The following is a 60948-nucleotide window of genomic DNA, read 5'->3' as shown; positions in this document are numbered from 1 at the left end:
ATTTTGTTCCAAGAAAAATACAATGCAAATATTTTTTATTTAACAAAATTATGTAATAATTTTTTATTATTTTTCAACTTGAAAAATTAATTATGGACTTTAAAACTTACATACAAATCATTACTGAAAAACACATATTGTCACATTAAATTCTAATACTCTTTACTTAGAATAAACAGAAAAAACTTATTCAATTGAAACATATATTTTAAAATTGTCATGACTATAAAAAAATTTTGTAACAAAGTCAGTTATAAATTTATATGCAAAATATATATATATGCACTGTATCTTGTTACTAAAACTCAAGAAAAAAAAAGTAATAATAATAAATTAAAATGAATTTTATGGAATTTGTTTTCCGCGCCCAATACCACGTCCTAAACTTGAGGCTGCAAATCTCTCGTCTTGGTTCAGGTTAAGTCCTTTGAATAAAACAAAAGGCAGTGTCTTTGGCTGTCTCATTTCAGAGTTGTCTTTTTTAGGTTTTGATTCATTTAACGATGGAAAATCATCATTTGAAAATACACTATCTGGTTTATTAGCACCGTAACTAGGTGTATTTGAATTGGCTCGGAAGTCACGAGGTACGTTATTATTAGCCGTATCTTTCTTGACAATTGTAGTGATAACATGAGGTTTGGGTGGTTTCACTGGAACGTCGACGATATTTTTAACTGGCAACGGCGGCGGAAGTGCGGGTTGGTAAGTTTCAAATTCCGTGCCGTCGTCAATTCTCGGAGGTAAATGCTTCGAAGTGCAGTCGACGTCGTAAAATTGACAAACGGCATCAGAAAGCAAAAAGCACAAACGTTTGGCACATCCGAGTGCACAATATATGTTATCGAGATTTTCGTGATAATCGCAACGTATATTACTTATGTAATCGTAGGTGTGAGAAGTTAACATGTCGGCCGCAACAACTTTACACGGAAATGCATTATTAACGTAAGCCCTGAGTTCCATTAAAAGATGAACCAAACTATAATACTGTATGTTTTGTATATTGTAATAGTTTGCTCTCTTACAAAGCCAATCGAGACAACCTTGATTCTGTTTCATATTTTCTTCCAAACAAAATACCGGTGCAATTTCTTTTCCTTCCGACTCGACAAAGTTTTCGATACTTCGACAGATTTTTAAATGGTCACTCTCCGACAACTCGAACTTCGACGTGGGAATTTTATGCGTTTCGTCGCTGTGTTGCATTGCAGCTCGACTGTATCCGATCGGTATGCGTCCGGCATCGATAAACATGTGAAAATAATCTTCGATTCCCTCTTTTATCGAATATTTTGCAATTCCGACTTCTAACGGAATATATTCGTTGTCGTCGGTGCAGCATAAAACATTAAAAACCATAATGAAGAATGGTGTCTCTTTGACTTCATCTACAGAATCCATACAGGATATGTATCTTTCCACAAATTTCACTGCTTCCTCTGCCTTTTCTTGTTCTTCTCGTTCAGTGCGTAAAACGTCATCCAGAGGTGTACCGTCCGAACACAGTTTTCCTGCTATGCTCTCTTTCGATTCATTCTTATATTCTCGTGCCATAGTTTCGTATTTTATTCTCTCATTTTCGGGTAAGTCTTTCCACAAAGGATGAGCAATTGGAGCCATGTCTTTCAATGAAATATTCCTACCTTCTGCTCTATGCTCTTCCTGTAATTCCTTCATGAAAAAGTAAAACGCATTTCTCTGCTTTTTTGGCATTTTATAAAAATAAATTCAAACGAATCTAGATAGAACAAAATGCGCAGTTAACTTGCCTCGGTAGAAACTGAACCAATGACAATCACCTAAATGTGCCCCCTGGTGGTAAAAATTCTCTGATGAAAATTAAGTATTGCTGTATTTAATATTTATAATTTAAAAGTTTTTTTGAATATGAAAGAAAAATCTTATAAATAATTTGGCGGAAAAATTTTTGTGACTAAATAAATGAATTTTTAAATATTAAATTAGATATGCCATTCAAATTTGAATAGGTTTAACGTAGACAGTAAAATTAAAATACTTTACGTTAAACGAAGATTACTCTCTAAAATAGTCTTTTAATGTTAATTTTATACTTAATAAATGCCGCTTTGTTGAAAACGTGAGAAATATTTAAATCATTTTGGTTCGTTACATGTACTGTATATAAATAATCGAGAGTCACGGCAGTGATTCCGTGCCAAGCAAAAAAGTTACTGACTGACTATATAAATATATACATGGGAATCAGAGTTGCCAATTTTTCCGTTTCCCAAAAGTCTAAAGTAATTCTCAATAACTAGGTTAAAATATAATTGTTTTCTTGGGTAGTGTGTAAAATTTCAGATTTTTCTGTAAAGGGGTTGCCGAAATATAAGCAATCGAAAAGTGCAAAAACTGCCAAAAAAAAAAAAAATTGTATTTTCTTATTTTCTTCATCTGGCACTGCAGAAGCTCCTAGAGAAAAAACAAACTACTCGGTTTAGAAAGCTCGAATTTTAAACTTAAATCTCTCTTGTTAGTGATGGTGATAGTTGTAATATAATCAGCTGGTAGTAACAATGAATGGGGCAAAAATTATTTGATATTCTATCAAATATTTGACAAATTTTTAAAACAAAATATTATAAAACGTACTTTATTACACTTTTAATGCTTTTTCTTTCTTCTTATGAAAAGTCACTATATAAGATAAGTTTCTCTACTCTTTTCGGCGTAAGCGGTCTTTTAAAATCGTATTTGAAGCTTTGGAAAAAACCCTCTCGCTAGATACCGGTGTTTCAACCATGCATGACTTTTGCAGTGAATTTATATAGTTGCGGACCCAACTGAAAAACGTTTTTTCTCTTAAAAACTAATGGATTTTCTTTTCTTTCTACTATCGATGCATGCAAATACTACAAAAGAGGACTTGGGTCTAATTATTCCGTCATTATTAGAATGCCCTTCAGGTGCATTTGATGATCCTTGTCGATAGTCTACGCAATCACAATAGTATCGTTCTATTATATCATTCGATATACTTTACTATACGAAAACTATTCGATAATGTCGATATTACAATGCAATTTCCTATTAGGTTGCAAGCAAAACATGTAGAAAATGGCAGAAATACAAATCGAAAGCAACGCACGTCGTACTTTTGCGAATTTCGAAAAGGAGATACTACTGTACTTAGTAGAGTTTGTTGGAATTATTTTAAGACAATACTACAAAATAAAAAAACTAGTGTTACTTCTTCCAAGCAGAAAGAGACTTTCTCTGCCTGGGAAGTATTATATAAAAAATATAACGGTATTCAAGAAGCCGGTTGGCCGAGTGGTTAATGTGGCAACCTACCTCTTTGGGAGACCCGGGATCGAACTCGGACTGAGTCGAAAAAATTTCCAGGAAGTTTTCGGGGGGGTGATCCGTTCGAATACGTCCCTCGCTATCCGGTTGCCCCATTGTAGGCCTGGCCGAACCCATAATTGCTAAAAGGAGGCCCTCTTAGTACCCACGGGACGGAAAGAGTTTATAAGAAAAAGAAACTGTACTCAAGATGTAGTGACGCGTTATAACTTAATGTATGGGGCCCCGGCAAATTTGAATTATGGGCTTCCATGTATTGTACAGTGTTTACTTCAGACAGTTTTCCTCGGGGAAATTTTTTGAGGAGAATCCCTGGTATCCCCCGACCTCGGGAGTGTTTCAAGTTCTGCGCTGCGCTAGCACCACACCGGCATTAAAGGGCCACAGACATGGCCAAAACATATTTTCTTTCTACAGTGATGAATTTATAAAAGATTGGTTTTGGGCTATAACGAAAATAAAGCATGAAGCTTACAATCGTTTAGAATTAACGAATTACAAGTCTCTATTATTACTTCACAATAATAAGAGATGAAGCTGACTCATAAAACTTCTTGTTTCCCTCACTTGAAAGAACAAGGTATATTGTTTCTAATGCAAGGTTCCTTCATACTAAATCTTAATATCGTCACATTAATTCAAATTTACATAACAAGCGACGAAAAAATTAATTAATAAAAGCGACTTTTTTCAAATAATGAATTTCACAAATTTTATAAGATTATTTTTAATTTGGTTATCAAAATATGCATCGCCGTCAGCGTTGTCGGGTTGATGAATTAATCCTTCCGCTTAAGACCTTTTCACTCGGAAGGGAATTCAAGGATTTTCTTAGAAAAAAATCGGAAACGTAGATATTTTCGAAGAAGGAAATAGGCCCACAACTCTGCAGAATTTAATTTTGGCTAAATTAATAATAATAATACGGTATGAGTACTGTATATAACTTTACTCAACGTTGCAACGAATGCGACGTGTTATTAAAATTTAGAAAACTTTTTTGTGGGCATTCCGAAAAGGAAAAATAAATCGACAACGATGCCGTCAGTTCTAATGCCGAAACATCAGTTTTTTGGATCACTAGCGAGGTAGCGGCCGAAGTTTTCATCTGTGAAACGTCAACGCCGCGCTCGACGTTCGACGATGTTTCAGCAGACGTCACTTGTAAACTGTCATCCTTTGTTAACAGTTGTGATAATGTATACTTCGGTGCTTTTATTACTCCGTTCGAATACATTTCAAATTACACGACTTTCTACATAATATTTCGCACATTAATTTTCCTTACAGGCGTCTGAATTCGTAACGAGGGAATTTTTGTTCCCTATAACACTGATGTCGATTAATCGAATTGTAACGAACCAGACGAGATTAGACGCAAACCGAAGCGACGCATATAGATTTGTTCTGAAATTATTATTAAATATATAAAATATTGATATATTATAATTAATTTATTTGAAATTTTAATAAATAAAAATCAATTATAAATCTAAAAGGCGATTATATACGGGAATATTATTATTTTTTTAATTAATCAATTACATGTGTAATAAATGAGAACGCGTTTTTTGTGTGTTAAGTAACATTATTAAATTTCAAATTGTGACATTAAAGCGCTCTTCGCCCATAGAGAAAAAATAAACAAGGCTAGAAAATATTTTAAGGTTAATTATTAATTTACATCTCTTTTATGTCTTATATTTAATTTTTGAATAGAAAACTTAAACCAGAATCTGGAAAAATGGTAAGTAAAATTATAATATGAAAGTACTGTATATTATATTATATTATTAATTCATTTAATTAATTGAATATTTAATAAAAATGAAAGAAAAATATGTCCTGATAATAGATACTTTTCATAATAAACTGTTTTATATTCAGGCACATCAATATAAATATCATTAATAGAATGGAACAGAGAATGTATATTGAAAACAATAAGTCAGTGTAATGAAACACATCTACATCTATGTATTGATATACAGTACATTATCATTACATAATGATAAACAAAAAATTATCTTAAAATTCTGTTTAATAATAGATCATTCGATTAAATGATTGATTAATCATCTGTTAACTTTAAATCTTGTAATTAAAATATATTACAATTGTTCTAATTGCAAATTATATGCATGCGTAACAAATTTTGTATTGTTTATTTAAATAACGTGATGTAACTATTAAAATTGATAGAAACGTTAAATTTTAATAATTCCTTTATTTTTATTACTGTCGCTTTTGATTTTACGTTAACAGATTAGAAAGATATAAATTATTTACATTAATTAAATAAGCAATAGATATCCTATTGCTAGTAGTAGTAGCGAGGAGTGATTCTCTCTTTTAAATCTACTCGAGTTTTTACAAATTGTTTTAATAAAGAAAATTATGAGTAACTTTTAAAAATTTATATCGACTTGCAGAATTTGATTTTAAGTTTTTTGATATCAGAATTGTATAAACTGATTGATTTTTGCTTTTTATGTAAGCTTCGTGCAAGAATAGATTATGGTCCAGTTTGTACCGTACGATTAGTAAATTTGATGAGTGTTGTATCATTTACATTATCAAATCTTTTGATATAAAAATATTTTTACTTTCATTGTCGTGCCACATTATCTTTTAATATTAATGTTTTCATATATTTTTAGTTTATAAATGTTGAATGTGATGACTTGGTTTAATTGCTATTCCTTTATTTTAGTTGTTTTATGATAACATATTGTTCTGTTATATTGCTTTTACAACAAGACTGTTAAAGAAAATCAATTGCTAAATTTAAAAAATTGATTATAAACAAACTTGTCACTTTAAACTAGAGCGTAAAATATAAACTTTAATAATATAAAATTTTAAATAATTTTATATATTTCATATTTTATTGTTTATATAAAATCATAACACTATTAAATAAAATTTTATATTTATTTATTAATAATTGTTTTTTATTGAAGTAATGAAAAGAGATTTCTAATTGATAAGTTTTAATGAAAATTTCTATTATAATCAATTGTATGATTGGCCAGAAGTGAGGTATTTAGATTTAACTTTAAAATATTTAAGTAAAATCATAAGTGGAAGTGTTAGTCATTATCATTCATTCAGTCTCCGATTGTGTTACAAATTGATACTATTCTTGGTGGTTAACATTGAGAAATATAATTCCATATATGTTGGAATCTTCCTAAAATCAATCCTAATAAAATATATTGATATAAATCTTCTTAACAGCTAAATGTAATTTGGGTTAATGTTACCTTTGGTTGCCAAGATGACGGCTCGTCTCTATTCCAGCAAGGAAACAGTGGGACGCACGTTCTAACCTAACCTAATCTATTCTAATAAATTACCATAATTATTAGCAACCAAATTATTAGAATATGTTAGGTTAGGTTAGAACGTGCATCCCACTGTTTCCTTGCTGGAATTAGAGATGAGCCGCCATCTTGGCTACCTACGGTAACATTAACCGTAATTTGTTATAAATTTCAAGGATTTATAGCAAATTACGTGTAGCTGTTAAGAAGATTTATTACAATATTTGACAAAAAGCAAGTAATTATAAAATATATTGAATTATAACAAAACTAGATTGGTGGTGTGCTTTATGTCCTTATATTAATATAACCGAATATGTCAGCACTAAGTTTGGCTCTGTGGAGGACTTATTGCAGACTATTGGTGCCACGGGAGAAAACTTCTCCATAGAGCCCAAAACTTAGTATTTACATATTCAATTATAACAAAACTATTAGGAGTTTCAAAAAGTGCTAAAGGACTGCATTAGTATGCCTTGCAAATGTATGGAATTAGCAAGTACAGTACTATATATGAGTCTACTAATTCATAGCCATCAACATAAGAAATAAGTTAATGTTAGAGCTAGTAAGATGAAATATCCAAAAATTTTGGCAACATAAATAGTATAAACTTGTTCAGTGAAACTTCTCTTAGATAATCATTCAAACTTGTATGAAAAACAGTCTTCTGTATATACTTTTCTGATAGTATATGCTTTTCTGATAGTGTATACTGGGCCAACAAGAGGAAAGAGCTGGGGATTTTTTCTAGGTCTGGAGCAAACTTAGGAGCTATTAGTGATTCCTATATAAAATTAATATATTATCTTTCCAACAGAAAATAAAATATTTAAGACTGCTTTTTTTTAATAAAGAAACATCCATCCTATGTATTTTGTTTGTCCAAAACAATGGCAAAAAGGGCCACTAAGAGGCAAAAGAAGATTGCTCTATCCCCAGAACCTAAGCAAGCTCTCAAAGACTTTGAATGCATAGTATTGTACTATCATAAACACATGAAAACTGGTGCAGAAAATAAATGCATTTTATTGACTTAGCTGGAAATTATGCAGTAATGAGTGTAAAAATGGATTTGCATTGTATATACATTATAAATCCCATGGAAGAGACTGGGAGAATTGTAAGCACAAGATTTTTTTAGTCTGTATCTTTAGACTCATTAGAGAAAATTCAGATCTTTTCATATCATTTGATATGCCAGTCTATTGGTTATCATAAGATGTAGGACATTAAAAAAATCTCTAAAAATAAAAAAATCTAGACAATTATACAGTGTTTGATATTCCCATGTGGTATAATAGTAGACTGTACCTAGGGCAATGATGGGTGACTAGAAAGTGGCCAAAATTTTTCAGACAAAGGAAATAAAGAAATGAAATATAATTTACACATATTCATTTGAAATTGAAATACAATAGATTCACCAATTTATAAAAAAAGAAAGGAAAATCTCAAATATTAAATCATTACAATTTTAAGTTGTTGTGATCAGGATCTGCTCCTGACTATGCTGATCTAAACTAAAACTGCAGAGCATCATAAGAAAAATTGAGTAAATACATCAAAATGCAAACCCAATTGCTTTGAGAAATTCTCCATGGTTGTCCCAAATTGTCCTGTTTCATTGTATTCAGCTTTTGAAAGAGATGTTATCCTATCTAAATTTTGATATATAATAAATAAATAACACAAAACTCATTATCTACATTTATAAGATATCTAAAAACTTTGTGTGAATCTTTCAAATACAGATAAAACTGTGCAGCCATAAAATATGTCAATAATACTGCATCACAACATGACAGTTACGCCAACCTTTTATGTTTTATATTACTTCACGTTTGTCTTTACCTGGTGTTTAGGATTGCTAAGTCTTCCCTACAACAGTATATAGATTTTAAACATTTTATTTTATATTGTAAATAATACAAGCCAATAATTAAACATCATATTGCTTACTGTGTATACAAGCAGTATGGTACATTTTCAGATAATGTTAAACAATGTATTGACATGTTACAGTAAATGTGGAAGAGTCAACACAAAGGACAACTGTCATAGACTTTTCCTCGGGCTACACACCAATACAATGGGCTTTCCCCTTTCCTAATGGCTTTTTCAAAGTAAAAAATGAAAGAACATGTAAGGAAGAAACGTCATCCATTTCTCAGGACTATTCTGAATAATTTTGACATCTCATGCAAATAATGTATGTGTATTTTTATAAACGTTATGACATCTTTTTATTATCCCTTCTAATTTGGTGGCTGGAGCAAGTTGCCTCTCTACTTCACCTCACCTGATCGTGTCCATCTGCTACAACTTACTGAAAAAGGGTTTCATCTGTTAGTGTACCAAATTATATGGAAGTACAATCGAACATTTACATTTTTGTAAATTTTATTCTGGTTCCATTCCTGTTCCTGTATTGCATGTACTAATTTTGGTTCCATCTCATTCATTTTCATAGGAATTCATGGAAAATGGTTTTATGTACATACATCTAGCACCTTTTATGCGCCCGGTGCGAGCATCTGTAACTATGCCCCAAAACTATGACCCAAAACTTGGTGCAAGTCATTTTTGCACCCCCCAGGGTCTATGCCCTGTGCCTGGGCACCACCCTAGTTACAGATTGCATACATCCTTAATCTTTATAACATAAAAACTTGTGGGATAATCTGCTTCAGTTAATTATAAGGTAACAAACTGCTTCCTGAATAGCTTAAAACATTAGATTAGAAGAAGGGTCATCTGCCAGAACAGTTTTTAATGACAATAAATCTGATCTGTTTTAGAAAATTGTGTCATCTGGAAGTATTATTTCCAAGGCAGAGAGAACTCTGGGATTCAGAGTAACTAAAATAGATTAACATTTCATGTTTGCAGTAATGTTTCTAAAGATTGCTTAATCAATCTTATATTCATGTACTGTAACAAGTCTCTCAATTTTCATTCTTTGAATGGAAAGAATAAAGATAATTTTCTTGTTTTCGTAGAGCCAATCCTTAGTTATTTTGTTCATAGATTGGCTGAATAAATTATTTTTTCATGAGGTAGAGATGTTATCTGTTACAAAAGTACTTATTGTATTTTAGCAGAATGATGGGCATACCACATATAAATGGGGAGACCAGCATGCTGGAAACCCCAGTGTTACTGGCATGCAGATTAAACCGTGACTAAGATATAAAATTAATCAGATCTAACAAAACTAGTTGTTAAACAAATGTTAAAAAAAAAATTCTTCTGAGTACAATAATATATAATTGTAATTTGACTGACTTAAAATCAGGAAGAGACTTTTATTGTCTTGTAAACAAAAACAGTTTACAAGACAATAAAACAATTGACTTATGACATTACTGACATTGTTGTTATGACAACAAGTGACTTATTGACATTAATAGTAGTAGTAGTAGTTAGTCAGTGTGGGCTACACTGACCATCTGCTCCACCTTAAAAATAACACCTTCCTCTCAAATTTCATACAAAGCTTATTTTAATCCATGTAAGTTGAGATCATTTATGGTGAGTTTCTTTTATTTAATATGTTTATTTTTATGTTTTTGGATCAAATTACCATAAAATAAACAAAAAAGTTCTTTTGGAATTCCACAAGTATTTTACATCATTATAAAGAAGACAAAATGATGAAATTACACATATAATCATAGTTTTTGATGTAATGCTGATAGTTTCACAATTTTAAAATAAAAATGCATTTGTTTTTACCTGACATAATTCTTTTGTTTATTTAATGCACCCTTTAAAGAGGGATGTATAATCTCACTTAAACCAGCATGCCGGCATTCCCTGGACAAACCAGCATGCCAGTTTTTACCATATGGAAATATCTGATTTCCTGGTCTCTCCCGGATAGACCGACATGCCGGACAATCCAAGAAAATACAATACTGTTCAAACTATTTGTACTACGTACTACTACTAGTCCTCTTGAATAATATTGTGAGGAATTCTACATTGAACAACCAAATATTTAGATAATGTTTTGTCTCTTTACATCTTTGAACATTGATTGAAGCAACAACATTGGCTTTGCTTCAACCAATTGACAAAGATGTAATAGCTAAGTAACAACAAACAATTATTATATTTGCTATATATTTGTACACAATAAAGGAACCATATATTTGATCATAGAGGAAGATCTAGAATCTTAAATGTTTCAATGCATTTTTTTTTATTTAAGGAAATATTTTATTCTATGCTGTATAATAATCTTCAAAGATTTGTTCTATAAGATAAAGCCATTGACATTGAATGCTACTTAGAGAAAGATTTGGGAGAAGGGCATGAAAGAAAAAAATATGAAATTTTTTTGGAGGTTGTTGAAGATAAACTGTAATGGTTGTTAGGCATTTAGAAGGCAAAGGATTGTCCTACATGCAATCCATGGAAATTATAGAACTGCTTTAACCCTTTGGTGTCTGTAAAGCTTTTGTTTCAGCAACTGTACTTTTATCAACTATGCCAGTTTTTCATATATAATCCCACAGTGGGCAAAAGATACCTATATTAAGAAACTCTTATTTTATTTATTTTAGTACAAGATACAAATACCCTTTGTATGGGAAACAAAGGAAAATACCAAACAAACATTGAAGAAACTCTTATCATTATTTGCCATAAAGATAAACATCACAGGCTAGTTGAAAAGGAAGACTTTATAATTTTGAAAAGTTTTAATTGTACATTGTAGTAATCTTAGAAAAAAAGTATTTTCTCTCTATTTATTGTTAATGGACATATTTCTAATTCTAATCAAATTAATTTATTTGTCTAATCTAATACATTTGTATTAGAAAATGTATAACTAATAATTCAGTATTTTAGTTCATATTTAAAATTGTTAAATCTTTCAAATCTGTGTTATAGACAATTAAAAAATTTTATTATATTTTATTGTAATAACTATTTTAATCTTTTTTTTATTAGAATCATTAAAATGATAATGGTATGAAGATTTCTGGCATCAAAAACCATTATAATGAATCTAAAAATTCCAAAAATTCGACTTCGCAAGTTTGAAAGGATGTTAAAAACAAATGAAGAATTTATTATTAAGATTATGGGAGAAATTGTATATGGCGATTTATAAGGTAAGAGCATAATTCAAAACATTAGTTGGACAGTTTTATCCAGTGGCATAGCGAACATAACTGGTGCCCGGGGCATAACTGGTGCCTGACACTTTATTGGCGTCCCTCTCCCCCTCCAGAAACATGTATAGTTTGTCTTGGAGACTGTTTGGGCGCCACTTGCAGAGGGGCGCCCGGTGCATGATACACCCCTTTGCACCCCCTCGCTACGCCACTGGTTTTATCTTACATGTACTGTTAAAAAATTAGTAAAAGCAAGTAAAAATCAACAAAAACTTTTATTAGTATACTACTAATTTGCAATGGAATGAATAATCCAATAAAAATATTAAAAAATTCTGCTGTGGTGCTATTGATGTATATGCAAATTTTTCCTGCATGGTCAAAATAAAAAGTACTTATAAAATAATTAATAAATAAAATGATTAGTTTTTATATTGATAGGTTGAATTATATTGGAATCAAATATGAATTGAATTTTAATTGAGAAAAACATAATACTGTGGTACCTCATACTTTGAATGCTTCAGAGTTTGAATGCTAAATCCAACAAAAATTTGCTTCATAGTTTGAGCAATGCTTTGAAGTTCAAACTGTATGCACAGTGAAAAAATTTGCTAGAAGCATAAACTGAATACGTTATGTGCCCAAGTCATCTAGTGCTCTTGCTCGTGTTACACTCATATGTTTTCAGTGCTTTATCGTTTTACTTTTGCTGTGTTACATATACATATTGTGTGTGATTTGTTGGGTTGAACAGAAAGTTTTTGTCATACATATTGTGTGTGATTTGTTGATTTTTAACAATTTCTTTCTGCAATTTTTCTTTGTTGACAACTTTTGGACATCCTGCGTGTTTTGTATCCTTTAGTTCAAAATTTCCCCAACAGAACGTTTTAAACCACATTTGACACATTACACATTTTTTTTTATTGTTTATACAGTGTTATATCCTTTTCAAAACCTATAAAGCATAATATGTCTGATATACTTCTAATCTGAAGACATTTTAACTTGATTTTATTTGAACAAAATGTGAAGTAGAAAGTTTAAAATAAGCTTTTAAACAAAGAATACAATCTCACATTAACAACATGTTAAACTGTTATAATTACATTACACATCTATGTTAAATAACAACAGCTGTTAAAAATATGCAAAAACTTTCTGTTCAACCCAATATAACCTTTACTTATTAACCATGGCATCTGCAAAATGTGTTGAAGCAGTGAATTCTAAGAGGATAATTGTAATTTCAACAATTGAGGTGAAAAAAGAACTTATGGCAAAGCATGAAAGCCGTACGTGTGTGGTGGATCTGGCAGCCATATTTAAGATTCCAAAGCTGGCAGTGTGTGACCAGTAAATGCAATTTTCATTTTATTATCCAATATTTACTTATTTTATTTATTATTTTCTTATTTTTATTTATTATTAGAGCATTTAATTGTGTTATTTTTATCTTAAATTATGTGTATTTGTTGTTTTAAGTTTATTGAAATTGTTATTGTTTAAGATCTGGGAATGGATTAATTCACTTTCTATTATTTCTTATTGGAAAAAGTGCTTCAGACTTCAAACAATTCAGAGTTTGAATGGCCTCCTGGAATGAATTAAATTTGATGTATAAGGTCTCACTGTACTGTACATTATTTCTGTTTTATGCTCATGGCTGGTTCTGGTAAGTGTATAGTGTGTGTATGCATGCAGTCATTATAGCCATATTCACAAACAAAGTTTTAAATCAAGAATTTTCTAATCTGAGGTTTTGAGTTGGTAACTCTAGATTAACAGTTACTTTACTTTTTGTATTCGCCAACCTAATCCAACATTAGATTATGTGAAATCCTCAAATTAAAGTGAAGAGTCATGTTACAAGTTCTTCCATTTGTCCAAATGTGTCATGATGTGTCTGTGCAAACTGTCATGCTCAAACTAAGCATGTTATTTTAAAGTTTACTAGACAATGAAATCTCAGGGTAAAAGAAACTATACTAACTTCAAGACAAAAGTATTATTTTGTAAAATCAAAACCATTCACACTTTTCTAGCAAAAGGTTTAAGGAACAAACATTTTTGGTTTATTTTATAAACCTGCCTCAGGTTTTAAACTGCAATCTGAAATTCCAAATTGGAATGTTTCAAACATTTGATGATGATATTTATAAAATTATTTTAAAAATCATATTTTAAAAAATTTTACAATGTCATTGAATGTTTGAAACATTCCAATTTGGAATTTCAGAATTTTTCAGTTTGAAACCCAAGGCAGATTTATAAAATAAACTAAAAATGTTTGTTCCTTAAACCTTTTGCAGGAAAAGTGTGAATGGTTTTGCTTTTTACAAGTTACCTCTTCCAGCTTTGATTTTGAATTTAAAAGTATAATTAGAATTAGTTTCAAAATATAAAAATGTATTAGAAAATAAAAACAAATTTTGTAACAAATAAAGGAATATAAATAATGAATATGGAGATAGAATATAAAAGTTAATCAGGATTTATGATACCATGAAATAATAATCAATTGATATTTTGTTGCAAAAACTTAAAAACTGAAGTAAATAAACGTTGAGTGAAAAAGAAAAGAAAGAAATTTTTTAAACTGAAAATTCTAAAATGATATAATCATTTACATAAATTGTTTATATTTATTGTGAATGCTGTGCATTACTTGTTTTCAATTTGGGAGAGCTTAAAACTTTCTAAACACCTACTCAAAAACCTTTAAATAGTGCAGCCAAACTTTAACATTTCGAATGTTTTCGGTCTTGTTCAAAGACCTTTCTCAAGAAAAGAACAATATAAAATTAAAACATAGTACGAATACAAACCGAAGGAAAAGTGTGAATGATTTTGATTTTACAAAATAATACTTTTGTCTTGAAGTTAGTATAGTTTCTTTTACCCTGAGATTTCATTGTCTAGTAAACTTTAAAATAACATGCTTAGTTTGAGCATGACAGTTTGCACAGACACATCATGACATATTTGGACAAATAGAAGAACTTGTAACATGACTCTTCACTTTAATTTGAGGATTTCATAATCTAATGTTGGATTAGGTTGGTGAATACTAAAAGTAAAGTAACTGTTAATCTAAAGTTACCAACTCAAAATCTCAGATTACAAAATTCTTGATTTAAAACCTTGTTTGTGAATATGGCTATAAGTATAACAATTGCAAATTGCATTTTTTTTTTTTTTTTTTTTTTTTTTTGCAAATTGCTTTTCTAAAACAAATATTGTGCAACAGTCAGCAAAGAAACCGAAGGTGATGACTATAATACAGATATTTTAAACCACTGGGAGCATTTATTCCAAAAGTTAAATATACCAAAGAAGTAAAGTTTAAAGATTTTATTGAAGTAGATAAAGGTATCATGTATATTAAAGTGAGTGATAAAGCTGTTATGGCAGCAATACTATTAGACAAATAGAGCTATAGAAATATGATTAGAACATGATTTTAAAGATTATTGTGATGAACAAGAGAGGAAGACAAATTTGTAGATGAAACTAACTTATAAGATTACAATTTATAATACACCTGACATGACACGACAACTTCACTATTTCCTCATGAAACAAAAATATATGCCTGATGGAATACTGGAATGCTGTGACAATACAGGATTTTATTGAAAAAGTTTTGATTAAATAAACAACACTAACAAAAATTAGTCTTCTTTTGGTAGAAAATAATGACTTTGTGCAGTATTAAAAACAGAGAGACAGATTTCCAATTATCAGTACTATTACTGTTTTACCTGTTCCTAGTATTTCTAATAGATTTTTATTATGAAGGTGTACTGTATTTAATATGAGTATAACTTATGTTCTGAAAGTATAAAATTTTGCTCCAATATTTCCAGTTTTTAGAAGTAACCATTTTCATTTTTGACTGTACTTCACTCTGTAATGAAAATATTTCAGCAGTTTCCACAATTTCATTATGTTGGCATTTTACTATATTAGATAAAATCATGATTTAAATCGAAATAAAAAGATTTTTAAATTAAGAATGTCGTTTTAAACACATAAGTGAGTTGCCAAATAAATGTTGTCACTGGAAATATTTAAAGAATTTAAATTTAAATTTATATTTTGAATACTGTAATGGATGTAATATATATTTATATCATTCATTAGCTTTGTACAAGTCTTTTATATTTCCATGTTGTTGGTTATAAACATATAGAAATTTGTAAAATAGTAGTGAATTAATTTATTAAGACATAATTATCTTAAATTCCAATTTTTGTTTATACAGGTTTTAGATAATGGAAGAAGATAGTCTCCAAAATATTCAAAGTGAAACTCTTTCATCAAATCCTACTAGCATTGCCTATGAAAAGTTTCTTCCAGTATTAGTGCAATGCTTTGCAGTGATTTTTCTTGGATATGTTTCTGGAAGATTTGGAATAATGACATCCACAGAATCCAAAGGACTGGGTATATTTGTCAGATATTTCTGTCTACCATCACTTATATTTAATACTTTAATGAAAATAGAATTTTCAAATGTAAACTGGAGATTTTTAGCTTGTATTTTTATTGCAAAGCTTTGCATATTTATTATTGTAATAGTTATTACATTAATCCTCACAAAGCCGACAAATGTAGGGAAAGCTGGTCTTTATGCAATATTTTCTACTCAAAGCAATGATTTTGCTCTTGGTTATCCATTATTGTTAACTTTATATTCCAAATGGCATCCTGAATATTCTCAGTATTTATATCTTATAGCTCCAATGCAGTTAGCACTTTTAAATCCATTTGCTTACATATTAATGAATATACAGCAGACTAAAGAAAGTGATCAGAATAATAAAGTTCAGAGTTGTTGGTTTAAAGCTTATTTTGGTTTTGCTGCAAATCCTATTATCGTTATGACGTTTCTTGGAATTTTTGGAAATATTTTATTTCACCATAAATTACCACTTATCATCTCTCAGCTTCTAGATGTTTTTGGTACTGCTTATCCAGCTTGTGCTCTCTTTCTTCTTGGACATAATATAGTTGGAACATTTAAATTATTAAAAGGAATTACATTTATTGTTCCCATCTTGTTAATTTCTGCAAAAATTTTAATTCTTCCACTATTAATACGTGAGTTAGTGATACATTTAGCTAATGATGGTACTACGGAAGAAAACAAAGATTTAAGTAACTTTGGATTTCTCTATGGAACATTTCCAACTGCACCAACTGTTTTTATATTTGCTACACAATATGAAATGTCCACAGAAATAGTTGCGCCAGGTATGGTCGCATGTACAATGCTATCTGCACCTTTAATGTTTGTATCAGCTAGCATGACAACACTACAAATGTCAAATTTATCCAGTTTTCATAATGATTTAATTAGTACATTGACATGCACATCTATACTTGGATTTATGTGTAGTTGTTGGGTATTTATTATCTTTATTATTGGAAAAAAATGGAAATTTGTAATACATAAAATTACTTTTCTTTTAATTTTCTCTCAAATTTTAGTTTCTTTGGGGGGAATTCTGTGGTCATTTATTAATGTAAAGCATCACTGGGCATTTTACGTTCAGTATGTATTATCTGCAGGAGGAATATTTTCTTCTCGAATATGGACTTCACTGTTGGCTCTTGCATTAGCCTTACTACATTGGAGAAGTTTGTGTTTTGTTTATAGAATTTACAAATATATGATATATTTCGGTTTTATTGCAACCATAATGGTTGTTACTATTTTAGCTATAAAAATGAGGAATTTTCTGCCAGACAAAACAAAGATTGATCCGAGTTTTCAGTTTGGTGAAGCACAGGCATCTGTTGCATTTATTGTTATATTTTTTAGTTTGACTGTAACTATTATATCTCTAATAATTCAGCAGCATTATTCATCCAAATCTTTTGCTTTTCATTTATGTATAAATGAAGAATCTGAATCAAAAACAGATGTACTTAAAAAGCATCCTTACGAAACTGATGAAACAGTTTTAAAGACATTGAATAAATCCGTAGGTCAAGGAGAGGAATCGGAAGAGATCGAGGATTTAATTTCAGTAAACGAAATAGACGAATCCGAAATATTGTTAAATAAATACCAGTACTCCCCGATGTGTGGAAATCATTTTAGATGTTCGTCGGAACAAAGAAGGAAGTGCAGTGTTTTAATTAAAAATCATTCCGTATCGTTCGAAAGATTTGATTCGGAGACAGATTTAACGAAACAAGAAAATGATTACGATCAAATATTAAGATGTATCATTCTTCTTCTTCTGCTATGTATATCATTGATTGTAGGCTTAGCCATTTGCTTATGGAAACTTTTCTTAGAAGCAACGACAGGTATATACGTAGAATTAGAATTTCTAGACGTTATACTTAATTACGGTCAAGGTATCATTTCGTTTTTTGTGTTTGGATTAGATGCAGAAGTTGTCGTGCAACCCTGTATACAAATATGGAATTACGTTAAAAAAGATTATCACTTAAATTTAGGTAAAACCGATTTATCATCGTTCGAAACAGATCAGGTTTGTGAACAATTTATAATTTACCATAGAGATAAATGTATTAAAGAATTAGAAACTAATAAAAGAATAGGAAAGGATTTATACGGTTCAGTTTTTACCGGACAAAAATTGGTCGATTGGCTGTTAGCTGTAGGATTAGCAAAAGACAGAAGAGAAGCAACAAATTACGGTCAGCATCTATTATTAGGAAATGTTATTAGACACGTGGACGAAAAACCTTTCTTTTGCGACAATTTATATTTTTATACATTCTTTCCAAAAGATAGAAGTTAATGTTTTATGCTTAATTTAAAACAAATACTTGTTTATTTATTTATTTAAAATTATATTTTATATTTAAATTTTGTACCTCTCAAAAATTTGTAACGTAATAAATTATTTAAGTTCCACGGGTACAGTATGCAAAACTATTTTCGTAAAAAAGTTTTTGCAACAGCAATACAATTAAAATTAATTACATTGTATCGCCGAAAGTAATGGATATATCGTTTAAAATATTTCTTATGATTTTACATATAAAAAAATATACCGTGAAAGACGGAGCGGGTAAATGTTTTCTATTAAATTTACCAAAGTTTCTGCGATATTTAATGCTGTTAATTTGTGTTATATATTTGTATATAATGAGAAAAATTAAATATGTATTTTACGTTATTGTTAAATTTTATTGTATGGAGAAATCGTTTAATTTTCTGTAAAATTGAATTGTTAAAATAAAGCAACATTAAACTAAATAAAAAGTTTTCATTTTAAAAAATACACCTATACACTTTTCTTGTATAGGAAACAATAGAAACATTTTATTTCAATTTAAATAATAAATATAATGAATAATTTTAAAAGTGATTGTAATAATTATTATTACTCTCTATAATTTTAATTTGACAATTTAAAAAAAATCTATCTTAATGCAGAAAGAACTCTACACTTTACGGCATTATTAAGCGGTAATAAATTCTCAATAAATTTATGAACTTAATTTGCAGAAATGTTAACATGCAAATTAAAGCCATAAATTTTTATTATTATTATTATTTTTTTAAAGTTATCCTCTGACATTATTACAGAGTGAAAATGTTTTATGTAGAACTATAAAGTTGGCTTGATATATTAATATTTAGAATATAAAATTTTAATTCTGATATTTATAAAAGTATTTAATGGGATCCTCATTATTATTTTTAATTAATATATTCCATAATAATTCAAATACCCGAAATGGATGTATTGTAGTTGAATTAAATGGTGATGAATTAAATAGTGATAATAATAATAATAATAATTAGAATTTTAAGTAAGAAAACCCATTAAAAAATGTATAAGAAATATAAATGCTATTAAGACGCTAACCTATATTTCAAACTAAAATTAAAACAATTCTCCTTAAACCACGTGTACAAAAATCACGTGTTCCTGGAAAAGTAAACATTATCCCGCAACGAAGAAATAATTGCGTCATGCATGTAACTCGTATAGAAAATTAAAAACGATTACGATACAAAACAGACGGGAGTTTTAAACGTTTAAATTACAGAGATTTAATTGTATTCGCCGTATACCTTTTGTAAATCCCAACAGTTATTAGAAATATAATGGACCAATAAGGTTAGTCGGAGTGACGTCACTTATCCACTGCCGATCATCCGACAAACACGTTTGTTTTGAAACGAAGATAGTGTTTGTTTAGTCTTTTAAAAATTAATTATGGAGTCTTTGAGGGAACAAGTCATGATTAATCAGTTCGTATTAGCTGCCGGTTGTGCTAGAGAACAGGCAAAACAATTATTACAAGCGGCTCACTGGCAATTTGAGGTAATTAACGTTTCTTAAAAATTTTCATTTGTGTTAGTTTGAACGTAACACTATATTAAATAGTATTTATTAAGAGTTTATTCTATTGGTTAAGGCAATTCGAATTTATTCACAATGACCAATGTTACGTTGTATTGTAAAAGATTTCAAATGATAGATTAGGTTGTGTCGTAATGTAAACATGGCGATGTTTACGTTGTTTACTTTTATAAAACGATCAATTTTCTAGCTTTACGAGTTATAACGTTAAACGATATTCATTTTCAGCTTGCTTATTTTTCTTTCAGACTGCATTAAGTATATTTTTTCAAGAAGCAACAGTAACAAATTGCCATCAACCTAACAACCGTTTTAATGCTGTAAGTTTCTTCAATAAATCAATTAATTTTTATTCATTAATTATTTTAGTAAATTAAAAAAAAAATTAAAGCCGCTTCTTATGTAATCAAGATTATATTATGATTCATTTAATGAATACATTTAATAAATAAATAATGAAATGTGATATTTGTCATTTTCAAAATCTCTTGTATATTTCATTTCATATGCTAAAATTTAAAAATTTATGTTTTTTTTTTTTTAAATTATGAAATGATATTTAATTTTTCTACTGAAATATTAGTTATAAATTATTATATTTCTTTTACTTTTATAAAAAGAAATCTCTGATTCGGATGTATACTTGGAAGAATATACTATACTGTGTAAGGCTTATTGAAAGTTGGCAATTCTTTAAATGTTTATATAAGAGACGTAAGACTAGTAGTAAAACATTTTTATATATATCTGTAGACATTACATGCCCGAAATTAAAATTTATATCGAATTTTAATATAATAGGAATATAGTACATTTATCAAAATTGTACTTTCGCATTCAAATTATTACACTCGATCCAGTTATAGCTAGACCTATATATATATATATGTATATTCATTTTATAATGTATTTATAGGTCAGAGGAATTTATATTTTTCTTTTTCAAATTATTACTCTAATTTTCATACAGTATTATATAAATATAAATAAATATATATACTGTATAATCTATATTTTTATAAACTTAATGATTTTAGGTTTTATCTTGATTAATTTTTAAACAAATGTATTTGGGAAGAAAATAATGTTTTCTTCTTTTTTTTTAATTATTAAATATTTTTAAATAATAATTTATATATGTATTTGTTTATCAATTAACATTATATTTATAAAATTAAACAAATGATATGCAAGAAAATTGTCTTAAAACATTTGCTTTATTGTTCTTAGAAGTAGAAAAACAAGTTATGTACATTAGAATTGCACAATTGATAAGTAAAATTTCCTGTTTTTACTTCGAAGGAGGTGATGGAGTTCAATATCTCTCCCCTTTATAACTGGTTAGCAATGTAATTTGCCCCGGTGAAATTCAACTATAGGTTTAAACTTATCGTTTGCTAAAAATATTTAGTTACGACTCGATAAATATATCTACGTCACAAAAAATTATCAATTTAAATATTTGCTTTCGAACCGTCGTTAACGAGTTTTCCGGATTACTTTAAAATTACCGGAGAAAATTTTGTCGTAAATTCGACTTTAATTTCCATTTAATCGTTCGTCGTCAACTCGAAATCCTCGTTTAATTAATTCGTACATAACGTTTATCTCCGTCGTGGAAAAAATAATTATAATCGGATTAAAGAATCGGGAATTCGAAAGGAACGATATTCCTGTTTTTCGAAACAAAAAACATCAACTGCGACCCATTTTAATTTTCCTTAAAAATATTTTTTTGTAGTTCTAGCTAAAAATGTATGATGTCAGCGTTTAAAGATGACGTCAGACTATTTCCTTTCAATAATTTTATTTTGTTTGTGTAGTAGAATAACAATTCCTGTAAACATTTAAACACGTCAACCGAACGTGGAATAGAGTTAAATTATTATTATTATTATATATTTATTTTTTAATTTAAATCTTATCAAGATTAACAGTTGACTATTTAAGGAATGTAAAAAGGATCTTTAGGGCAGGATTCTATAAAATCTGTAATCAAAACATTATTTACTTTAAATAATTCCAACAGATATCAAGTATCTCTTGGCAATTTACCAATAATAATTATTTCCATATGTTGGACCTTTTAATAATATCAATGTATCTGTCTGTGTTTGAAATTATTATTGATTTCGTAGAGTATCCCTTAGTCGAATGTAAATACGCTTCCGACGTTAACTATTGCTTTTGTTTCCACTCATTTATTTTGTGTGTGGTTAAAGGGTGTTCGGAGCATACTCTATGAATGGATTTTAAAGGCATTTCTTAGAATAATGAAATAGATTTTTTTTAAAATACATTTTAAGGGGGAATTTTTCTTTGGACCTGACAATAGACAGATATTTCATATTTTACAGCAGATAATAATTAAAAGAAAAATAAAGCTCGTTTCCATAGTAGTTGGTTCGAAATGTGTTTATTGGCCAATTGCCAAATTCGATAAGGGATAATTAATACCTTTCCAACCGAAATTTCGAAACGTGCTTATTAAAAACGTTATACAAATTCGATTTATTTAGGTCATTTAAATTTTGTAAAGTTCTTCGACCCCGGTTTTACGCATATAAAGCAACAACAACGAAATAAAAAAAGATTAAATTAATAAAACGCCGAGTTCGCTCGCTTCCTGTCTTCTTCCATCGCCGATTCTGTTTATCCTGTAACCATGACGACGTAAGATGGCCGTTTGACGTCATTTCGCGTGTTTTTATTTTCGGTTAAAAACTAATTCGTTAAATCGATTCGAAATAGATTAGGTTCGGTTTTTTCTCTTCTTTTCCCTATATCGATCACGCCTATTTTCCTTTTAATTTCAAGCGGCAACAAATTTCTATTACGTGTAAAGCGCATTTCGGTAAAAAAGAAAAGAAAAAAATTTGCCTCCGGTATCGGAAAAGTGGGACGTTGACCTCGGAAAAATACTACTTTTTACTATAGGTTTTGTTGTTTCTAACTCGTTTTTATTGTTAAAAACTCCTTCTTCTCCTCCTCCTCCTCCTCCTCTTCTAACTTCCTACTTAGTTGGAAAAACGTGCGCCTAATCTCATTTAAGCTTAAAAGTAAATCGCTGTTTGTCATCTCGATTAGAAAAAAGGTTCGGGTTTTTGGCATTCGTCATTCTTTTTTTTTTATTTTAAATATTATTTGGAGTAACCTTGAAAACTCTTTGGCGCCGTTTAGGTCGGGAAAAGACGATTGTGCAATCGGTTCAGTGGGCAAGGTCAACTCCTACTCTATCCGGCGATATTAACACTGGCTGTATATAGACTTGCATCGTTAGTCACGTTGTCGTTTATTTTTTTTTTAAATTCACATAATGCTAATACTTTTTTTTCTCGTTATTCTCATTTTACGTTATAATTCGGTACCGTTAAAAAACATCGGTTCGAGTAGATTCCGTCGGAAAATAATAATAATAATAATGTCTTATGCAACGGCAGATTAAGTTCGCAATCTTGTTAAAATAGTTAACACCGTTTTTTAAATAAATTGGCGCAGACGTTTCGAACATCCGAGGTTAACAAATTAACTAAATCGAATGGAACCTTTGTCGCGTACTTTAACCGTTTTCGAACGCGCCGAAATGAAAAAAATAATCCATTGTGATTTTTTTGCACTTGTATGTCTTGTTTGTGCTAACCGAGTTTGTTAGGAATTTAATTGATCGCTCCTTATTCGGAGCGGACGGCTATAATAACGTATTATCGTTCTTATTTTTCGAATAAAGCAGATCTTTGAGATACGTATATTGTAAACTAGAAAAATAAAAATTAAAAGTCTATAAATAACAATTTGTTTATGATTTTTATGTGCCAAGGCAAGCAACTATCCTTAGTAGAATTAAAATTTCATTAATCATTGTGTTATCTTTATGTTTCTGTTATTCGATTTGTTTGGTGTTATTACTCTCCCACCTAATTTAAAAATATTACAGGAAGAAAACGCATTTTTTAATCGAGAATATTCTTAAATGCCGAATACCGTACGTTTAAAGTAGTTACGTTATATAATTTATAAAATATCGGATACGCATACAAATACGGATTACTTTAAACGTAACGCGAAATATTTACTTAGCGTACGAATTTCTTCGTTACTAATTTTTATTTTTCAGTAAAATAAATGTTTGAAGTTCAATTATTATTTTTTATATCTATATTTTCTTTACAATTAACGTTAAAAGTAATAAATCAATCTAGCCTACATTTAAAAAAAAAAACGATACAATAAAGGCATTTCCGAATATTAAATACGACATTTATTATTATATTTAACACGGAACACGGTGATAAAAATTTGGACAAATTCCACGTTTTTCATTTCTCGATACATTTATAATATTTTAGTAACGTGCTTATTCCGTATTTGCTATTATTTAACGAAATGTAATCGAAAGCATAGATATTGAAAGTATTTCGGTAATATGTTTTCAATAAAAATTATCTGTTACCGAATACATTAATAAATAAACAATTTAAATGAACTTCCTTCGCAGAAATTGATTTTATATTAATATTCATTATTAAATTTAAATGTTATGATTAATGAAATAAAATACGTAGCAAACAATATACAATCTTTCTATAAATTTTTTAAAAATTAATCAGCAATATTTTATGTTCATATGAACACTAGATTCCAATAAATTCTTATAGATTGAAAGGCATTCGTTGTTAACGGGGCCGTCAAGAGCCCGTTAACGTAACGATAGGTTACTCCCAGGCCCCATAAAATGTTAACATTGTACGGGGCCTGGGAGTAGAGCGGGTCTCTTTTATTTTTTAGCAAGCCCCTTTAGCCCTTGTTCTTTTAACAAATGAAATACATAGGATGTTTTTTTTTTTTAATTAATAAAAAGCAGTGGTAAAGATATTTTCGGTAAATAAAAACAACATTAAGTTAGTAGAGGAATGAATTACTACGAGTCCCTAAGGGTCAATTTACACACAGCAGTGACGTGCCGGCACAGTGCAGTAAGCATTCATAAATATCATACGTAGCCAATTAGAGTTTCATCTATAACATGTGATTCGTATTCTGTCAATCGTACAAGTGTCGTACACGAAACTCTGATTGGCTACGTGTGATATTTATCGATGCTTACTGCACTGTGCCGGCACGTCACTGTTGTGCGTAAATCGACCCTAAGTTTTCTCTGGGCTTTGGGAAAGATCCCCAGCTCTCCTCCTCCTCGACGGTCCCGATTGTTAACTATCTTATAATCATATTAATAATATGATTATTTTCCGCCATTCAGAAACAGTTACTAAATTTATTTTAATTTAAATTTCTTTAAGTGCAAACATTTTTATTGCTGTAAATTAAAACTAATGTCGGTTGATTCACGAGAAACTTTTTGATCTCGTTCAATTAAAGTCAACATTTTATCAATAACATTATCCTAAAATGGAAGATTAGAAAGGAACTCTTATCATTATTACACATTTGAAAATAAAAATAAGAGAGAAGAATAAATACTTCATCTTTGTTTTCCAGTTATCATAGCATGCTATGTTCTTATAACCTCTTGACAAACGTGGAGATTAAATAACAAAATTGAAAAGTTATTTGGTTATATCTAAATAATTTAATGATATAAAATTAATTTTATAGTATTCATTGAAATCTTAAATGAAAACATAAAAGCATTAAAAAATTTTGCATAAATGAGGAGGTTGGAACAATAAGGTGCCTAAATCACATTTTTTGAATTTTGCATTGATTATCAAATTCAATTGGCAATGAAGGTTGTGAGCCATCCACAAAATATTCTAGACATCAAACAACTAATGTCATCACAATTTAAAGTGACCGTGTTGCAAATGTGTTTTAAATGTATACCCAATAAAGTCATAAGTCACAATAAAATGGTGACAAATAATCAATTGAGGTTAAAGTGACATATATTTTGACAGAGGAACGAGTGAATCCAGTTTAGATTTTGTCTCTGATGACACCGTGAAAGATGGAGACTATTATTCCAGTGAAATTTCTAGCAACAGTGAACTCACCCGCATAAAGAAATATAAATATATTATTAATGTTATCATAATAGCCAAAGGCAAAATATGGACAGATTAACATTAAAAAGTACTCAGACAGCAAGGTAAAATAAATGAAATTTATTCATATTTTTCAATCTAGTAAATGTTGGGGTATATAATATAAAATTTCAATTTACACTTTTGTTCGGGGGCAGAGAATGTAATTTTAAATATAAGAAAACAATTTTACCACTTAGACAAGTGCTACGAATTAAAAAACCGTTATAACGAATGTTTGTGCACGTGTTCTAAGCAACGGAACTGTTACGTTTGCTTATCCTGTGCAATGTTGCCACCTAGCCAACAAATACAATAATAATTATCAAAAATTTAGCAACTTTTGTCAGATTTAAATCTAAGTGGTTATTATTTAACTATTAACTGTGCAATCAATTGAAAAGTATGGACATTTTGTTTATTTTTCTAAGTACAGTATGTACTTTAAAGGCTCTGTCTGTGTCCAGACTGTCTGTACTAAATACAGATGTATGGTAACTCTAATATTATTAAGAGGATTAAGGTCTTCTACTGTAATATATGTGGGTAATGTTTTGTTTACATTAAAACCGGATTGTGTCTTACATCCAATGGAACCATAGATATAAAGTTTTTTCCTCGTGTTTTATAAATAAATATTTAACCAAAAGATTCGATATAATAAATTTAAGTTAATCCTAATATTTGTGTTAACGTATATTTAGTGACTTAGATCCTTTTTGATTGAGAAATTCTTTTTATTATAGAAAATCTGAATAGGTAATGAACAAAGTATTAACCTTACTAAGAAAGAAAACATTGATACCAATTACAAAACAGTAAGTAAGAGAACAGTTTCATCTTAAGAATAATTTCTGTGTAGCCAACAGAGGAAAGTAAATGTTGAGTAGATGAAAATCCAAAGCAAAAAGAGCATAGAAACTTAGGATATTCTTTATACAAATTAAAAAAAGTTTGCACAAAGAAGCGAGATCAATTGTAAACGTAAAAACTGTAGAAAATTACTTAAAGATGTAGAACATAACATCCAATTCATTTTGGGACAGGTATTTTGCTTATCATACATTTCTGTTTGTTTTCAACAATAAAAGTAACAGCACAGTAAAACTAAAAGAAAAGAAGACATAGGATTTACAATAAACTTCTACATTACGTTCTATCTGTTAATCAACAGTTATACCTTGATGATATTGGAAATATAATTAGTGAATAAAAAAATGTGGAACCTGAAATTTATAGATAATCTATTATAGAAGACACCAATACGAATTCGGCGACCGAGAAGACGTCGAAATAGATCTAGAGGCTCCACGAAACTATTGCTATGCCACATATTTATTTAAAATTGTTTTAAAACATTCGTATTGTTACTTGCTTTAAAAAGGTTGTAAGCCACATGCAATACACAAATTTTTATAATCAACAACAGCAATTTGCCTTTTTTTTTGGAGGATAGTATTCAATATAATGTTGTAAATATAACAAAGAAAATGAAGTTTTTCAAATGCATAAACTGTATTTCAGGATTTGAACAAAAACTATAAACCTGTCTCACAGAAATTTTCTTAATGAGGCTTTGGTTTCTTATTGTTCCAACCTCTTCATATATTTGCCAACTAAAGTAAGTTTTCAGACTTTTTACTTTATAACAATATTCTTTTTTTTTTAATTTTTATTTTAAGGTTAATATGTGAAATTTAGAAAATTTGCTAGATCTAATGAATAAAAGAGAAAATTTGGTTGGTTGTGGCAGAATCTTAAACTATGTGAGGCATTTGTAGATATGTTTGTTTGAATTCACGGTATGGTTAAAGTTTTTCATCTTTTCTTTCAATTTTTCTTTAGAAACTATCAATATCTTTCTGTTTTATTTATATACTTTCCTATGAGCTTGTTCTGTTGTATTTCATAGAAAAATTTGCACGAAAAAAATCTACGACATCACCGCAGATTAATCTGCCACTGAAAAAATTTCAATACGTTTAACTTCAAATTGAACATTTTAATTTTGTAAATTAACAAAACACTTTAGATATTAAGAACAAGTGGCCGAAATATGTCAAAGATGGTAGGGCATCTCCTGTATGCGATCTTAAGACGTCTTTTCTTGGCCATCTCGGAATAGAGTGTTTTTAGGTACAGAATGAATGCAATAGGGATCCGTTGTATTTCGTCGAGTGCTCTAGGGACCGGTTGTATCGTGTCGGTGGGGTTGTTATTGTGGTGGTCGGTCGAGATAATAATAATTGATCAGTTGTCTAAAACTAGCTAATTGGTGACTTTTTACTTGAATCTCAATAGGGTCTTAAGATTAGTTTCCACAATACCAGAATATCATGAGTAGAATTAAGTCAATTGTAACACAGTCTCCAATTAAGATTGACATTTTTGTAGGAAGTGATAACGTCTTTGTTTTTGCTTTCTGATTGATTAGAGTGTATTTTTCAGTGATGTGGAAACCAGCCTTTAGGCTACTTTATGTGGGAATTATATATGCCAATTCACGTTTTTGTAGATGGGAAATGGTTAGTTAAATCAAGGATATCAAACCTTTTTGAGTCAGTGTCAAAATAAGCAAATTTAATATTTTAAAAGATTTGTTCATGCTGAAACTTCAAGAGTTCTAACAACTACAGTGGCCTTTGATTTAGTGGCTAAAATTTATCTCCTAAAGGAAATATTAAAATTTTTTAATTACAAATAGAGTTGCAAAAAAGTTGGATAAATGAGTGTAAATTACTTAATGTACAGTACATTATATTAATATTTTATTCATACTTATACATTATAATATCATTTTAATATATCCTGTACATTGTGAGTTTGTTATTAATATGTGTTTTTAAAATATATTCAGTTTAATGAACTTTTGGCAATAGCAGACATTCCTTACCCATTTAGTCTATTAAATTGAGAGAATTGTACTTTTAAAGAAATGAAGTGAATGTATTTTAATTAGAATAGATTACAGATAACTGATAAAGAAAAGAAACCATAAAACAAAAACACGAAATTAGGATAAATTGATAAAATAAAATATAAGTAAAATAAAATACAGTAAAATATAAACAAAATCCTTTATGTTGTTTGCCATACATTCTTACACTGTGCTCTTTTAGACATGCATACCATAGATTTGTTATTCCTGGGTCAGGTTAATTCACTTTTAATGCCATTGAATTTGGCTGTTAAGTCAGCAAACTATAATTCTCAGCTTGTGGTAATCCTAATGTGATAATTGAGAAAAGTTTTCTTTGTCTGGCAAAGGCAAACACCTAGAAAAAACAACACATGCAAAGTAGAAGATAAAAAAAGGAATTCAATTCACACGATAATAAAGTACAGGTACTGTACAAAGAGATTCCAGTTCAAGGGGTTTTGATTTACAGTCACCCAAAATCCAGTGGTTGGTAGAACAATTGAAAATTATTGTGACTAGAACAAAAAGAACCCAACAATAATAATTACACAAATTTTCCTTAACATTAATTCTTAATACTAATTTATAACTAGAAGGAAATAGAAGATAGGGGCCAAGAAGTAGCGAAAATGGCAGATAGGATAGGAAAGAATACTCAGGTAGTGTAGTGTAAACACCGTTTAGTTACCATGAGGGCCATGTGAGAGCTTAAACACAAAATACTTGCTTCTGTCTTCCTTTTCTTCAGTTCTTGAGATTTGTATATTTGATCCCAATAGCCTGTTGCTTGTTCGGACTCATTAAGCTGAAACTCCATTTCTGACACACTAACTTCAGTCTGGGAATTTCAAAGTTCCCACTTCACCCATCTACTCGGGCACCAGACACTGTAACATCTCTCTCCCTTTTGTGGACTTCTCTCCTTGAGCACAAGCCCAAAAAGTGACCTTCTTTCGCTTTGTATGCCCTCAGGTAACCTTGTATTCATTGTACTGGGAATTCCAGAAAGTGGCCCTCATTTCCAAGAAAGAATTAAGAAGATTAGAAAGTTCTAGAGGTTAAAAAGAACAAAGAACAGAAAAAATTGTCAGAAGAACAAAAGGAAAAAAAGCATACAATATGGCATACAACCACCCTTAGAAAGAGAACTACTGAACATATAAACAATCCTTAAACTCAATTTTTAAGCATGCCAAACTATCTTCTGTGTTATTGGGCTATATCAGCCTACCTCTAGTCAAATTATTTTACAGCTAATTATTGATAATAGTGAGGTTGAGGCTGAAGTTTTAAATGCGAAAACGTGTACGTCGGACATTCGGTGCCGCTTTCCTGTAAGCCTAGAAGTTTGACAATGGTGTTTGGAAAGTCGGTGGAAACATGCTCGACATTCCAAACGCCATTGTCAAACTTCTAGGCTTACAGGAAAGCGGCGCCGAGCGTCCAACGTACATGTTTTCGCATTTAAAATTTCAGCCTCAACCTCGCTATTATGGCAGATAATTAGGAACTACTGAATGTTACTGTGATGAATATTCTGATTTGCATATATTTTTCTCAAATGGTATATTTGATATTGTATAGTAAAATTTTGCTCTGTATATTCACAAACATTAGACTAAATTGTTATTCATTGTAGTAAAACATTTTAAACACAATTTAATGTTAAGTAATTTTGTGCAGATAACAGTGTTTGAAAGTTGGTGTGGGTTACGTGATCTGCCAGTTTTATCTTTTAATTTTGAAATCATCAAACAGCATTTCTTTTTGCTCTAAAATCACTAATTTTAGAAAATATTAGAAAAACAAAAAGTTCTAAATGCACCATAACAGACATATTCATCTATCATTGTGGTTTTCTGAAACCATTCAAGATTCTTACTCTACACATGTACCTCATCTTTAGTATTTCTCCTATTTATTTTCTGTGCACCTATTCACATTGTAATTGATATTCTTACATATATACTTCAAACTTTATTCTTAAAAGCTAATAGTTTCCAATAATTTCCTTCTCTCTAAGTAAAAACTCTCAGAAAACTAGAATATTCTGTTTAGAAGCCGAACAATCAGTTTTTGAATCTGTGTCAATAGATGTCATTGACATTAAAATTATTTCTATTTAATCTGTTTTGAGTTTATTTTAGCATTTATGATTATTACTCTACGATATATAAAATAAAAACAAAGCAATACAAAAAAATTTTTGTCATTTTGTATTTTTGACACTTAAGAATTACACTAGAGCATCGATTATCCGACTTAATTGGGGACTGGGGTCGGTTGGATAACCGAAAAGTATGAAAAAATACATTATTAGTATAGTGTATTAGGCTCGGTTTAAATACTAGCCTCCCTTTCATGGTCGAGCCAGTACTGCCAGATAAACATGCAAAAATTTAACAATAATAATAATAAAGTAGCCAAGACGTAACCAAATATTGTTGCGCCACGTCACTAGCGGACATTTGAATTTGCCGACTAGAACGCGGTCAGTTAATCGGGGATCGGATAATCGATGCTCTACCGTATAAAGCAAATGCTCACGTGTGGCACATTAAAAAACTGGCAGTTTTGAGACAATGATTAACACCAATTATACCATCCCTTGCCAGTTCAGCAAAAGTAGATTCCAAGCCAACTTCTTTGGTATTCACAGTATTTCTTTATTTCCAATAGTCACTAGTAATGTTGATTTTTTGCATGTGATCCGACATTTTGAATTAATGTCGCACGAATGGAACTTTTGAACTTTCCATCATGATAATGATGGAAAGTTCAAAAGTAGACCTCAATGTAGAAAACTTAATAGACATTTATGAACTCTTTCTAATTGTTTAAATTATTTTCTTTTCTTATGAAAATAAGAAAATAAAAATTATTTCCACACATATTTAAATGATCTGTTTTGGAATATCTATATCCAATTTTTATTTATGTCGTAACAAGTGGCTTGCTGCAAGCGTGGCTGTTCTTCCAAAGACGGTGTTGCAAGTTTGGTTGCTGCATTTACTTTTGTGTAGTGTGTGTGCATTCACCTTTAGGGATATGTCTCTCAGTAATCCATTTCATTTATTTTATAATTACAGTAGAATCTTGTTTTAATGGATTACAGAATAATGAATTTTTTCCCAGGTCCTGCCAAATCAATGCAATTTTACCTCTTTTTAGCAAATTTGTAGGTCAGAATATAATGGATTTTTTTTCTAGCCCCATCTATTGTAAACTGCATTTTTTCAACATTTAGATAATATTTGGGTATTTTCAGGAACTTGTAGAGTATGATGATGCATTGTTACATCTGAGATATATCCAATTAGGAACTGTACGAAGAGAGTCAGTAGGCCGATACGATTTAGGAGAAGCTATCTAGTAAACATTCTGATGCAGGTCCGACTGTTGTGCTGTAATTTAGCAGGGCCATCAAGTCTTTCTAAGTCATGTTTGTATAGAATAGAGATCTCAAGAGAGTAAATAATTTCAAGTACTGATACTTCTTATATGTGGGGGGGGGGTTAAAAAACAGAAATTTTTCTGGGTGTATGGGAAATCTGTTATTCTCAGTATAATGGATTCTCAGAACAAAGGATGATTTTCAGCAGCATGTATGATCTGTTAAAATGAGATTCTGCTGTATGTCTGCAATGAACTGCTAACAGAAGTAAAAGATAAAAAACAATGTTTTAATGTTTGAGATGGTACAGTGGCATGCCATCCATGGAAACTGGAAGCACCACTTTCCTTGTATTTTCTAAAATATAAATACATATTGTCCTATTATTTTCATATTTTAACATACTTTGAATTAATTAAAATTAGTATTTTTATTATAACCACATTTTGTATCTTATTACAAATTTCTATACTACATGTGAAAAACATTGGTAAGATTGCTATTGTATATTCAAATATAAATTCGTACATGCGTATTTCCAATGAAAGTGCTATATTGTCGAATACAGGATAGCTTCCATGGCAAAAGATTCTGAATGTGTAAAGCAGCCAGATTACAGGCATTCATGCATGCACTTTACAGAGCACCAACCTCACATGGTTTAGCTTGTTGATGCTACACACCAAAATATCGTATAATGCTTCTGGTGATTTTATCCGGGGCCGCCACGGCTTCCCCGTCGTCAAATGTCACCGCACGCCACCGAGATGGTATCTTTTAGAATGCATAGTAATAAGTATTATGCTTTAATGACTACTTTGAAGGCATAGGACATAAGGTGTTGCATGTTATACTAAGATTTTATTTTTGTTGTAGTGTATACAGTAGAGGCATACAAAACTGTGGGTTGGTTATCTGCACACAATTATCTAGATATGTATGCAACCATTTACAATTACAATAATCACCAGGGACTACTTGGGATAGAGCATAAATTTATGCAGAAATTCATTTTGCAGAGTACCAACTGACACACAACATCTATGTAAAACAAGATCATGCTGCATACTATAATATTTTCGTCGTTGTTCCCAGGCATTAATAACAACGCTAGTATGAACAGGGAGATGGAGGTTATAAGGAAGAAATCGTATTGTCTTTCAGCATTAGGTTTATTTATTTGATGAATTTAAATACGTCCAAGTACTTTTGGCATTCCAAATTGTCTTCCAGGTGAAAAAAGTACATATAAAATTTGAATAATGATTTTAAAATCTCTTTACATTAAACAACAATAAGATCTTTTTTAACCTAAATATAGTTAGTTTTCACACATTTGTGATAAAGAGATGGAGGTTAATTCCACCCATACAGTAATTAGCTACAAGCATGACATGCATAAATTATATAAGTAGCAAGAATCAAGGACACATTTAGCATACAGATGCAATCCTAGCATTTTATAAATGCATAATAGGAAAGACCCAATGAACACTGAGCACCAAGTATATATATGATCCCATTATGTGATGATAGGTTAAGGTTTGTTAAGATTGTTCAGGAATCTTTTCCCAGAGAACCACTGCCTCCATGTATGCTTCAGACAACAATGTTGAAATGAAATTAGCACATCTTACCATACAGCCTGATCTATCTAAACAGAACTAAGGGAGTTAGAAGCTCTCAAGATGTTTGATGATGCATTACGATAAGAAATAATTTTTTTTCCTAATTGTAATGCATTTGCCATGCATAAGTCTTTGTAATGTGTGTACACACATCTGATTTGTTGCTTTGAATTTGAACAGAATTTGTAGAATACCTGAATTTTTTTCCAGAATTAGGCCTATATAAAATAAATTACATTAAAAATATTTTAATCTGAATTACATGGTCCATTTGGATATGTTGGCCCTGTCCCTCACCATCCAGCTATTTCATTAAAAGGGTCTAGGTTCAGTCAGCCCAGTGTCTGCAGGGCAAAAAGTGTTAACATATACAGTAATCTTGCAAAATCCATTATTTACAAATAAATAATAAATGGAAAAAGTGTAAATATTTTAAATTTTTAATTTAACGAACAAACTAAGTTAAGTGAAAAAACACCACATTAGCTGTGACGCCCATCTAACTATTTAGTTCGTAGTTTCTCTATATATGTTTTTGCCGTTAAAACAAACTTTATACTACTTAATCACATTATCAAATAGATAATAAATTTGGTTATTACCAGTAGGTTCTTTGTGATTAACGAATTATATTACTAACACAGTTTGTACTTTATTACGATTTAATTTATTTTCAGATTATACTTCAGTTATTCCGACAAAGAAATAAATTTGTAATTAAAGCGTAGCAAAGTCGAGAGAAATTTATTTTGTAATTTCTGCAAATTAAAATCCTTAGACTTTAAATTTCTTTGAAAATGGGAAGAGAATAAGATATTTTTTGCTTTTTAATTGTGGAATATTCGTTATGCCGTCAATAAATGAGTCATTTGATTTTGTCAGACAATTTTTTTAAATTAGTAAAATCTAAATTGTTTCAGAAATGAATCATAATGTAAGCAGCATTATATGATTAGGTTATAGACATGTCTTCATATTTAAATAGAAATTCATAGATTTGAATATAAAACTGCAGATTTGCATGGTAATTAACTTTAAAAACGTTTTTAATATATATATATATTGTTATCCTGTAAAGTTTAAATTGTAGACTTTTGAAAGCTAGTAAAGAAATTCTGAATTAAACAGTAAGTAACAGTCAAATAGAGAAATAATTAAATTATAGATTGCTAGTTTTTTATTTATTGTAGAAAATTTAAAACTGTGATGTTATTTTGATAGCTTTTTATTCTGTACATCTCAAGGGACTTCTGTACATTATACATGAATGAAAAATATTTATCTTATTTCTGAACTCTGTCTTCAAAGGGGTAACACAATTATTTGGAAAAGAATGTATTTTTTTTTTTTTTTTAAATCTGTAGAATTTTTCATTCTTTCAAATCTTTATCTGCATTTTAAAAAATATTCTTCAAAGCATGGAGGTAAAAAAGATTATAAAATAAAAATACTTCATTACAAATTTATTTAAGTAAAACATTTATGCTGAAAGTTAATTTTAAAAGTTCAATTAACCTAATTTAAAAATTCCCCCCCCCAAAGTAAGTGGATTTAGTTCCTGTTTTATTAAAAATAATATACATTCTAGAGTCAAATTTCCATGTTTAATTACTATTAGTTCTGTTTATGAAGAGAATACAATTTTTATATATTCTATTAGTTTGTTATTTCCATCATTATGGTATTTTACAGCATGAAAATGCATTCCCATTCCAGGAAAAAAGTATTTATTGGGCTATAATTTGAAAAATTGTAGATGTGTAGATGTATAGATGTACAAGGTATAAATTCCGCCATCGTCCGTCCGTCTTTCTTTCTTTAATCTCGAGAACAGAGTTAGATAGACAAAAGATGAGACCAGATAAGAAACTTAGGGGGGCAGGAGGCCCCAATTAACTATTTATGAGCTTCCGATACAAACTGGAAATCATGTTATTTCAATTCTGTTGTTAAAGGAAAAGTAAGATGTGCAGGAACAAGCCACTACTTATTTGAGGTGGAGAGCATATATTTTAAAGTAAATAATTTAAAAATATGATTAAAATTTTCAGCCTGGCATTGTGACGATGTCACAATAAATAATTGATCGTTGTATTTAATTAAGTTGTCTTATGTCTTTGGCACTCTGCCCCAAAGTTTTTTCTTTTACTGTATTCTGGCCAAAAAAAGTAAAATTAGAATGCACACTTTTCTTTTACTCATCACAAAAAAGAGGTATTTAAATAAATAACATTTTTATTCAAGAATTGGGTTAGGTAGGCGTTACCTGTAGCCTCTGGGAAATCACAACTCGAGATAAATGATTGCATATACGTAATCTTTTATTAAACGACAGATATAAATTACTAAGTGCACTATAGTACAAGGCCTAAAAAGCATGATACAAAAAGTAAAGCAAATGCCAAAAGTAATACGTAAAGCACTTTTTAATTATATTCATAAAGTCAGGTACACCTGTATTAGGTAAGGAGTTTTACATCAAGACATTCTCAAAACTTGTAGACATCAGTTGTTCCTTTAAGTAGTGATAGTGTCAATTATATCTTCTATATTTATTGTTAATGAGTTTCTCCATTTTGCTATGGTCTAACCAAGTGTATCTTACTATCGATTATAGTAATAAATCAACACGATTAAAAGATATTTAATATAAGCAGCCAATTTCCAAACCATATAAACTTTCAACATTTTTATAATATATTAGCTGTTTCTTGTCTTTAATTTAGTTGCATTTCAAAGTAACTTTAATAAGAAAAATCTTTAACTGAAAGTGTACATTCCCTTTGTCAATCTTGAACAGAGTTAGATAATGAAAATTGAGACCAGATACAGAAAGCTTATTTTTAAATTAAAATATGATTTAAAAAACTGCAGCCTGGTATTGTGATGATGTTACGATAAGTAATTGCTCTTTATATTATATAATCGAAGTTATAACAAAATGTATTTTAAGTTCTTTGCACCAATATAAATGTTAAACTGATAAAGGACAACCTTGATTTGTAATTCTGTGACTTAAATTGTTACTAAAAGCTGTGGCGAGTAAAATTTAGATTAGTAAACATAGTTATAATCTGCATTATAACTATTTAATGTACATGACAAATCCTTTAACATAGGAGAATTGTAGCTCTCTCGAAAGGTCTGAATCAGACTTAATTTGAAGTCTGTTATTCTTTTTATGGTTTCTTATATCAAATTAGGAATCAGCAGATCAGTATTTAATTGTTGAATTTTGAGTGTTTATGAAAGATATTACAGTATATATAGCAAAATATCTGATAAATTTTAAGTTTGTTGTTAATTAATTATCAGCAATTATCGGTTTGAATTCAAAATATAATCTCACTTATTTATACTTCATATATTTTAATACTTGTTTTGCAACGCTAAAAATTAATTTTAAACTCGGTTTCAATGTTGATATTAATGAAAAATATTTATCAATATTAAGATTTCATAGACCAACATAATCATTAAATACAGTTTTTGTTTGCTTTTCAATTGCATATTTGTTTAAGAGATATTTAAGTGGATACCGTGTATATTTAGATTATCTATTTAGGGACAAAACAGATCTTTCCAGCATTACACAATATCCAATGTATTTGTCTGCTGCAGTCCACATGACACTTAACTATAGTGGAAAGATCTATTTTGCCTCTACATAGATGATATACAGTAGACACCCCATATACTTGATCTTTTTCTATAATAAATACATTATAAATTACTGGTATGTATCCTAATAATTTTCACATTTTATTTATAATAAAATCTCTCTATTTTCAGATGTGTACTCCTGCTAACACACCAGCCACACCTCCAAATTTTCCAGAAACACTTTTAGCATTTTCAAAAATGTCTGCGTCGGAGAAAATGGGTACCTCGCCGCAGACCGCCCGCATCTTTTCTACATCCCCGCCGATAAATAATAGTAATTTGGGAAATTACAAGTACAACAATCAACAGATTCAAACTTCACAAAATGTACAGGCCCAAAGATAAAATATTGTAAATTCGGTGAATTTTATCTACTAGACAGAGTCAAGTGTCTTGACTTCCTTCAGTCCCTAATGAAGAATTCATATAGAGAATTATCATGTGTTAAGACTGACTCTAGAAATGAAAAATATGTAAGTGTAATTATGCAAGTAGTCATCTAGGAAGGTTCTATTTTCTACGACGGTTCTCCTTCCTTATCCAAACCATCTACCAATAAAAGTGCCAGGAATTAACCGCCGAGAACGTACTCCGAGCGGAGTTTGCCATATCGTGAAACTTTCCAGGATATAGCAAAAATTAAGTGCCGTATTTAAAACAACGTGGAAAGTCATCCTAAAAAAATTATTTCGTTTCTTCCCGTTATTATTTTTAAAAATATCCGGATAATTTGCTTGTGATGATTTTTGACTTATCTTAGTTTCGGATAAATTGGTTAAATGTTTTAGACATCATTTTGATTGTGTTTTATGCCCGTTTTATTTTAAAGCAGAAGAAGAAATTGATAAAGTGACCTCATACATATCTGATCTTGTAGGAGACAAATTTCTACAAAGAACTATTAAGTTAGGAGGAAAATTTTCAGTTAACGATGTGAATTCGGTTTAATTTTTTTTTTTTTAAGTTTTAAATTCTAATTTTGTATGATTATAGTTTCTTCATATTTGTGCAATACATTTGAAAGTCGTTATTTTAATATGCTAAACTGCATTTTATCAGTTATGTGTAATAATGCATCTTTGAACTGAAAATAAACAACCTCCAAACAAGAGATTCTGTAAATTATTTCGGTCTGTGGAACACCTGTCGTCACCATAAACCACAAACAAAAAAAAATTCTAGAAATGAGTTACTTAACTTTCCTGGCTTTTACGAGATTCCATCCTCTCGACTTTTCACAACCAAAATTTAATAGCGTGTATATATAAGGGGCATCGATGCTAACGTGCCAATTTTTGCATTCGGGTCACGAAACGTGGAGATTTGCAAAAAACTCGAAGGGTCAAATTTGACACGACGACGGCCAGAAAAGTAAAAAATAAAAACGGCCGTCGTCCGTGTCAAATTTACTTTGCCGGCCGTCGTTGCGAAAAAATTATTTCAAAGTCATTTTGATTTAGCTTTAATATAAAATTTGTCACTCGATACTAAGTTACACATTAATCATAATGTTGTCGAACTGGGATATTTTGTGTCGAATTCGTTAACCGTATTATCTACTTCTAAGCCACTTAATCTGTAAGATACTTGCGAATGACAGTTGGATAATAACGTATTTAATAAAACTTCACCATTTCGATCCTTTTTGTTTAAAAAAATAAATTTATGTCCTATAAACAGAAATAATAGTCATAAAAAAAACTTAATTATTTAAAACAGATACTTAAACCACAACATAAATTTTTCGAAAATGAAAATTAAATTTAATACGTACCTATACATTCGAGATTTTCGGTAAAAGTTTTATTTCGACAACAAGATTTACACATTTGAAAACAGCATCTCATTCCCTTTAAAAAAGAAATTTAAACAAATCATATTTATTAAATTTTACATAAGTTAAACAGTTTATTTTATTTATAATCTAATCTGTTATAATGTTAAACATTTACGCACAGAAAAACTATAAAAGAAATTTAAAACTTTGTCCTATGGTCACTAAGACGGCATTTTTAATCACGTTTGGCCAAGACGACAAAGAACGGGACACGACGTATCCGGGACGTACCCACGGAAATATCTGAAGTTTCAGACTCGGCCTGCCACTCCAGGGCCCAGATCCAAAACTAATTCTTCTACTGCTTCTTCCTAGCTAACTATTCAACGAATTATACAAGAAATTTACTAAAATATTTCCGACCAAAGATATCCTGCGAAATATAGGAACAAGAGTCAATTGCGGACTGATCTATTTTTCATGGGTTGCTGGTTTCATTTTTGCACTTAACACAAATACCATAATTAAACTAGTTAAAACAAAAACAGTTGAAAGAATACAAAAATAAAGTTAATTAATATCTATCATATATTTATATGATTAATATCTCTGAATTTTTCGTCGGATTGGAGAATTATTTTTACAATATTAAAACAACGTCTGTCCAAAAAGGAACCACCATTTATTTCTTGCGTTCGTAGACAATTCACACATTCGGCAACTGACCTTTCTTTTTAGGCTGCTTTGTTGCCGGAAGTTAAAAATGTCTGTTTTAAAACACAAAAAAACGTTTTTGGACAGACGTTGTTTTAAATATGATTAATATCGTGAAATATTTTGCCGAGTTGGACACAATCTACAACGAAACTGGTCGGCATAGATGGAGGACAGGAAATGACAGTAAATTATGAGAACGCAGACTCTAATCGAAACAAATAAGATTAACTCTTACTTGTTTTAGTTTGAAACATATTGAGATCAGAAAGAAAACAAATTGGAAAGAGAATCAGCATTAATGAATTGCAGCTCTCTCTGTTATTTTAATCTTTAAATATTTTTACTTCTGTATGGTATATATCAATTATGCCAAAGAATTTTTGAGAGGTCATTCAAATGATAAAAAGAATGCATGTGTAAAATTTTATTTTAAATTATAGTAGCTGGAGGACAAATGTTGGAAAAAAATCTAAATATATTTATATGAGTATAATCAAATCGGTAAATCAAAACCATACAAGATGAAGAACATTAATTACTTCTAATGGAAATAAAATTATCATTAATTTGAATAACAATACATTTGATATGTGAGATCATCATTATTTTGTAGATATAACTGTTTATCAATCTTTTAACCACACAATAATTTCAACAGATGATATGCAGAATTTTAAACAGATCTTATAAAAAGAAATAATCTTCAAACAAAAGTCTTTTAGATGATTAGAAATAATCATCAAACTTTTCATCTGTTTCTGGTAACAGATGAAAAGTTGTGTGTAGGAAATGCCTTAAGAATCACTGTCATGAATCACAGAGATGTCAGCAAAGTGTGTTCCTTTTCATTTCTTCTTCTCAAAGAGGTCATTAAACGAGTCTGCAAGTACAACGCTGATTTAATTAACATTTCGTACATCTCTTTTGCCATTTCCCTTAATTTGAAGCATAACAACTTCATGTTATGCCATTGTTCCATTGCTTTTTGATGCACCTCACACAGACTGTGTTCAAATGACTACAGTGGAAGCCCACTTGCAACCACGTATATTCCATGCTAAAAGATGATTATAGATGATGTATCTCTGGATGTCCGTGCATATACTCGACCTCACGGCACGAGTCACATTCAAGATATCCTAACAATTATTAAACATTTTAGACAGACCATGTATAATTACACCCATCTAGTAAAAGCAGAATTTCTGAATATTTAGTAAAATGGTATTGCTAGACACAGATTAAATTATGTAAATAAATGACTGCTGACCTCACTTTTTTTTAGCTGGTTTTCAACAAACTTGCAGTTAATTGTAACCTCTTTTGTTATGCATGTAATGATAAAATTTGACACAAGATTCCATAGAATATCGTAAAAGTCCCTCTTAATGCCATGAGGCAAAAGAATTTACTATAACAATTAGGGTGAAGGATTTTTTAATATCTTTAGACTTTTAATAATGATATTTCCATCATATTTGTCATAAACTGATGTTTATATTTAATCAAATTTAAACATCTGAATAAAAACACTTATTGAGTATTATCTCTTCCAATATGGAGGAGAAAATACTCAATAAGTGTAGAATTCAAAATATTTTTATATAAAACATGGCACATTAAATGAAAATACAGTTAAAATATAGGTAATATAAAAATTTTTTCTGTTGCCGATTAAATATAAAAGGAAATAAATATTGCAAATAATTCTGATCACCATGTTAAGTCTATCACACATCAAACAGATATAAGGGATTTGAATATCATTTGTAGATTCAGATATAATGTTTAATTCTGCGTATCATCTGTTGAAATTATTATGTGATTAAAGAACGATAAACAATTATATCTACAAAATAACGACGATCTCTAAATTACTTTTCAATGTCCGACGATAATTTAAAAAACTGATAGAAAGTAATTCAACTTACTTTTGGATTTGGACAAAGCATACAATTAACAAATCTTTCTCTTGGAACTTCAAATTTTTTATTAGGATTTCTAGATAACTTTTTCAGTTTCTTCTTAGAAAGATGTGAATTTTCCTGACCATCTTGGTAGTGTCTTTTACTATTATCAATTCTTGTATCTATATCTTCTGTATATTTTTCTCTATTTACAACACTAAAAATATGATATTTAAATAAAGATTAAAAAAAAATCACACATTTATATTGAAAATTAAATCTGTTAATATTAATAGTCATTTTATATAATATTTCATACCTCGGTCGAACGTAAGGCTGACAAATCCACGGCGGAAAAGGTAGCGTGTCGTGATAAGTTCCCGAATTCTTTACCCATTCGGCGGACTGAAAATTTTATTTTAAATTAAATAATAATTTATCATAATACTGTAATTTTCTCAATTTTGAATGATACTTAACAAAACTAAAGATGATTCGACACTATTACTTATACCACACAAAATAATGATATAATTATCTTTCAAGTATATGGTAGTAATATGCAAGTTATTGTTTAAATTGAAAACTTTATTATGTTTAATTTGAATAGAACATTCTCGTATCTAGAAACATTTCAATCCGAAGCACTGCTCACCGGGAATTTTTTGAAAACATGCAGTATCTAGCCATTTCACTTTTACTATAAACAAACATTCTTTTATTGCTTAACCGAAAGTTCACTGATTATCAATAAGTATAATTAATGTATTAGTTGATAACATATTATTGTAATTATGCCTTTCAAACCCAATTGCAATTTCTCTTACAGCACGGAGACACTTCAATCTAAACAAGCAACTTAACACGCACATATCACAGTTCAGACGGAATTTTCACTTCAAATTTCGAAGTAGCCATATTTCGAACTAACCAAATTTCTTAACACTTCCACAGCCGGAACAAGAGTGAACTAACAGGATTTCAAATTATCCAAGTTCGAATTAACGAGGATTTCCTGTTTAACACATTAATGAATTCTGTGCTATTGAATACAATTATTTTTAAAGACAATTAAATTTAATAGACAGTGATTTCAAACTGAATGAAAAAAAGATTAAAGAAGTTAATTTAAATTTTAAAAAAATATGTTGAACTCATCCAATTCATCTATATAAAAAAAAGTGTTCAATGTTATTGGATTCTATTAACAAATGCATTGATATTTCTAATTACAGACAAAGAATACTTTTAAAATTAAATTTTATTATTATTACCTATTCAAAATTGTAACGAAAAATTTAGTATGAGTGAAAGATTATCGAGCTACGAAACTTTAATTTCGAACTTTTTTTTAAAAAGTGAATTGTTCAAGTTATTTTCAGAACAAATTCTAAAAATAAACCAATTTATATTATTCCAACGTAACCATGAAAAACTTAAATATAATATTCCATTACACAAAAATGTTATTGTATTCAAATAAATTAATCTTCCTACACAAATGGATTGAATTCTTCAAATTTATCTAAATTTTCTCCATCTTTCATGCTCTCCGGTTACATTTCTCAAATATAGGAATTATTCCTATTACTACTATTCGAAAACATTGATTTTTATTTAGTTTAATAACAATGAACAGGTTTTTTTGAACAGAGAAAACTTTGATTTTTAATTAAGTAATGTCAATATCATACTAGCAGCTTTTGGAATACCTTCAAACAATAATCTTCATTAAAACCTTTACAAACTTTACGCCCAAAACAAGCTTAGAAATGAACATCTTAATATGTTTGGCCACCAGATCATTAAGTGTGTTATGTTAAAATATATAACAATAATAATATTCGGAAATATGCAAAACGTATATCTTTAAATCGTGTGTCAGAAGTGAATTGTTTCTTGCTTAAAAGTATAAGAAGATACACATAGTAAATTAATTTCATTAAAGTAAATAATAAGTAACACTAACTAGTATTATTATTTGTTAATACTCACTTCGTATCTTTCTTTCAAGCGTTCCGAAACTGCAATGAATCTATTTAAAGAGCTTGCTTTTGCCAATTCTTCTCGTAAATCTTTATTTTCGTTAAGCGTAAGACTAAAAATGCGTCATTTACATAAAATCAAGAATTAATAAAAATAAAAAAACTTTTCGTATTTTGCCGATAATTCCATTTGAAATCTCAAAATTTACACATTTATTTATAAAAACTTACCAATGATGGAAAAGTTTAAATAAATGGCCTCTAATATAAGAAAATGGACTTGGATATTGTTTGACAATTTCTAAATACTCCAGAGCCATTTTCCATACGGGAGGACTGATTCCTTTGAAAATTGCCGGATTATGAAGATTTCCTTCTATATTAATAAAAGAGAAGAAGAAGGTTCAAATTTATTTCTTAAAAAATGAATAAAATTTTAAGAATTTCAATAAATAATACCTGCGGTCATAACTCCTTCGACACCGGTCTCTCTACGACATTTTTCCACGTCTTCTAAGTATTGAATGTTTCCGTTTGCAAACACTGGAATATTCACATTCTGTCTGGTAAGAAATAATTATTCTACAAAAAATGCTGCATTTAAAATGACTTTGGTTAAAAATATCATTATATTATATCGAACAAATATTTAAACATACTTCACAGCTTTAATGTGTTCCCAACTAGCTACACCCGTATAAGGTCCTTTCTGTTCTTTCGTTCTACCGTGAACTGTTAGAAGCTAAAAAATATATAATTTCAGAGTCGTAGAATTTCGATTCCAACCGAATCAAACGATTTAATTACCTGACAGCCACAAGATTCCAGCATCTGAGCATATTGTACGGTTCTGTTGATTTCAGAAAAAACACGAATCTTACAAGTGATTGGAATTTCTAATGCGTGATAAGCTCCACCAACTATAAATAATTTTAAATCGAGATAAATAAAGCTATTTAATTTATTATCATTTTAATATTGAAAAATAATTACCCATTTTTCTAAGCAAATCCCATTCGTCTTGCAAAAAAGCTCCATAATGACCTCTTTTTGCAATAGATTGGGGACAACCGAGATTTAAATCGACCGCTTCGCAGTGACCTTCGGCTAGACGTGCGGCTTCGAGGAATATGTTGGGTTCGTTTGCACAAAACTAAAAGCAAAATGTAAAAAATATTTCTCCTAAGATCAATAAAGAATATACCAAAAAGATAACAATTAATAATCCTATAAAATAAATTATTATTAGCATATAAAGACAGTTAAGATAGAACAGAAACTAGTATCATCCAGTATTATTTGACCTAATTTGAGTGTTACTCGAGATTTATTCGTCTTTGGTCTCTCTATACCGTTGTTTTATAGTGACGGTATTCTGCTGCGCACAGTAGAATTTTTAACACAGACGAATAATTAATTTCATTTTACAGTAATTAGATAAGTATTTATTCTAATAAAAAGCACATTATCTATAACTTTTTTCAGTTTGCAGCTGCACTGTTTATTACACAGTGACTATTATTTCTTTTCTTTGAGAATTAGGTGCAATTATTATCCAATGGAATAAATCCAGTAACTTTTTATCACACACTACATACCACATTATTTAATTATTCAAGTATTTCACACATTTTTGCTTGTGATTAAATACTATAACACCACAAGCAAAACCTTCAGACATTACTGCTCATGGATGGAAAAAAGTCTGATATGAAAATAGCATAGCAGAGTCACAACGCACTGTTTTTTTTAATTGTTAATGTTATACACAATTTCTTCATGTGCTTGTGTTTGTTATACTTCATATATAATGATTTATAACCATCATTTGAAAGCAATTTAAGGATATCAAATACAGATGAGCAAGGTAATTCGAAAGTCATGCCTGTAGAAATGAAAAAAATCTCTCTTTAATTTGCAGCTGCTGCTAAGCAGAAAGAAGGAAAAAAAGATTAATTACCGTATATTTTCGCAGATAAGACGATAGTCGAATCATAAAAAAATGGCCCCCAAAATCTGGGGTCGTCTTATAGGACAGATACAAAAACATTAGATAGAAATTTATATAAATTAAAACCATTAAAAAAAAAGGGACAAACCGTAATTATTTACTAGTAGAGAGTAGGGCACATCCACAAAATAGAATAACCCGTACGACGTTTTTGTGAATAGTCGAGGTCGTTACCCGAATGGGTGCGAACGTTTGCAACAATAGCAAAGCAGAAAATAAGATTTGTTCATTCGAAAAATTACGAATAGGACATAATTCCGTATACGCTATACAGTATTATTATCCAGATGACGATCACTGATCTAAACTAAATTCACAGGCCATCGATAGTTTGGGGGTCGTCTTATAAGACAGATATATGCTAAAACTATATAACTTTTACGAAAATTTATACCTCGTCTTATCTGCGGAAATATATGGTAATTCCTTCATTATTAGAGATACATAAGACATTATCACAAAGATCAAATGTCAAAAATAACTCGATGATATCACTAATATTTCACTTGTTCCAAAGAAAAGTGTCACATCTCAAAAAAAGCAATTTTTTCTTTTGTATTTTCGAATAGAACGAGTTGAAAATAGCCAAATTTTTAGTTGAAAAAGTATCACAGGCCAAATTACAAAAATAACAGGTGGCTTATATGACATATACGGATAATATTAATTAAATATCATAACACCGAACTTAAATTGCTTCTTCCCCTTTGAGTTATGTCACTTTTCTTCCAGATGGGCAAATTTTTAATCGCAAATATATTATAATATCCAAATGATTCTTTCGATATGTTTGTAACAGTTTAGCGCAAATAATAATACTAACGTCATAGTAATAATTTCACACAAAATGTACAGTCCTAAATTGATAAATAGGCCTACATACTAGTCACAAAATAATTTTATTTGGTGAGAAGTGTGAAAATAATTAAATACAGTAAGATTTATTTACTCGTGTTATTTATCTGTTATCCTCTTTTGAGGATTATTTAAATAAAATTCATTAGCTATCTCAATGCGTACCAGTTTACCGCCGTTAGGATTCTGCAGAATCAAACGTCCAATTTTGTAAAAATAATTGTCTTTTTTCAAATATATTACACAAAGCATGAAGTTTATTTTTGAATAGAGAGAGCACTCGAGAGAATTTTACAATAATAATAATAATAATAGTTAGGTTTTTGTTCACTCTTATCAAAATGGGTGTCAAAACTATTCTCCATTTTCATTTTCTTTAGTCCCGTGTAAAATGATACGTCGAGACCGCACAAATATTGTAAAATAAACTTTTAATCTATTGTTTTTATATAATTAATTTGTATAAATAATTAAAAAAACTGCTAATATTCATTAAAATAGAAAAAAAGACAAGGTTAACTAAAGAAAAACATTTGAGTTTTCACTCTAGCTAATTTTCGTAATTATGTTGGTATAGTATTAGAACTGTATTCCACAGAAATGTCAATTATAAATAATGATTTTATAAATAAATAAATGATTATTCGATACTATGCTATTTGTGAATACAAATTAACATTGTAAAATTTCATTAACTACGTCATTTATTGGGAATGTTAACTTAATAACAGTCGATAAATTAATATAAATAATAATAAGTTCTAAGTACTGTTAGTATTTTTTAAGAATTCTAGTGCAAGATTATTATTAATAAGAACAATATGCAAAATTGATTGTCAACAGTAGATTTTAATATCATTCATGATGCAAATTATAAAATATTTTCCTTTTCCCCCGTATCATCACTCGTATATCTATCATATTTTGCTTCATTTCAAATTAATATTAACTACAGATTGATACACAAGGATTATGATCATTTTGTATACTGACTATTAGTAAATAATGATTACATAACGAAAAATTTTGTTCTATGACAAGTTAAATGCTACTTTAAGATATTTTCTTTGTTAAATTTTAAATACCGAATGGCTAATGTAACCCTTGGTGCCAAGATGGCGGCTCGTCTCTGATTCCAGCAAGGAAACAGTGGGATGCACGTTCTAACCTGTTCTAACCTAACCTATTCTAATAAATTACAATAATTATTACCAACAAAATTATTAGAATAGGTTAGGTTCGGTTAGAACGTGGGTCCCCACTGTTTCCTTGCAGGGTTGCCAGATTGGCTTTTTTGATGCCAAATTTGCAAAATTTGGCTTTTTTTTCAGTCTGATTGGCATAAAAAATTTTGTTTGGCTTTTTGGCTTTTTTCGAATAACATCATGATAATTTTATTTTTTAACAAATCTGATTTTATTTTTTTCAGTAGGCATTCTAAGTTGTATATTATTAAAAGAAATGATCTTGGATCAGACTAATTATCTCTATTTCCATTTTGCAACTCCAATAGTTCAAGAATTTGGAAGGTTAAATGGCTTTTTTCAACAAAATAACACAGATCCTTAATAAAGCAGACCCTGCAGTCGTATGAACGTTTATTTTACACTACCAAACTTTAAAAAGTAGACTTTATGATGGTAATTATAAGAAAAGTACACCTATCCCTCGTTTTACACGGTACTTCTTTTACACGTTTTCGCTTTTACACGGTCTAAAAAAATAAATGTAGAAAATAAACTGGCTATGATCAAAAGGAACAATTTTTAACTCTAATCTACATCTATATTCCAATCCACCAATCATATGTTATAATTGATATTTAGGATACTAGGTGACAGTTTTATTTCAATCCGTCAAATAGTAACCAATAAACCGATATAGGGTATTCCCCCATACGCACGAAGTTGCATTCATTGCACATAGTTTTAAACCAGAAAATTTTAATTTTTCATATTTATAAGTAACAAACGATTACATTATTTTTAATTACATTTTTTACATTACATTACATTACACAATTACATTACATTTTTATGAATCTTTCAGATTTTATTTTTTGTTCCTTTGTACTTTGTATTTAATTAATAAAAGAATATATATTTTTCTTTGCCTTTCAATATTTTTGTTTGATTTATGTATTTTTAAAAAATTGAAAAAAATTCATAATTAATAAACAACGAAATTATGTGTTTTTTGCATACTTTTCGATTTACACGGTTTTACATTCAAAAAGATACAAATTCGATTTACACATTTTTCTCAGGAACCTATCTTCCGTGTAAATCGAGAGATAGGTGTATTTCTAAAGTTGATTTTGGAATGAATTTTTTGAATGAATGAGATAAATACCTGCAAGTAAATAATAATGATGAAAAAATCATGCAACGATTTCTAACTATCAAAGAAAGATGTTTTCACATGTTAGATGAGGCTTTAAATCAAGTTCAACAAAGGCTTCCATCAGCAATGAATTGATTTCAAGATCTAGTGCAATTAAGCCCAAATATAATTTTAAACCAAGCTTTACGACCAAAGTTTTCTGAATTGCCATTTTTGAATTTAGCACAAGACAATATTAATATGATTGAAGAGCAATACAGGAAATTACCTTTTGTCAATTGGATAGACGAAGATCAATTTAAGAAAATGTGGAATACCCAATGAAAGTGAGCTTTTTTGACAAAAAATATTACAAAATCCCCAATTCAAAGAACTTGCAATTTATGCCCTCAATTGCCTAATAACACCCATTAGCAATGCTACCATAAAGAGGGTGTTTTCACTTTTAACTCATTTTAAGAATAAGGCAAGGAATGGAATGCAACTTTCTCTTCTAGATGCAATTATTAGGATTAGGTCACAACTTTTGTCTTTAAATATATGTTGCAAAGAATTTGTCCCTTCACATAAAATGTTAGAGTATTTTACTTCTGAGAAACTGTATTCCTCTGATTTAGTTTCTTCCCTAAATCATGAAGATATGCTTTTTGAAAAAGAAGCATTAACATAATAAAATAACATTCAAGTATAATGTATATAAAATATATAATAAATTTTGGCTTTTTTCTGGCTTTTTTTTTTTACCTTAGTTGGCTCTTTATAAAAATTTAAATCTGGCTACCCTGTTTCCTTGTTGGAAACAGACGAGCCGCCATCTTGGAACCATAGATAACATTAACCAAAAAGTTTAAAAAGTTACCTGCACAATGAGGGGTCTGTCCTCTTCACTGGAAAGAAGATTGTCTTTCCTATAGCGTGAATCTTTAACAAAAACCGAAGCATGCAACATAGGAGTAAATCCCAATTGAGCACCGTATCGTCGACTCAATAATCTCCATGCTAATTCACTCTGATCGACCATAGGAGCGAGCACATATCGACAACTATTAAGTTTGTGTTTCCATATATCATACGGTGATAACGTCGGAGGCATAATTATCAACTTAAAATTTTAATCAGCTCCATACCAACCATCCACGTGTTTAATGATCATCGAAACGCCCTCTAACATTTCATATGCATAATTCCTATACAGAATTATAATAAAATATTTAATAAAAAATTTTTATCATTTGAATTTAAAATAATTCTAGTAAATTTACATATAAAACGTAATCGAGCAATCTTATTTGGAATAAGCAATACAAGAAGGTATTTATTACCACTTCTTGTCGAATAAAAATCCTAGCGAGAAGAATCTGAAATGATTTACAAATTTTACGCAATTAGCTTTTAAAAATATTTAAATAGTTTATTATGTTATAAGGAAAGTAATTTTGAATTAACATTAATAATTTATTTTTAAAGCCAAGCATTTTTGTACTTTGTTGATTCTTTTTCTCTATGGCGGTAAAAATAATCACCGTCTAAAATAGAGACCGCTTTACCACTGATTTGATATTTCATACAAAAAAGGAAAAATTATAAAAAAAAACCTTTTATTGTTTGGACATTTTTCACATTTTTATTGTTTGGACATTTTTCCGTCCTGCGAGCACTAACACAACCTTTTAGTCAAGCCTGTCTTGTGTTCGGCCAGATCCACAATGGGACGTTCGGGTGGTGAGGGACTCGACCCAACATATCCGAGACGGTCACCCCTCGAAAAATTCCTGGATTTTTCATTATTACATAGTTTACATTTATTCATTAAAAACATAAATGACGCCACTACAGTTTTTGGGAATCCGGGATCGAATTCGGACGGGTAGAAAAACCCAGGAATTTTTCGGGGATAGTCTATGTCGGGTACCGCCCCTTACCATCCGGTCCCCCATTGTGGGCTTGGCCGAATCCATAATGGTCTTGTTAAAAAAGAAGCCTTCTTAGTGCCCACAGGACGGAGAGTTAAAAAAGAAACCCCTACTATTTCACGCTAATTAAAGCTTCAGATCAAAACGGCTTTCGACTTTTTTATTCAGATTTTCTCTCTCTTATAAGCCTGTAAACTTTGGCCAGACATTTCTGAAATACTTTTTACCGTGAAAAAGATACATGATAATTTTCAATACAAAGATGTTCGATGGACAAATGGCTGACACGGTTAAGACATCGGTTTACCGCTTATGTAAGTTCGCCGACCTTTAGGGGGGAATCGTTAATCCCGCGACAGGATGGTCTTTTTTTTTTTTTTTTTTTTTTTGTTTAACTCTTTCCGCCCTGTGGGCACTAAGAGGGCCTTTTTTTAGTAGGCCCATTATGGGTTCGGCCAGGCCCACAATGGGGCGACCGGGTGGTGAGGGACGGGGCCCGACATATCCGAACGGACCAACCCCCGAAAAATTCCTGGGGATTATTCGACCCGTTCGGATTCGATCCCGGGTCCCCCAGAGCAGTAGGCTGCCACCTTTACCGCTCGGCCATCCGGCCGTCCAACAGGATGGTCTAGGGTCGTTCGCGTGTGGGTGTGAGGGAGGTGACACAGACAACAAGTGTCTCACAAAAAGTCATTTATTTAGACGTATAGAAACTTACACCTAGTACAGACTTCTTCTTGAACGATAAAATTTTTCGAAAAGTCTCCGTCACGCCGGCGTTTTCCTGACGTCTTCTACTGTAGGCCCCGGGGCAGCAACATGTGGAGATGTTCGCCTCTGGTCATTGGTGGTCTGTCCTTAGTGGCACTAATTAGCAGATCGGCATGATGCAGGAAAAATAAATTGTCTTTGTGCGCGCATTAGCCGTAAGCGGATTCACAGTTTTTGTCCAGCCTCTCCGCGCGTAGAAGGAAAAAGACCTCTCTTCTTCCTCGCTCTGCGATTATCTCGATCTCCCTTCTTCGAATTGTTCGTGTTGATTGGCTCTAAGTCCCTCCTTTCTCGCTTCTCGATTGGTCCCTCGCTTGTCTCCAAGCGAAAAAACGACCCCTGTTCGAGTCACGAGAAAGAGCCGCCTCGACGAATCTACTTGACACCCTCCGTTTACTCAGGATGGAAAGACTTGATGGAACTTTGAACTTGCGCTCATATTTTCCCCATTGTTGTCTAGTCTGGGATATTTTTGAAATTTAATGTTTTGACGTGAAGTTCCTTTTTATTGAAAACCTTTCCCTTTTTTCAAATATTGATTGATCTAAACTTCGTACACGAGTGACTTATCAAAGGTCCATCTCTACTGGCGGACGTTCGTCTACAATTATTAATCATTACAATTATTGCGTTTTATTTTACATTAGGCCCTTTTTGCCTTTCGACATCTTTCTCCTTTTTTGTTTTTTCATGCGTCGCGGTTTCAAATGACTAACGCGTCTAATCCGATCTTTGATCGGTTTTTGTCCCCTGTAAGAATGGACGATTTTCTACATTCGTTTTAACAATCTTCTAATATAAATAATTAACGTTAACCCGTTTTTGGGACTTCACACTTAGAAGATCTGTAATCGAATCCAAGCAAGCAACTCTAAAAATTTTTCATGGATGATCCGTCTGGCTTCGATCCTCCGCATTCGACCGCCATTGTGGATTTGGTGAAACCCACGTTGGATGTGGAAAAAGACGCTCTTAGTACCAGCAGATCGTAGAGCCAAAAATAATAATAAAAGTTGTGCCAGCTCAGTTCAATTTTAAAGCTTTTGAGAACATTTCTTGATATATTGAAATAAGTTATAAACATTTTTCCATGAAATACATAAATTTTGTTATTATAGTATTTCTGGGAAAAAGTACAAAAGATGAAATGTGTCAGTGGTGTTTGTACGTAGTATAATCTTCGGTATTATAAATATGGTACATAGTCTCCTTTTCATCATCTACATGGCGATTCGAGAGGATGCACTGTTACTCATGGAGCTTATTTTGAAAGCCTAAAATGTTGTAAAATGCCTCTCTTAAGCAAAAAAATATCTTATAAACTTGGGTCCTCTTTTCAATATTGAAAGAGTAATTTACCATGAACAACGTGTAATTTATCCCCATTAGATTACCGCGTGTGGATAAAGAATATTGTGTACTAGACAAAGGCACAAACATGTGAGGAACTACGGTGAATGGCGTGCATAGATAAGATATTGAAATGGACTAAGACATTTTAAAAAATCTGTTGTAAATACTGTAAATTCGTAAACGTTGATTCAAAATGGATTTGTAATAATTTTCATTTTTTATGTTTATATTTATAACAGTTTATTACAGCAAAATGCATTTTACATTATTTTCAACTATCAAATTAGCTGAAGTGGCAAACCTACAGTAAATTACTCCATAGGTACTGAGGAGTTTTTGTTGTATTCAAATAATTACTAATATAAGGATCTTTAAAAATCTATAGGAATCAATATACAAGATCGTCCATAAGCTACGTAATGTGTTTTTATACTTTCAACTACTATCACAACTATAATGCAAAACACATCCTCTCAAAATTACGTAAAGCATATCCCAGATCCACTCCCTTGATTGGAATAGTACACAACACTGGGTATTATTTAAACGTTGTTAGTTTATTAATTACTTATAAAGCACTGTCATATCCCTTTTAAGCTGGCAGACAAAAGTTAGCAGGATGAAGTGGAACCAAATTGAAAATTGAGTGCTTATTTTTTTTTAAATTATATAGTCTGCAAGCTTAATTAACCTACTGAAGTCCAGTGTTTACAGCTGATTGTAAGAAATTATTGTACACCTTGTTTTCCACATCATAAGAGAAAACACCCAACTAATTTAAACTTTTGTAAACTTAGACGACCTTTACCCCTATTATTCTGAGTTAATGGGATTTTAAAAGATCAATATGTATACACCTTTATAATGAGCTTGTATTAAACGGTGATCAGAATCAACCACACAATAACCATACCACGATTCCTCGTCGAAAACAATCCTAAAAAGTGTTATCTGTTTTCTGATTGGATTTAGCATTCTGGAGATATTTGCATCGAAAGGTTGATTACATTACTTCCGGTATAGAGAGAAAAACAGAAATAACTTTTTTCTATAAGTTATTTCTGATTTTGTAGACTAACTGGTTACATTATTATAACCAGTTATGCTACATATTATCCACACTTAGTGTGGAACAAGCAGCAGTCCATCAAATAACATTTCTTTGTACACTCTGCAGCATGATAGGTGTTACGGTTGTGATTGCTGCACGTATGGCAGCTACTAGGCCTTGCTGGGAATCTACTGGCCATCTGTAAACATGCTCCTGTTAGATGTCTACAGGATTCAAATTGGATAATGTAGTGGGCAATATGACTGGACTACTGTAGGGATGCCTAAGGAATACTTGGTACAGTGGAACCTCGCTTAACGGGCATAATTCGTTCCACAGTCTTACTCGTTAAGCGAAACAATTTTTTCCATAGAAATTAATGTAAAATACAATAATGCATTCCACGCTGAAAAAATGCTCAAATGATTTATGTATAACGGTTATTCAAAAAAAATTGTACATTGTGCATTGTTAAGGAGCGTGAATCATCATCATCTTTTCTTCTAGCGCGGAATGAACCATCCTGGAATGAGAATTCGATTTGCAGAAACAAAGAAAAGTCACAGCTAATATGTTTGATAAACATTCCAAATGATATGCCAAATTCTTGGGTTATGTAAAGGCTATAATTAAATATTAGAAATCAATTAACTTGACTAGAGGTAGGCAGTTATGTTTCCATCTCGTATTAAATTTAATAATTATAAATAGTTAATTTTTAATTCAGACATTTCTAAAATTTAATTTGGAATCAGTCATTAAATTTAATGACACAAAAATTTGGCATATCATTTGGCGTGTTTATTATATAAGGGGCTATGGTTGTTGATGTTTATAAGTAATACGTGTGAACACGAGTTTGGAAAAATATGTGATCACAAGCGATACTAAGATGCTAGTGGAAGGAGTGCTAAACACAGACTGATGGAGCATGCCGTATGCGCACAATTCGGGACTTCCTCTCTCTTCATCACTCGTTATGCGAAATATTGCTCGTTAAGCGAAGCAAATTTTTACAATTTGTTTTGCTTGTAATGCGAAATACTCGTTGTGTGAGGTGTTCGTTAAGCAAGGTTCCACTGTATTTTTAGAGCTAAAATTCCAAATAACCATAAGTCAAAATTCTAAATTATGAAGTAACATTGTAAACCTTTCATGCAAATATCTCTGGAATGCCACATCTAATTGAAAAACAGATAACACCATTTTGGGCTGGTTTTTGACAAGGAATCACATATGATTATTGTGTAGTCAATTCTAATTACCCTGTATAAGTTATACAGATTGAATTAATTTATAGTTTATTTAATGAAATAAAAATCAAAAGCTTCAAATAATTATAAAAGTTCTTAAATACTTATTTTATTAAAAAAAAAATACTATACAAAAATTATAAAGATACAGTATATCATTTATCTTCATCAGAATCTTTATCCCAATCTTTCAATGTTGCTTCCATCATAAAATTGTCTCGAAGAACATCCCATTTCTTTTCTTTTTCGTGCGAGTTTTCATCATTTTTAGATTCCTTAAATTTAGTAAAATAAACTTTTACATTTACAGAGAGTTTAATTGTTTTTAAATATATTTTCAAAATATTTGAATTACAAAGTATTTTAAACTTTTAATATAAGAAAAAATAAAATACAATAAACTACCTCTGATTTCTTTTCTTTATTTTTCAACCTATCAAGAAATCCTCCTTTTGTGAAAGATTTTATCACCTTTTCTTTTTTCACTTCAGAATTTCCTGCTGTTGACAATTTTTCACCTAACGTTTTCTGATGTTGTCTAACTGCATTGAATAATTGTACAACTCCCCTATAAATAGGTAAGAATGAAGAATTTACATAAAAATTCAAGAAGATCCAATCATTTCTTTTCTTCCAGATGATTCTAAATTATCTATTAAATTATTAAAAAATTATAATTATTAATTTAGTTAAGAGACGGTAGAGTACTTAGATATCAGAGTAGCGACATATGAGTCACCGTCGCCACGTTCTGTCGACTGTCGTCACGTGGTCTATAGGTTTACATTAAAAAATGACAATTTTTTTTAGTTTAATAAAGCATTTTTACGAATAAAATGCTTTATTAAACTAAAAAAAAATCGTCATTTCTTAATGTAAACCACGTGACGACAATCGACAGAACATGGCGGTGGTGACTCGTATGTCGCTACTCTGATATCTAGGTACTGTACTCTAAGATCGTTAAGCCAGTAGAGAGTAGAGAGTCGTTAAGCCAAACCCCAGTTATCCGAACGTTTTTGATACTAGATTTACTTCTAAAGTATAATTTTCATGTTTTTATATTCTTCAATATATTTATTTTGTTTGTACAAAATAAATAATTTTTAACGATACAATAGCCTCGATTATTATATATAAATTTTCGTTAGGCTTAAAATCGACAAAAATTCAACACGAAGCGACACGCAACGAAGAAAAATTTCAACATCAGACAGGTTAATATATTTTTTCATACATAATCGGTTATCCGAACAAATCACTAATCCAAACAACCTTAGTCCCCAATTGATTTGGATTAACGACTCTCTACTGTATATTTTTACAAAAATATCTTTCAAAATAGTAAGAAATATTAATTAGAAAATAAAAATAATTAATTCTTTAGCTTTTCAAATTTATAATTTTAGCTTAAAATTACTTCATAAAAGTTAAAAATGTGGTTTTTAATCTATTGAAATTTTGTCATCTGTTTGTAAATTTACTACGAAAACAATATAAGTTTTCATAGTAAATTTACAAACAGATGACAAAATATTGCTTAAATCTTAACTATGAGGGTCATTCAAATAAAACCTGACGAATGGATATATCAAAGTGTGGAATGTGTAGCGAATCATTCTCCATTTGAAATGTAGGTGGAAACACTAAGTTCACACTACAGTGTCACGTGAACCTACAAACAAGCTGCATTTGTTTAGCACATCAGGCAGATACTCTGTCCAACTTTCAAGAATGGATGCATCAACAATTGAGCAGTGAGCAGTAGTGTGTTTTATAACTGCAGAAAGTGTCAGACCCCCTGCCATATATCACCACATGAGCAATACGTATTGAAACTGTATGGATTTGCCAACAGTGAAAGACTGGAGTAAGCACTTCTGAGATGGTTGATTGTCGTTGGCTGATGATGCCAGACTGGGGCAAGTACATCGTGTGATCGATGAGGTTACAGTAGCTGAAGTGGACACTCATTTCGGACGATAGACGAGTCACTGTGGAAGCACTGGCGACCAAGGTTGGAATAAGTGTCGATAGTGTGAACACCATTATCCACGAGCATCTGCAGTACCAAAAGATCTGCGCCTAGTGGGTGCCGTCTGTGCAAAAAGACTTTTGCATGGGTCTGTCATTGGAGCATTTGCTGTGGTACTGCAATGTGCATGGAGCATTTGCTGTGGTACTGCAATGAAAGCATTGCAGTACCACAGCAAATGCTCCAATGACAGACCCATCCTGTAATGATTCTCTCTATCATTTCATAGAGAGAATCATTACAGGAGACAAAACATAGGGCTTTCATTTCCAGTCAAAAAGCAAAAGACAGAGCACCCAGTGGAAACACAGATAGTCTCCATCGAATGCAGACAAGGTGATGTTGACATTTTTCTTTGATGGCAAAGGCACATTAATGATGGAGTTTATCGTCTGTGGAACTATCATAAATGTTGCTTGGTACACAGAAACTTTAAAATCTCTGCAAGCTCCCATCAAGTCCAAGTGGCCTGGACTGCTTTTGCAAGCTGTTGTCCTTCTTCATGACAATGCCTACCCTCACACCACATGCATCATGCAGGAATCCCTTGTGAAATTCAGGTAGGAAACACTCCAGCATCCTGCATACAGTCCTGACTTGTCTCTGTGCGACTTCCATGTTTCTGGGAAGCTTGAGGTGCCCGAAAGGGCGTAAGTTTCAATCGGATGCTGAAGTGGAAGAGTTTGGGAATGGTGCAGACATCAACCCACTGAGTTCTATGAGCAAGGAATTGAATGTCTGGTGTCACAGTGGGAAAGAGTGATTACTTTTAATGTAATGTACTGTACTATACTTACTAAATAAAGTCATGGTTGGGTTTCATTTGAATGACCCTCATAATTTTGACTTTTTAATTCTACTTTTATTTATATTGTTTTATTAAAAAAGATTACAATGTTTACAAATTATTTACCTAGTAGCAATTCTATTCAAAGCTCTCTCTTTTTGCTTTTCTGAAATATCGGGTTTTGTTCGACACATATTTATCCATAATAATTTCTGTGAAAACAATGATTTAATTAGTAAGAAATCTGAATAAAAATTAATTCAAAGTAATTACAATAATATAATTTATTACTTTTTGTTTTTGTTCTAAAAACAATTTCTTTTCATGCTGATAACAACTATAATCATCCTGTTTCTTCTCTTTAGAAATTTCTGTAATTAATTCTCCTTTTTCATTCACAATTTCTATATCTTTCTTTGCTTTTTCAACAATTTCAGAATCCTTTTTTGCTTTTTTTAAAATAGTTAATTTTTTGCTCTTCATCCTAAGCACTTTTGACATTGCATCAGCCCACCCAGGATTAAAATTTGAGTTATCCATATCGGAAGCAGATATGTCAGAGTTATCGTCGGTATCGTCTTCGTCTTCACTTGGGCACATTCTTTTCTTTATTTTTGAATTTGTATCTGTCTGCAACATTTCTTTACCTGATTCTTCACAATAACTAATGTAATAGGATAAAAAAAAAATACTTATAAATATATTTAATTAAAAATGCTATCAAAACGGAAAAATAAAATAAAATATATTTTAAATATTTTTTAAAAGCATGTGATATATTGCATTATCTGCTACTGTGCATTTTTTAAATTAAGATAAAATCTAAAATCTATATTTAAAACTATTTTAATCGGCATTTATAAAATCTCCAGATCCCTTGGACACTTGGAGTCTTTTTGATTTTCTCGATCTTAATTTTTTGGGCTGCAATTTGAAAAACTTGTAGACCTATAAATTCACTGTCATTTGTCTGCTGTCTATTCCTAATCTCAAGAACAGAGTTAGATAGATGAATGCAGAGACCAGATATGGAAAGCTTAGGAGCAAAAGGCCCCAATTAACTATATCCAAACTTCCAATAGAATGAAAAAGTGACTGAAAGTCACTTTATTTTACATTATTTCAATTAAAAAATTTTTCCCTAAACAGAATTAGATACATAAACGGCACGCACGACTCTACAGGGGCAAAACACCACTCCACGTAAGCAAGTGCTATCTGTCACAGTAATGGCATAATGGCACATTTATTTCATACTATATCATTGTTGCATTAGTGAACACAACATATATATTTAAAATTATATCCTTTTTTGTATTTAGTTTATTAGTTTCTTAAATTTACTCAAAGTCCCGAAATTCCATAGGTGGTAATCTATAGCAACAGTGGGCAACCTCCGGCCCGTGAAAAGTTTCTATCCGGCCTGCGAGAACTTTAATAGATTATTAAATTGGAAAAATAACTAACTAATTAATAGTTATTTTTCCAATTCTTTGTAATTTTTCGAAAACGATAAGAGAAATAAATGTAGTAATTAACTTCTTTTTTTATTTATTTCATATTTGCAGTCTAAAAAATTACAGGTCACAAGAAGGCGTCAATTAACTACTACGACCCGTGGAAGAAACATAAAATTTATTCTGGCCCATGTTATAAAAAAGGTTGCCCACCCTTGATCTATAGTATCCCCATTATTTTTTTATTTTTTAGTATCCCCCATTATTTTTTTGTTTGTGCAAACAAAATAAATATAGGGAAAAATATAAAAACAAAAAAATTATATTTCAAATGTTTGTTTTAATATAAAAATTATGACGAATAGCCAACATCTAGTATCAAAAACGTTCCAATGCAGACACAGAAATATTCGGGGAGCCCACGCAGGTCAATGAGGTCAACATGGAAATTTTCAGGAACAACACAGGACAGGTTAATGCTGATATCTGCTATTAAACATCTTTTGAAGTGGAAAGATGTCAGAACAACAGTCTTAGAATGGCATCCAGAACCAGGTTGAGGTTAATAGTCTCGGGGATCTCTATGATTACTGTTGTAACGGTCGGGTGTAACTTGATCTGAGTGTCAGGTCAGGGGTGAAAATTCCTACATACTTTCGTGGTCGGGGAGCTGTGTTCTTGTGCAGTCGTCACCCCAGTCAGTTGTATCCGAGAGTGAATAAAGTTAATTGTTAATTAACTATGTGTTTTATGTGAAACAGTGTCGAAAACAAACTCGATATAAAATTGGCGACGAGGAATAATATACAGACTTGCCAGCAGAAATTACAATTCGATATAAAAAGCCGGAAATGTCGTTCCCAGGAACATCAACCAGTGGAGTTCGTTTCGAACCATTCAAGATGGACGGCCAGTGGAAAACTTACAAGGACC

General features: G+C 30.5%; 5 protein-coding genes across 6 annotated transcripts in view; 2 read left to right on the top strand and 3 right to left on the bottom strand.

The window, feature by feature from the left end:
• Positions 1-224: 224 nt before the first annotated feature.
• On the bottom strand, positions 225-1777 carry LOC136968478 (protein maelstrom homolog). Its single transcript, XM_067262457.1, has one exon. It carries the CDS (start codon positions 1714-1716, stop codon positions 346-348), a length of 1371 nt encoding a protein of 456 aa, XP_067118558.1. The 5' UTR covers positions 1717-1777; the 3' UTR covers positions 225-345.
• A 2936-nt stretch (positions 1778-4713) lies between these two features.
• Positions 4714-19034, top strand: LOC136968477 (lysosomal cholesterol signaling protein-like). Its single transcript, XM_067262456.1, has 3 exons — positions 4714-5077; positions 11619-11782; positions 16056-19034. Exon 3 carries the CDS (start codon positions 16066-16068, stop codon positions 18571-18573), a length of 2508 nt encoding a protein of 835 aa, XP_067118557.1. The 5' UTR covers positions 4714-5077; positions 11619-11782; positions 16056-16065; the 3' UTR covers positions 18574-19034.
• A 739-nt stretch (positions 19035-19773) lies between these two features.
• Positions 19774-38908, top strand: LOC136968476 (UBA-like domain-containing protein 2). 2 transcript variants are annotated; one of them, XM_067262454.1, is made up of 3 exons: positions 19861-20112; positions 20400-20471; positions 37927-38908. In XM_067262454.1, the coding sequence occupies exons 1-3, from the start codon at positions 20005-20007 to the stop codon at positions 38140-38142; spliced, it is 396 nt and encodes a 131-aa protein (XP_067118555.1). In that variant the 5' UTR covers positions 19861-20004; the 3' UTR covers positions 38143-38908. The 2 variants fall into 2 exon arrangements, with proteins under 2 accessions (XP_067118556.1, XP_067118555.1); XM_067262455.1 differs by lacking the exon at positions 20400-20471 and having other exon boundaries at positions 19774-20112.
• A 335-nt stretch (positions 38909-39243) lies between these two features.
• On the bottom strand, positions 39244-50599 carry Dus1 (Dihydrouridine synthase 1). Its single transcript, XM_067262469.1, has 11 exons — positions 50252-50599; positions 45177-45336; positions 44991-45103; positions 44843-44925; positions 44643-44746; positions 44415-44559; positions 44194-44296; positions 42518-42603; positions 42223-42415; positions 39572-39647; positions 39244-39467 (listed from the first exon to the last, which is right to left on the bottom strand). Exons 1-11 carry the CDS (start codon positions 50483-50485, stop codon positions 39301-39303), a joined length of 1464 nt encoding a protein of 487 aa, XP_067118570.1. The 5' UTR covers positions 50486-50599; the 3' UTR covers positions 39244-39300.
• A 5221-nt stretch (positions 50600-55820) lies between these two features.
• Positions 55821-60948, bottom strand: part of LOC136968495 (RRP15-like protein) — a 19754-nt gene continuing 14626 nt past the window's right edge. The window contains exons 2-5 of the mRNA XM_067262476.1: positions 58850-59222; positions 58685-58770; positions 56142-56304; positions 55821-56011 (exon numbers count right to left, since the gene is read on the bottom strand). Of these exons, the coding sequence (XP_067118577.1) occupies positions 55892-56011; positions 56142-56304; positions 58685-58770; positions 58850-59197 (717 nt within the window). The 5' untranslated portion in view covers positions 59198-59222 and the 3' untranslated portion in view covers positions 55821-55891. The remainder of the gene's footprint in view (positions 56012-56141; positions 56305-58684; positions 58771-58849; positions 59223-60948) is intronic.

The sequence above is a fragment of the Centruroides vittatus genome, unplaced genomic scaffold, assembly GCF_030686945.1.
Source record: "Centruroides vittatus isolate TY-2023 unplaced genomic scaffold, ASM3068694v2 contig_1477, whole genome shotgun sequence".
Classification (NCBI taxonomy): domain Eukaryota; kingdom Metazoa; phylum Arthropoda; class Arachnida; order Scorpiones; family Buthidae; genus Centruroides; species Centruroides vittatus.
The sequence above is the reverse complement of the archived record's forward strand: the minus strand, read 5'-3'. Positions and strand labels throughout refer to the sequence as shown.

Bases quoted from the DNA above. Each gene is read 5' to 3' on its own strand.
- LOC136968478 (XM_067262457.1), bottom strand. From the start codon at position 1,716: ATGCCAAAAAAGCAGAGAAATGCGTTTTACTTTTTCATGAAGGAATTA.
- LOC136968476 (XM_067262454.1), top strand. From the start codon at position 20,005: ATGGAGTCTTTGAGGGAACAAGTCATGATTAATCAGTTCGTATTAGCT. The intron at 20,113-20,399 runs GTAATTAACGTT...TTTTTCTTTCAG, and splicing joins CGGCTCACTGGCAATTTGAG to ACTGCATTAAGTATATTTTT. The intron at 20,472-37,926 runs GTAAGTTTCTTC...CTCTATTTTCAG, and splicing joins CTAACAACCGTTTTAATGCT to ATGTGTACTCCTGCTAACAC.
- LOC136968477 (XM_067262456.1), top strand. From the start codon at position 16,066: ATGGAAGAAGATAGTCTCCAAAATATTCAAAGTGAAACTCTTTCATCA.
- Dus1 (XM_067262469.1), bottom strand. From the start codon at position 50,485: ATGCCTCCGACGTTATCACCGTATGATATATGGAAACACAAACTTAAT. The intron at 45,104-45,176 runs GTAATTATTTTT...AATTATTTATAG, and splicing joins GGATTTGCTTAGAAAAATGG to TTGGTGGAGCTTATCACGCA. The intron at 39,468-39,571 runs GTACGTATTAAA...TTCTGTTTATAG, and splicing joins CGAAAATCTCGAATGTATAG to GACATAAATTTATTTTTTTA.